General features: G+C 36.9%; 5 protein-coding genes and 1 non-coding gene across 6 annotated transcripts; 3 read left to right on the top strand and 3 right to left on the bottom strand.

The window, feature by feature from the left end:
* Positions 1-1,062: 1,062 nt before the first annotated feature.
* LOC105951145 (RING-H2 finger protein ATL78) lies at positions 1,063-2,046 on the bottom strand. Its single transcript, XM_012974534.2, has one exon. The coding sequence runs from the start codon at positions 2,015-2,017 to the stop codon at positions 1,319-1,321; it is 699 nt and encodes a 232-aa protein (XP_012829988.2). The 5' UTR covers positions 2,018-2,046; the 3' UTR covers positions 1,063-1,318.
* Positions 2,047-23,243: 21,197 nt separating this feature from the next.
* TRNAS-AGA (transfer RNA serine (anticodon AGA)) lies at positions 23,244-23,325 on the top strand. Its single transcript has one exon. It is a non-coding gene; the product is annotated as a tRNA-Ser (tRNA).
* Positions 23,326-38,551: 15,226 nt separating this feature from the next.
* On the top strand, positions 38,552-39,004 carry LOC148768454 (uncharacterized). Its single transcript, XM_088821219.1, has one exon. It carries the CDS (start codon positions 38,552-38,554, stop codon positions 39,002-39,004), a length of 453 nt encoding a protein of 150 aa, XP_088677345.1.
* An 11,697-nt stretch (positions 39,005-50,701) lies between these two features.
* LOC105951127 (large ribosomal subunit protein uL10z) lies at positions 50,702-52,915 on the bottom strand. Its single transcript, XM_012974517.2, has 5 exons — positions 52,345-52,915; positions 52,130-52,198; positions 51,585-51,683; positions 51,091-51,483; positions 50,702-50,999 (listed from the first exon to the last, which is right to left on the bottom strand). The coding sequence occupies exons 1-5, from the start codon at positions 52,600-52,602 to the stop codon at positions 50,850-50,852; spliced, it is 969 nt and encodes a 322-aa protein (XP_012829971.2). The 5' UTR covers positions 52,603-52,915; the 3' UTR covers positions 50,702-50,849.
* A 1,259-nt stretch (positions 52,916-54,174) lies between these two features.
* Positions 54,175-56,790, bottom strand: LOC105951141 (uncharacterized). Its single transcript, XM_088821218.1, has 3 exons — positions 56,692-56,790; positions 54,564-54,803; positions 54,175-54,453 (listed from the first exon to the last, which is right to left on the bottom strand). Exons 1-3 carry the CDS (start codon positions 56,788-56,790, stop codon positions 54,175-54,177), a joined length of 618 nt encoding a protein of 205 aa, XP_088677344.1.
* Positions 56,791-62,480: 5,690 nt separating this feature from the next.
* LOC148768453 (uncharacterized) lies at positions 62,481-64,719 on the top strand. The gene is made up of 2 exons (XM_088821884.1): positions 62,481-63,869; positions 63,962-64,719. Exons 1-2 carry the CDS (start codon positions 63,044-63,046, stop codon positions 63,976-63,978), a joined length of 843 nt encoding a protein of 280 aa, XP_088678010.1. The 5' UTR covers positions 62,481-63,043; the 3' UTR covers positions 63,979-64,719.
* Positions 64,720-72,089: the final 7,370 nt, after the last annotated feature.

The following is a 72,089-nucleotide window of genomic DNA, read 5'->3' as shown; positions in this document are numbered from 1 at the left end:
CGTGTAGGTATTTTCACCAACACAAGTGAGATTATGTCAGTTGAGCAAAGTTCGAATCCCCTTGCCAATAGCCGTTAGATCGAGCTTGTCACATATGATTAGCCTAGTGTGATTTATGTATTTTGTATAATTTGCAAGCTATTATACGAGACTGTAGGTTTACCCGGTGCGTCTATATGATTGTTTGCATGTTCATGCATTAAAAAAAAACATTTGATGTTCGACTCTTAATTTTGTTTAACATAAACTTAGTTAAGTGAATAAAAAGAAAGGAGTCATATATCCAACATGAAATCCACTCCAAATCTCCAATACTCGAATCCTTTACAATCATCTAATTTCTTCAATTAAACTGGCTGATGCTAATTATAAAATGTTGAGAGAAGGCATTCATTAATTAGTAATGTTCTCCATTCTTTGGTTAATTAAGCTAATTATTGAGCAAATGCCCCTCTAATAGCATGACAACTGTACAATTTAACTCTCAAAACACTGGCTAATCCAATTTCAGTGGACTTACCTTTTGTAATTAATCATGTTTTTTTACGAATTTAATCAGCCTTTTATACTTTGTAGGTGAGTGTTGACTCAGACAACAATATTTTCAGAAGCTTCATCCATATATATGTATATGTATATATGTATTGTATATTCACTCCCTAATTGTCTATTTAATTAATTAGGCATTCTTTTTAGTTTTGTAAAGGGTTAAATTAAATTAAATTATAATAGAAAATTTTAACCACATAATCAATGATTATGAAATGTATCATGCAACAAAAATTTGTGTGATGTGACATTGGTGCTTATATATTGTTCTCAATAATGCATCTTTTTTTTTTTTTTTATATCAACATGCTGGCCGGAAATCACAATCAATCACATATATGAAGTAGAGATCAAATGAAAATCTTATATACACTTAATTATTAATGATATTATTTGGCTGCTGGCCCCATAATTGAAAACCCTAGCTAGTGCAAAATGTTAATTGCCACTTTCCACCTAACATAGCACTACCCAGCCCTCATTGTCTGCAGAGATAGATCAATAATTCGTACATTTCAAATAATATTTCGATTCATATTTCAACATTATTAATGTACACGCGCGTGTATAAATTAATACACCCACGCGCGCATATAGATTGATAATATTAAAATAAAAAATTGAAAATGATCATATTGAAATATACACGATCCAATCTCTCCCTAAGCTAATTGTAAAAAAAAAAAAGAAGAAACAACAACAAAAAGAAAAAGAAAATTAATCTACTATATGATACAGAATATATATCTATGTAATTAATTAATCCTAATTAAGTTTGATAATTACGAATCAAACCTTCTGGATGGAGAGGTTCAATCCTGACACAAACTTCCTCAACAACAACTAATGATTGGGTGGTAGTACGAGGTGTAGTAGTGGAGGCGACGATTTTATTGCAGGTTTCGATGAGGCAGTGGCGGCAAGTAGGGCAAGAAGAGTGGCAGTTGAGCCACTTATCAATGCAGCGCACGTGGAATCCATGGTGGCACTTGGGGAGCACCCTCACGCGCTCGCCAGCTGTGAATTCCGAGAGGCAGATGGCGCACTCGGTGTCTAGTCCCGGCAGCTTGAGGTCGGCGGAGAAGCTTATTGTGGGGAATGTCTTGAGGGCCTTCTTCTTGATCCCCGTGTTCGCCAGCTGGCACTGCTGAGCCTGTGGGCTGTCGGCCGATTCGGCGGACCCCACAAGGCTCGAGCACCGGAGGGCGCACCGTATGATTGAGTTGAGGCCGAGTGAGCAGATGAGGGCGCACAATAGCACCGATAGGACCATGACTACGTTAGCGTCGAATGTGTTGTTTTGCCGAGGTGGTTGTTGGGATGGGGGTGGGGTGGGTAGGGGTGGGGTGGTGTATAGTGGGTTGTGGAGAAGTAGTTTTCTTGATGAGTGGAAGTTGATTACTAAGAGTTCTTGCATTATGGAAGTTGAGAGTGAGGAAATTGAAGAAGAAGAAGAAGAAGCTGCCATATTGGTTTGTTTTGAATATTTTTTCTAAGGAGGTGGATGCATGTGACGGGCTTTTATAGAGGAAAAAGGTTTTGTGGGGGGTGGGGATTATATTTTTTTAATAATTTGTTCATTCTTTATTTGAAACTAATATTAATGTGTTAATAGTTAGTTGGCTCAACCTTTATTGGCAGACAATATATTTTCAAGATTGAAGATATCTCAAGGTTTCCATTATTCCATATTTTATTCTTATATTATAGAGGCATATATATATGTTAACATACATGAACAAAAAATACGAATTCTTCATTAATTTAATAAGTCATATCATAGGCAATTATTGTATCCCATTGTAGCTAGTAAGTTTTTATTAATCGTAGTTACTGGTTTTCTAATTCCTTTTTAGATAACTTGAATGTATGGCCAAATAGTTAAGTTCTAGATGCAAGATGTTTATCAACATACATCTTTGTCTTTGGCTATCATTTTAACTAGTAAAAAAAATATTAGATCCCATAAAAATAAGTACAGAATATTTATTAATAAAAAAGATGAAACTAGCCCTAAATTAATTGCATTGTAATATGCACTAGTTGAAATTGAACTTGTACGTTTGTTTGGACACTTATTATTTATGATGCTTCTTATTCATATCCACGTCTATTAAAAAACCTATTTTACGAAAAAAAATTCACACAAGGTTTAGAAGTGTATAAACGATTAAACTATTTCCTCAAACTTTAAAATGTTCCAATTTCATCCATTTAATGCTATTAAACCCAAATTTTTAACTATTTAATTTTGACTCCTAAAATAATTTCGACTCCAATTTTGACTATCACATCCGTTTACCGCTAGTCCCCAACATGGACTTTCTTTCTTTTTTTTTTTCGCCTCCTGCGACGTAGACTTTTTTTTCTGGTTTTTTTTTCATTTTTTTATTTGGGTAAATGACAAATAGGCCCATGACAAGGGCACTTATTTAAAAGAGGGACATCCAACTTTTTTGTCTTTCAAATAAATCCAACTCATACAAACTTATTTGGAAATAAGAAAAATCCTTTTATATATATCAAAATTACCCTCAATTCATTGAAACCCAATTCAACTCCAATCTCATTATTTACACCCCGATTTAGCCCAATTTCATCAATTAACCAATTTTAACCCTAATTTCAATTTTGACCCCAATTTTCACCACCGGAGACCGCCGGTCTCCAGCGTTGATTTTTAATTTTTTTGAAAACTTCTTTTTTTTCTGAAATTTTTTTCCGGCCGGTCAACTGCCATTGACCGGCGGGTCTCCGGCGTTGACTTTTTTTTTATATAATTTTGTTTTTTCTTAAAAAAAATATTTTAATTAATATTACTGTCCTGGCTGCTAAATTACTGTCTCCGGCAGTTATTTAACTGTCGGAGACAGTAATTTAACTGTTAATTGACTTTTTTTTTCTTCAAAAATATTTTAATTAATATTACTGTATTCGTTGCTAAATTACTGTCTCCAGCAGTTATTTAACTGTCGGAGATAGTAATTTAACTGTTAATTGACGTTTTTATTCTTAAAAAAAATATTTTTAATTAATGTTACTGTATTCGTTGCTAAATTAGTGTCTCCATCAGTTATTTAACTGTCGGAGACAGTAATTTAACTGTTAATTGACTTTTTATTCTTAAAACAAATATTTTAAATTAATATTACTGTATTCGTTGCTAAAACTGTCTCCAGCAGTTATTTAACTGTCGGAGACAGTAATTTAACTTTTTTGTTAAAAACAATTATTTTAATTAATATTACTGTCTTGGCTGCTAAATTACTGTCTCCAACAGTAATTTAATTGTCTTAGACGATAATATTAATAATATTAATAATATTACTGTTCGGGAAAATAATATTCATAATATTACTGTCTCAAAGAGTAATATTACTGTTTGAGACAGTAATTTAGTAGCCAAGAGAGTAATATTAATTAAAATATTTTTTTCCTAAGAAAAAAAAAATCAAAAAAAAAAAAAAAGTCAACGCGGGAGACCGGCGGTCAACGGTGGTTGACCGGCCGGAAAAAAAATTCAGGAAAAAAAAAGTTTTCAAAAAAAAAAAAAAGGTCAAAGCCGGAATCTGGCCGGAAAAAAAGTATTTCAGAAAAAAAAATATAAATTGTTGAAAAAAAAAATTTTGGGGGGTTAATATGATATATTTGTTTAAATCCAGGATCAATGTGTAATATTAAGGAAGTTAGAGCATAATGGGTGGAATTGATAAGAATTATATTATGGAGGGCATTTTAGACTAAAGCTATGGGGATGGGTTTAATTGAGAGACTGTTTTTTTTTTGACCAAAATGCATTTAAGTCACATGTGATGGGCCTTTTTGTCATTCGCCCTTTTTATTTTTTGTGCCATCGGTCTCCCGTGACGTTAATTTTTTCTTTTTTTTTTGTAATCAATTTTTTTTTGCTTGGTAAAACAATTTTATTACTATTGTTGTTGTTGACATTAATATTACCTATATTATAGTTTAATATAATAATATAGACAGTAATATCGATATATTACTATCTAGCAATATAATATTAAACAACAAAATCACTATGTTACATAATAAATTATTGTATATACAATAATATTATTATGTTGACCAGTCAACAGGGGAAAATAAAATAAAAATTCAAAAATATTAGTATTGTTATGGTTGACAGTAATATTGTCAACCACAATAATATTACAATACTAGATAGTAATAGTATTGTCAACGACAATAATACTATTATGTTGACGGTACAACAAAGCAAATAAAATAAAAATATATATATATATTATTGTAATTGACAATAATGTTGTGTGGTTGACAATGATATTACTGTCAATTATAATAGCATTACTCTCAACAGTCAACGACGGTGGAAAGAAAAAAATTCAAAATAATAAAAAAAGTCAACGTCGTCGAAGACGTATCAGCGTTGACCGCGGGGCTCTTGCGGTGGAAACAAATCGGAAAAAAGTTCAAAAAAAAAGTCAAAATCAGATAAAAAGGTGTGTTTATTGACAAAATATATAGGGGTTTCCTTGTTCAAAATATATGTTGTTAAAGAGGTGTGTTTATTGACAAAATCAGATAAAACATCTGAAGTTAGATTAATAAAGGTCAAGACTTTCTCATAAAACACCAGGATTAATTATTAATCTCCCTAAATCAGGGTTGACCACTAAGACATCAATAATTTAATATGCTTCAAACTGGGTCCCACCCACTCTGTGTGCATAAAAATAAAAATAAAAAAAGGGTTGCCACGTGGAAAATGATAAAATGCTGGTCGGGGCCCAGATACTTGACAAGGAACATAGAAGTTTCTCCATTGAGTTCTGAGTGTGTGGTAAAAAGATAAACTAAACTATATATATTTAGTTTATTTCCCTTTTGGCTTTTCTTGCTCAAAACCCCAACTGCCAGAAAAAAATAAAAAATAAAATAATGAGAAATCCATGATAGGTACTAATTTTTATTACATATAATATATATATATATATATATATATATATATATATATATATATATATATATATATATATATATATATATATATATATTAATGTCTGATCGAGTTGCAGTTCGAACAAAATTTCTTAAAAATAAAAGTTGAGTGTGAAAATGGTCCCAAAAGGATCTGATCTTGTTTCTCTTGCAACGTAATAGAGATTAAGAGCCTGTTTGGCACAACTTATAAACTCCTAAATATTTCTGATAAAATGTTTAAGAGCGTATAAGCTCTTTAAAAATATTTGGTAAAAGGTCTTATAAGATGATTTTAAAAAAGTACCTTTAAAAGTATTTGGTAAAAGGTCTTATAAGATGAATTAGTAAAGGTCTTATTTTTCCCAAAAGTAAGTTGTTAGGAGCTTGCTTATAAAATGATTTTAAAAAAGTACCTCCACTCTATTTTTTTTTCTATAAGTACTTATTTGATTATTTATTAGAACACTCAAAATATAAAATTGTCCTCAAATACTTTAATATATTTCATAATACTAAAAAGTAATAACATTTATATTTTATCAAAACAACGTATTCTTGTAATCAAGATTAATTATTAGTTAAAATATAATTATCATAATAATTGTAAAAAAATTATTCTCTATTCACATTTTATAAAAATGTATATAAAACACCCGAATATTCTTATTATCTCAATAATAAATTATATTTCTTTTATCTATAAAAAAATTTATATTTCTTTTACAACCTTTAGTCTATATTAATATATTAATTTTATATTATTATTTGAAAAATTAATTTGTAAATATTATAATAATATTTTAGGAACAAAAGTATTTGAGTCCAATAAGTTTAACAGTTATAATGGCGTCATGTACTCTTTTGTCATTATAGCGATAAACAGACTTTTTTAATTCCAAACACCTGAAGAACTTATAAAAATTAAAAACAACTTATAAGCTAATACATATACAGACACCTTAAAAACTAATTTTTAAAATAAGATTTAATTGTTTATCAGCTCCTAAAACATCTTGCATCAGATGTAGAAGCTTATACAATATTTTAAATAATCTTAGCCAAAAGACTCTAAAGGAATTAAGTAGCCAGCACAACTATCAAATCTCTGTGATTAATGTAATATCTAATTAATTAAATGTAAAGGGTTAATTATATATTAATTATCGTGCTAATTAGAGGTAGCAACAATAACCTAGATGTACTTGCAATCTCAATCAGATACTCTACAAGCATAATAGATACTATATATAACAAATAATATATTTAATCTTCTCCATATCAAGAGCCTTATAAGGTTAAAAATGATTTGCTTTCTCTATCATCAGTTTATCTTCATATATATGTTATCTCACTAAAAGCGAACCGGGGGGGGGGGACCCATAATAAACTTTTGGATTATTGCAACTTGTGGTTTCAAATGTAATTAACTCAGATTTATAGGAGTTCAAATGCAATATATTTCCAAACTTTTTAAGCTATTTTGAGAAAACAATAATAATAAGTAAGAATTAAATTAGTATTAAATAAAAGGGGTAATGGCAAATAGGCTCATGACAAGGTAACTTAATTAAAATAGGGACATCCAATTTTTTTGTCTTTCAAATAAATCCTGCCCATTCAAACTTATTTGCAAATAAGAAAAATCCTTTTATATATACCAAAATTACCCCCAATTCATTGAAACCCAATTCAATTCCAATTTCATGATTTACACCCCAATTTAGCCCAATTTCATCAATTAACCAATTTTAACCCTAATTTCAATTTTGACCCCAATTTTAACCCTAATTCTTATCAATTCCACCCATTATGCTCAAACTTCCTTATTATTACACATTGACCCCGGATTTAAACAAATATATCACATTAACCCTCCAAAATTTTTTTTTCCAGATTTTTTTTTTTCTGAAATGTTTTTTTTTCCGGCCAGATTCCGGCGTTGACTTTTTTTTTTTTTTTTTTTTTTTTTTTTTTTTTTATAATTTTGTTTTTTCTTAAAAAATGTTTTTAATTAATATTACTGTCTTGGTTGCTAAATTACTGTCTCCGGCAGTTATTTAACTGCCGGAGACAGTAATTTAGCTGTTAATTGACTTTTTTTTTTCTTCAAAAATATTTTAATTAATATTACTGTATCTTGCTAAATTACTGTCTCCAGCAGTTATATAACTGTTGGAGACAGTGATTTAACTGTTAATTCACTTTTTTATTCTTAAAAAAAATGTTTTTAATTAATATTACTGTATTCGTTTGCTAAATTACTGTCTCCAGCAGTTATTTAACTGTTGGAGACACTATTAATTGACTTTTTTTTCATTTTTTTTTCTTAAAAAAAAATAATGCCTTAGATGCTAAATTACTGTCTTCAACAGTAATTTAACTATCTTAGACAATAATATTAATAATATTACTGTTCGGAAAAATAATATTCATAATATTACTGTTCGGAAAAATAATATTCATAATATTACTGTCCCAAACAATAATATTACTGTCTGAGACAATAATTTAGTAGCTAAAACAGTAATATTAATTAAAATATTTTTTTCTTGTAAGAAAAAAAATTTAAAAAAAAAAAAAAAAAGTCAACGCCGGAGACCGGCGGTCAACGGTGGTTGACCGGCCGGAAAAAATTTCAGGAAAAAAAAAAAATTTTCAAAACAAAAAAAAAAAAAAAGAAAAAGTCAACGGCGGTCTCCGGCGGTCAACGCCGGAAATCTGGCCGGAATCTGAATATTTCAGAAAAAAAATTATTTTCTGAAAAAAAAAAAGTTTTGGGGGTTAATGTGATATATTTGTTTAAATACGGGGTCAATGTGTAATATTAAGGAAGTTAGAACATAATGGGTGGAATTGATAAGAATTATATTATTGAGGGTATTTTAGACTAAAGACATGGGGATAGACTTAATTGAGAGACTGTTTTTTTGTGGACCAAAATGCATTTAAGTCCCATGTGATGGGCCTTTTTGCTATTCGCCCGAAATAAAATATAATGTAATATGGACATGGTACATTATTAAAATACTTAACTTAGCAATTGTACATTATAATTGTGTTTATATTTTTTAGGGGACATATATAGACCAAAATATGTAAATAAAATAAAAGGACATATTAAAATAATAATAATTAAAAATCACATTAGTAATTTATTGCATTTAGTACCCCTATATTACTATTGTGTTATAAATATTAGCATAATATCATATATATATATATATATATATATATATATATATATATATATATATATATATATATATATATATATATATATATGTGTGTGTGTGTGTGTGTGATAATTTCTTAGCACACAAGTCCTAGATGGTGAGTTTTAGGGGGTAGTTTGCTAAAAAAAAAAAAGCCAAGATTTTGGCTAATATTAATAACATATATGAATGTTTTTAAATAATTATAGCAAATATAGGGGTGATGAATGTAATAAACCCTATGCTGGATATTATGATAGATATATATCTCTTCAACAAGTTGGCAAAGAAAAAGCAAAGAAATCAAATATCTCCAACAAAGTTGCCTTTGGCTAAATTTAATTATTCTAGTATACAGTATCAAGATGCTATTTAGACCCTATCACTTTGTGGCTGGATCACACTAACTACAACAAATAGATAAATATTTAAATTAAATCTACTATATTTGTTTTTGTTTTTATTTTTTTCTTTTTAATAAAAGAGAATTGGTGGTATTTCAAAAGCAATATTACTAATAAACTAATTAATGTGATGCACGTGGTATTTGCTATACAAAATGTTTGATAGAATATCAAAATGACTAAAAATGTAAATAATTGATGCATAAGATCTTTTGATCAGCTTTGTAATTTTTATTAGCAAAAAAGTAAATTATAAATAGATCTTTTTAGTTTATGGGGAAAAAAGAGAAAAAGAAAATGTTATATTTTTCATATTTTAGTTCCAATGGATAAATATCTTCAATTCCATTTCTAATAAATTGGCGTGGAGGAAAGGCGGAGGGAGTTGGCATTCGCCCTCCTGAGCGCGTCTCTTGAGCGTGGTTTGCCTTTTTTTTTTTTTTTTCTTTATTCTCTTCCCTTTAACCTTTTTTTCATTTATTATCAAATTGTTATTAACAAACTTTTTTTTAACTTAAATTAAGATGAACATTATTGTTGGCATCAGATTTCCCGTTAGTGAAGATTGAAGAAATCCGTCATACGTGGAAATTAAAGATTGACAAAGATATGTTTTTCATGTTTATTTTGGAATTAATTAGAGTCATATTCTTGTAATGTTGTTATTAGGACTTAGATTTATTTTCATGTATTATATTATAGTTAGGTATCTTTTATACTTATCAAGAATAGAAGTAGAAATCGACTAGGATTCTATTACCTAGTGAAATCGATTTCTTAGGACTCAAGTTAGGTTTAGGGTGGTAATTCCCTGCCTATATAAGGCCCTCCACCTCATATGAGTCCCATGGAGCTTTAAAAAGAAAAATCACAGCATAAATGCTTTGAAGCGTGCAGCCCGTGCTGCAGCCCTGTCGGCACATCACGTGTGGCAACTTGACGGGTTTCTTCTACCAGGCCATAAAAAAGATCGGCGTTTTGCGAGAAGTGCTTAACAGATCTCGGGAGAGGTCGCTACGCCGTTTGAAGGGAGTTTAACATTGGAATGAGCCCAAGAGTGCGGATGGATAAATTGCTTTGATTATCAACAGGTTCGAGTCGTATTCAAGAACGGCGTATAACATAAAGAGGGTGTCTTTAGTGTTTTATTAAGTCCTGTTAATGTACACTGTAAATCTGAACTAGTTTGCAAGTCCTCGTGGATGTAGGATACGTTTGTATCCGAACCACATTAAATTCTTGTGTTTTTTATTCTGATTTTAGTAGGTTAATTACTGTGACAACACAAGAATTCTGTTACCACACCTAATGTCGTAACAAGTAATCTATCTCAACAGAACAAGTGGATTTTGATACGCATTTAAAATCAACAATTGGTATTAGAGCGGGTCACTAGATATACTTAGTGCCTGATTTTGGATTTTTGATTTATTTGCTTTGCTTATTGGATGACGTGTGTTCACAAGGAAGGTTGAGACGACTTTGTCACCACATTCACCCAATTCCGCTGCGTTGTAACATGCCCCGTGATGGGACGCTCAGATAGAAGATAAAGATGGGTGAAGAAAAGTGACATCCATGCTGCAGGGGAGTAAATCTCATATGCAAGGGGAGTTCTTTTTAAACATGGATTCTAACTAATCTATGCCAAATGTGGAGATTGTTGGCGCCAGATTTCTATTAGTGAAGATTGAAGAAATCCGCCATACGTGGAAATTAAAGATTGGCAAATATTTGTTTTCCATGTTTGTTTTGGAATTAATTAGAGTCCTATTCTTGTAATGTTGTTATTATGACTTAGATTTCTTTCCATATATTATATTCTGGTTAGGTATATTTTGTACTTATCTAAAATAGAAGTATAAATCGACTAGGATTCTATCACCTAGTTAAATCGATTTCTTAGGGCTCAAGTTAGGTTTGGGGTGGTACTTTCGTGCCTATATAAGGCCATCCACCTCATATGCGTCCCATGGAGCTTTAATAGGAAAATTCCCAGCATAAATGCTTTGAAGGGTGCAACCCGTGCTGCAGCCCTGTCAGCACATCAAGTATGGGAACAGGACGAGTTTCTTCTACCATGCCATAGAGAAGATCAGTGTTTCGGGAGAAATGCTTAAAAGATCTCGGGAGAGGTCGATCCTCCGTCTTAAGGGAGTTCAACATTGGAAGGAGTCCAAGAGTGCGGATGGAGGAATTTCTTTGCTTATCAATAGGTTCGAGTCGGGTGTAAGAACGGCGTATAACATAAAGAGGAAGTCTTTAGTGCTTTATTAAGTCCTGTTAATGTACACTGTAAATCTGAACTAGTTTGCAAGTCCTTGTGGATGTAGGGTACGTTTGTATCCGAACCACATTAAATTCTTGTGTTTTTTATTATGCTTTAGTAGGTTAATTACTGTGACAACACAAGAATTATGTTACCACACCTAATGTCGTAACAAGTAATCTGTCTCAACTGAACGAGTGGATTTTGATATGCATTTAAAATCAACAATTGGTATCAGAGCGGGTTACTAGATATACTTAGTGTCTGATTTTGGGTTTTGATTTATTTGCTTTGCTTATTGGATGACGTGTGTTTACAAGGAAGGTTGAGACTGAAGTCTGTTACCACATTCACCCAATTCCGCTGCTTTGTAACATGCCCCGTGATGGGACGCTCAAATAGAAGATAAAGATGGGCGAAGAAAAGTGACATCTATGTTACAGGGGGAGTAAATCTCATCTGTAGGGGGGGTTATTTTTAAACATGGATTCTAACTAATCTATATTAAAGGGGGACATTGTTGGCGCCAAATTTCCGTTAGTGAAGATTGAAGAAATCCGCCATACGTGGAAATTAAAGATTGGCAAAGATTTGTTTTCCATGTTTGTTTTGAAATTAATTAGAGTCCTATTCTTGTAATGTTGTTATGAGGACTTAGATTTCTTTCCATGTATTATATTCTATTTAGGTATGTTTTGTACTTATCTAGAATAAAAGTAGAAATCGACTAGGATTCTATCACCTAGTTAAATCGATTTGTTAGGGCTCACGTTAGGTTTAGGTGGTAATTTCGTGCCTATATAAGACCCTCCACCTCATATGAGTCCCATGGAGATTTAATAAGAACAATCCCAGCATAAAGGCTATGAAGAGTGCGACCAGTGCTGCAGCCCTGTCGGCACATCAGGTGTGGCAACAGAACGGGTTTCTTCTACCAGGCCATAAAGAAGATCGGCGTTTCGGGAGAAGTGCTTAAAAGATCTCGGGAGAGGTCGATCCTACGTCTTAAGGGAGTTCAACATTGGAAGGAGTCCAAGAGTGCGGATAGAGGAATTTCTTTGATTATCAACATGTTCGAGTCGTGTGCAAGAACGACGTATAACATAAAGAGGGAGTCTTTAGTGTTTTATTAAGTCCTGTTAATGTACAGTGTAAATATGAACTAGTTTGCAAGTCCTCGTGGATGTAGGGTACGTTTGTATCCGAACCACATTAAATTCTTGTGTTTTTTATTATGCTTTTAGTAGATTAATTACTGTGACAACACAAGAATTTTGTTACCACACCTAAATGTCTTAATAAGTAACAGAACGAGCGAATTTTGTTAGGCATTTAAAATCAACAATTATTGTGGATGATTTAATTAAATAGTATTTTTAATTAATTATTTATCATTAACTTAGATTTTAATTTTTTTTTAATTTGTCTAGGATCATTACAGAATTAGGAAAATTGTACAAATATGATTTTTTTAACTAATTATAAGATATTATGTCATGGCCTGGGGAAAGAGGGGACTCAGAACAGCTAGGGCACGGAAGGAAGAGCTGAGGACAATTGAGGGGGATTTGGGATTAGAAATTGAATACGCACCAAACGACAGCGTTTTGGAAAGAGGGGCGCGTTACTTCACGCGTGAGGGAGTGGGGCGCGTGAAAGATGCTGAAATGCGCGCGTGAAGTTGCTGAAATTCATGAAGATTCCGTGTGACAGGAAATTGACACTTGTCACTCTACGAGTGGGTTTGTTAGAATGATTATGCGTTTTTTGTACTGCACTTTTGGCAGAATTTTGGCTATATATGTAACCAGCTATGCAACAATGAGATTAAGCAGATTTTATCATATTCTACATCTTTCCTCTATCTTTCTCTCCAAGTTTCTATCTTCTTCTATCTATCTCTATCTACAATTATCATAGAATTAGGTAGAATCTGACAATTGGTATTCAGAAGCAAGGTTTCGTTTCATTATACTGGGAAACAAATGACTGAGACTAGAGCCAAACATATGGAACAGAAGCTACAGGAAGAAGCTGAAAGAAGGGCTGCAATGGAGGCTCATTTTCAAGATCAACTCAACATACTTACCAAATCTGTAGTGGAGGGCCAAGCACAGATGCAGAAGTCACACGATGCTTGGCAGCAGATCCAGGCCAACCAAGAAAAGCTCCAGCTGCAATTTACCAAGGCTGTGGAAAGGATGGAGCATTACAACAGAGACAAGTCCATCGTGGGCAGTGCTACCTCTACTTCAAACAACACCTCACCTGAACCTGCAGTCAGACACAACCCTGAGGTAAGATTGCAGAGGCCTTTTGAAATGGGTATAAATCAAGAACACTTCTCTTTAGGTTTCAATCCTAGCCCAAAAATTGATTTCCCTAAATTTGATGGGACCAACCCTAGAAATTGGCTGTTGAGGTGTGATAATTACTTCCAATTAATTCCAAACATCCCTGAGAAACAAAGAGTTATTATGGCTTCTTTACATTTGGAGGGTAAAGCAGCCTCATGGTATAATCATGTTACCATGGGAAACAGAGATCTGAACTGGGGGCAGTTTGTGAGTTTGGTTACTTCCAGATTTGAAGAATTGTAGGAGGGCAATGTCTTAGATGAATTTCATTCCCTAAAGGTCACAAAGTCACTAGAGGAATATATTGAGAAATTTGAAGAGCTCAGGTGTTATCTATTGGTTCTCAATACCAGAACCTATGATGAGAGCTATTTCATTCATGGGTTCATGAATGGCTTACCAGGGGAAATTAAAAGCTTCTTCTCCCTATTTCCTATCCATAGCCTACCCCAGCTCATTGATATGGCCAGAAAACAATCCCTTACCATTGAAGCCATCACCAAAAAATCCAACTACCCATACAGACCACCCCTACACCCACCTTTGCCTACCAGAAAACCTTGGCAGAATCCCATCCAAACACCATCAACTCTACCACCAAAAAATACACCCTATACACCACCAGCCCTATTACCCCAAAGAAAAACACTTACCATACCTGAAATGAGAGCCAGAAGAGAGAAAGGACTTTGTTACAACTGTGATGAGTCCTACACACCCAACCACAAGTGCCAACACAGTCACATATACCTTTTAATGACTGAAGAAGAGGAGCTGAGCCACTACCAATCACTACCTACATCAGAAGAAATGAGGGAAGAGGAGTCTACAGATGATGTTCAAGTATCACTCAATGCATTAATGGGCAATTCTGTAGTTAACACAATTAAAGTGTATGGTGAGTATGCAGGCAGCAAGTTGAACATACTCATAGACACTGGGAGCACCCACAGTTTCATTGGGATGGAGTTAGCCAGGGACTTGAGTTGCACACCCCAACAAGCTCCTCTTATGAGGGTCACAGTAGCTAATGGAGGGAAATTAGTTAGTGATCAAGGGATTCACAACTTCAAGTGGAAGATGCAGGGCAGAGAATTCAGTTTCTCCCTTAGGTTATTGAAGTTGGAAGGCTACCACATCATCTTGGGATGTGACTGGCTACAAAGCTGCAATCCTCTGGTTTTTGATTACAAAACTAGATGCATTGAAGTACAGACTGTAAAAGGAAGAGTGATGATCACTGGTGCTAAGGAAAAGGTGGATTGGCAGCTCATTACTGCAGATTCTTTGTATAAGATGATCCAAGGTGGACAGAAGGGAGATATTGACCATGTGTTTTCACTATCTGGGGATAGTGTTACACCAAAGACACATGCCAAGGTTGAGGAACTCTTGACTGAGTTTGGGGACTTATTTGAAGAACCTACCTCTTTACCACCTGTAAGAGGTATTGAACACCACATTATCCTGAAGAAAGATGCAATCCCTAAGCAACTGTTCCCTTACAGGTATTCACATGCTTACAAGGGGGAAATAGAACAGATTGTGAAGGAATTGTTGGATTCTGGAGTCATAAGGCACAGCCAAAGCCCTTTTGCTTCTCCAGTATTGTTGGTCAGGAAGAAAGATTCCTCTTGGAGAATGTGTGTAGACTACAGATATCTCAACACACTTACTGTGAAACATGACTACCCTATACCAGTTATAGATGAACTGTTGGATGAGTTACATGGGGCTCAGTGGTTCACTAAAATGGATTTGAGATCTGGATATTTCCAAATTAGAATGAAGGAGGAGGACATCTACAAGACTGCTTTCAAAACTCACAATGGGCATTTTGAGTTTCTAGTCATGCCTTTTGGGCTTTGCAATGCCCCAGCCACCTTCCAATCTCTCATGAACCAAGTGTTTTCTAAACATCTCAGAGAATTCATACTTGTCTTCTTTGATGACATACTTATATACAGTAAGAGTTGGGAAGAACACTTACTGCATTTGAGTATTACTCTGTCTCTACTCAGACAACATCAACTGTATGCCAAGAAATCCAAATGCCAGTTTGCTCAAACCACTGTGGAGTATTTGGGCCATATTATCAGTAAGGAGGGAGTTTCTACTGACCCTGAGAAGATTCAGGGAATGCTGGATTGGCCCAAGCCTAGTACACTGAAGGGATTAAGGGGATTCCTGGGCCTCACTGGCTATTACAGGAAATTTGTACAGGGTTATGGTGTGATTTGTAAACCACTCACTGAGATGCTGAAAAAGGGTGGTTTCTTCTGGACTGAAGCTGCAGAGCAAGCATTTCTGCAGCTCAAACAAGCCATGGTCACTTCACCTGTGCTAGCCTTGCCTGATTTTTCTAAACCCTTTATAGTAGAGACTGATGCTAGTTCTACTGGTTTGGGTGCTGTTTTGATGCAAGGGTCACAACCAATTGCCTTCCTAAGCAAGGCATTAAGTCCCAAAAATTAAGCACTATCTATTTATGAGAGGGAGTTTATGGCTGTTTTGATGGCAGTTACTAAGTGGAAACACTATCTGCAGGGGCATCACTTCACCATCAAGACTGATCAACAAAGCATTAAATATATTATGGAGCAGAAATTCACATCTGCCCTTCAACAAAGGTGGATATCCAAACTCATTGGTTTAGACTATGACATACAATATAAGAAGGGCAGTGAGAATAAGGTAGCTGATGCTCTTTCAAGAAGAGATCATGTACAAGGGGAATGTTCAGCAATTTCTACAGTTCAGCCCAAGTGGATGACTGAAGTCTTACAGAGCTATGAAGGGGACCCTCACCTCTCTCACATATTGGCTGCCAAATTGCTAGATAAAGAAGCATTTCCTGATTACACTATAGTCCAAGGAGTGCTCAGGTTCAAAGGGAAGATTTGCATTGGCAATGACCCTACACTGAGACTTAAACTCCTGCAGAGTCTACATGACACTGCCATGGGAGGCCACTCTGGGATGAATGGGACTTACCAGAGAGCCAAAACACTATTTTACTGGCCAAAACTTAAGGGTGAAGTCAGAGACTTTGTTCAGGGATGTGATATTTGTAAGTTAGCCAAACATGAGAATTGCTCATATCCAGGCTTACTACAGCCACTGGAGATACCCCAGGGAGCTTGGACTCATATCTCTATGGACTTCATAGAAGGACTCCCTAAATCAGAAGGTAAAAATGCTATTTTGGTGGTAGTTGACAGGTTCACAAAATTTAGCCATTTTATACCTTTATCACACCCCTATTGTGCTAAATCTGTTGCTAAGCTATTCTTAGACAACATATACAAGTTGCATGGGCAACCTGTGAGTATAGTGTCAGACAGGGACAAGGTTTTTACCAGTCAGTTTTGGACTGATTTGTTTAAACTCATGGGCACTAGGCTGGATATGTCTACAGCCTATCACCCTCAAAGTGATGGCCAGACTGAGAGAGTAAATCAGTGCCTAGAGACTTTTCTGAGATGTTTCACTAGCCAACACCCCTCTAAATGGATGAAATGGCTAACACTAGCTGAATATTGGTATAATACCAATTTCCATACGAGCTTAAAAATGTCCCCTTTTCAAGCTCTGTATGGATACCCCCCTCCTCACCTCACACTTGGATCATACCTCGATCCTCCATGCTCAGATGTTGAAGGATTCTTTGCAGCACGATCTAAGGCTTTAGAATTGATCAAGGAAAATTTAGAAAAAGCCCAACAGAGGATGAAGATGTTCGCTGATAAACACAGAGTTGAGAGGGAATTCCTTGTTGGGGATTACGTTTACTTAAAATTGCAGCCATTTCGACAGAATTCAGTGGCTCTACGCAAGAATCTCAAGTTAGCTAATAGGTACTATGGTCCCTATCAAGTTATTGAAAAAATTGGCCCCGTTGCTTATAGGTTGCTACTACCCCTGGGTTCCAAAATCCACGACGTTTTTCATGTTTCTTTGCTTAAGAAAAAAATCGGTTCCAAATACATACCTAGCCCAACATTGCCGCTCGCTACTGAAGACGGTACTCTCCATACTGCACCACTTCAGATTTTGGAACAGCGTCTTGATCCGGCCACTAATTCGGTGCAAGTCTTGGTCCAGTGGGCTGGAGATTCTGTAACCACTGCTACCTGGGAAGACCTACACGAGTTACTTGCCAAGTTTCCAGAATTCGATCCTTGGGGACAAGGATTTAGTTCCCCAGGGGGTAATGTCATGGCCTGGGGAAAGAGGGGACTCAGAACAGCTAGGGCACGGAAGGAAGAGCTGAGGACAATTGAGGGGGATTTGGGATTAGAAATTGAATACGCACCAAACGACAGCGTTTTGGAAAGAGGGGCGCGTTACTTCACGCGTGAGGGAGTGGGGCGCGTGAAAGATGCTGAAATGCGCGCGTGAAGTTGCTGAAATTCATGAAGATTCCGTGTGACAGGAAATTGACACTTGTCACTCTACGAGTGGGTTTGTTAGAATGATTATGCGTTTTTTGTACTGCACTTTTGGCAGAATTTTGGCTATATATGTAACCAGCTATGCAACAATGAAATTAAGCAGATTTTATCATATTCTACATCTTTCCTCTATCTTTCTCTCCAAGTTTCTATCTTCTTCTATCTATCTCTATCTACAATTATCATAGAATTAGGTAGAATCTGACATATTATTAATCCAAAGACTCAATTGTAAGGTATATATATATATATATATATATATATATATATATATATATATATATATATATATATATATATATATATATATATAGTCCAATTAATCAAAACTTAAAGAATTCAATGCCTCCGATATCGTGTAAATGAATATAAATCAATACAAAATTGGAGATTTCTTTCAAACAATAAACAAAAACTTGTGTTGAGAAAGATTATGCAACGGAATATAAATGATACAAGTTTTAAATCGTTATCCTCAAGTATATAACTTCTAAATGATGCATTCATGAGAGAAAAAAACAGTATTCAAAACAAATGAGAAGTCATGATCTTCTCTTCTAAGAAGAAATCACAAGTTGATTTCTTCGTAAACTAATCCCTACAATCTAGAACAATATTGCTTAGTAGCATTCTAGGAATACAAACAAGTGGTCAATGATGTTGAATACAAGACAGACTCAATTTTGTAGAGAGAAATCCATAAAGAATACAAGGTCTTGTAAAAGATGTTCCAACACCCAAAGCTTTGTGCTCTCAACTATCTGCAGAAAAGGTGAGAAATGAACTGAGTTCTTCTCCTATTTATAGAGTCCGAAAGCTCCTTACATGCACAAAATTAACACACTAGGAGAGATAATGTGATAATGGATTAGTAGATTAATTAAACATGTACTTAAATAATTACCCACTAAGCTAACAATAACCGCTCACTAACTATAAATAATAAATTCGAATTAAAATAATAAATCCTATCATAATAGTAAATTTGGAAATAAAAAAATTCATTTAAGAAAGTCAAAACAATTAAATTATATTTGACTCAACACTCAAATATTCAACAATCTCCTCATTTTTTACTTTCCGATCAAAAATCAATTTTTCATCAACTCCCCATGCATTAACACTTCGAATCTTCAAAACCCCCTGAATATCAGATCACATATAATATTCAACTTAATAGCATATACTGAAATACATGGAAGTTCCAAAATAGCAAAGGAGAGTCCAAAACTAAATACAGCTGCAACAGTTCAAAAATTACATCCCACAAAAATAAACAAGTGGGATGATTTAAAATTCAGCACTTGAACCACTGCTAGAACCGATTTCATCATCATCTCCCATTTTTTATCAGAAATGGCTAACTCCAATTTTGCAATCATTCAATATATTTAATAACCCAATTAAAAATTGTGCAAAGCAAAATAATTAATAGCCCAAATCAATAGACATTAATCCATAACTATGATAATCAAAGATATTAGCAAGATAGGTATTAAGAATGATTTAAAAACCTGTGAAACATGAAAATCTCACTAAATGTAAGAAATAATAGTCTGAAAATCTTGGATAAATACATAATAGCCTTTTTTTTTAATAAAAATAAAAACACAAGGATTACCACAAATATTAATAACACCGAGAAACGGCAATTTAGGGCTTTTATTTATTTCCGCACTCTTTGTTTTCACCCTTTTATTTTATTGTGCAATAATTAACCCTATTTCCAGTTTTTATTTATTTTTAAATGAGAAACAAGCTGTTGCACTAGAATCTTAAGAGGAATAGAAACTCAAATCCCAACATCCAAACCTCTGGGAGACCAATATAAACGATAATCCAAAAAAAAAAATCATGTTACAACTTTAGATATTCTTATGTGTGTTGTAACATGGAGTAAAACATTCTACACAGTGCTCATGCCAAGAGATCTTCTAAGTTTAGAAAATCTATCATATTCAAGAGTTATAGTAAATATATCTGCTAATTGATTTTCTGTAGACACATATTTGAAGCAGATAATGTTCTTTTCAACTATATCACGGACAAAATGATGCTTAATATCAAAATGTTTAGTCCGTGAGTGTTGTGCATGATTTTTGGAAATGTCAATGGCACTAGAATTATCATAGTACATGGTCAAGGCATCATTAGATATGCCATAGTCATTTTCTAACAAACTAATTAAGTTCCTCATACATAGCATTAATCCAAAAGTCATATTTCAATGCTTCTGTGATGTTCTGGTTCAATGGAGGAAACAAAACATGATGCATCATAATCAACCTATAAGTTGGACAAATAAGTCAGTTATACCATCTCTCTGTCGTTTACCTTTTCCTTACCCCTTGTGTGCATTTTATCAAAGACATCTGCAACAACTTGTGAGGTGGGATGATACTTTTCAATTCTGCTGGATGGCTTTTTTCTGCGCACATATGTCCTTTGAATATTTGTATCTGAATCATATTCATCTGTATCTGCTGAAACTGGACAAGGTGTTGTTGAAGGTGTTGTTTCACTTGGATCAATACTTCCATTATTACTCATTGATCTTGAAGTGGATGTTGTAGTAGACTTCCTTCTCTGGTACATCTTCAGCAGATGCATGTGACATGTCTCGCATAGCGGAAGTGGAAGATATAGAAACTAATCATAGTCACTCGATAATCCACCCTCTCTTTAGTCCTAGTTCTATCATATCAGATAAATCACCTATGACTTGAGAAATTGGGTGATTCTTTTGCATTCTGCTTGGAACTTGTCTTACCGGATGATGTGTATCACATTCACTCACCTTTACTTCAGAATTTTGATCATATTCAATATCTTCTGGATTTTCGGAGTCAGATGTGACTTCAGATGTTACAACATCTTCTCCATCATTTGCTCCGGATTGAGAAAAATATATTTCTATTGATCGATCAATTATTTCAGCTATCTCGTCTTCTCTGATCTTGCTTGCAAGATCCGAAAGATCATTAAAAATTACATTTACAGTTTCTTGAATACTCATAGTACGAAGATTATACACTCTATAAGCATTATTATTCACAGAATATCCAATTAAAAAACCTCTATCATTTTGAATGTAGCACACACATCCAAATACATGATGTTTTTTTAGATTAGGTTGCTTACCATTGATTATTTCACACAGTGTCATTGTATAACCTCTTTTATAAACACGATTAGATATATAACAAGCCGTGTTTAAAGCTTTAGCCCAAATTTTTTTGGAAATAGTTTTCGCACTTAACATGACACGGGCCATTTCTAGAAAAATCATATTCTTCTGTTTGCAACCACATTCTGCATTGAAAGTTCATGAAACATACCATTTTTAGTATAAAATGAATTAAATGAAAAAAATTCAAATTCTTCTCCATGATCAGTTCTAATTCGACCAAAATTGACACTATATAACTTGCACAAATGTGTGTGAAACTTCTTAAAAACGTGAAACGCATCATGTTTTTCTTGCAAAAAATATATCGATGCAAACTGTGAAAAATTATCAACACAGATAAAATGGTACCTATTATCACCAAGGCTCATGACATTAGTCGGACCAATAATATTCATCTGCATAAGTTTAAAACATTGGTGTGTGCCAAAGTGTCGTAACATGTTATGCGACACTCTAGTCTGTCTACCTCGTTGGCACCAATCACAACGAGATGTGTTCTTACAGTCCAATTTTGGAACTCCTATTGCAGCTTCATATTTGATCATCCTATGTAAATCCTTGAAACGTTACATGCCTTAACTTTTGATGCAATAATTCGAGTTCACTCATGTGTACGCTTTTACACACTTGATCCCTACCAATTTGATAACAATTTGTCAATGGATCTTGTACCTGCTAAAATACAAGTATTAGAGTTATCAAACACACAACAAGATTTTTTTTAATCAAATTTAACATGTAAGTCATCATCCCATAATTAACTTATGCTAATCAACTTTGCACTAAGCCCATCAACATGTAAAACACTTATGAGTTTGGGAAGTCCTTTGATTGTAATTGTTCATTTTCCAACACACTTTTCATTGACACCTCCAGCATAAGTTACTTGTCCACCATCGAAAACTTCATAATCAGCCAAGTGTTCCCTTTTCCCGGTCATATGGTGTGAACAACCACTATCAAAGTACCATGAATTTGAAATATCAATCGTCACAGAAATACTAGCAACATTACAGCTTAGACCTGACTTAGGAACCCATATTTTATTTATATTTTCCAAAACTGTCTCAGTTATGGAAATGTTGTGTTTCGAATGTCGTGTGACATTTTGTGCAACATCTCATCACTTTTCTTTTTTCGGCATAAAGTCCTAACATGACCAAAAGCAAAACAATAATGACAGACAAATCTTCTTTTTAAGGGATATGACTTTTGAGAAAAATCTGATTTTTTTATTAAAAAAAAGGAATTTTTTTTAATTTCTGCATAAAAATGTAACTTTTTATCGTCAATGAAATCATAATGAGCAGAAGAAGATGCACCGAAATCAGATTTATTAAATACACTAAAAAATATACAATCATCTTGAATCTCCATAACAAATCTGTGCACTGTAAAAATAACCGAAGGATAGAACGCTTTGTATTTCTCTATGATCGTTGGGGGGATCGGGTTAGGCAAATTTTTGGAGTATAATTTGTTTTATTAATATTTATTAATATAATTTGGAGTATATAACTTAATAAAATTAAAAAGCACATGTGCATAATTCATTTATCAAAGGATTGCGAATTAGTTAAATTTTCATTAAAATGACTGAGTGCGGCGATGATAAAAAAATATTAGAGAGCCTCATATATTAAGAAAAATATGCATTAAATTTATTTCCACTTATTATATATTGTGTAAATCATCTAATGATCTGGATCTAATATGTTACATGTATGTATTTCATACTGTAACTACATATACCACTGAAAGTATGGCGTGAAAGTATCATACATGAAATAAAAGGACGCATAAAACCTATATTATGATACTACAAAACAATTTAACATTCTCTGTGGTCGTGCCGGAGTGGTTATCGGGCATGACTAGAAATCATGTGGGCTTTGCCCGCGCAGGTTCGAATCCTGCCGACCACGATTTTGCATATACATCCCTATTGTGATTTTTATTCCATAAATGTCATTTGAACTTTTAAATTATAAAGGGAGAATGAAGGATACTCCACTAGTTTTGAAAATATATATGAGGACGTTCAATATTTTTTGCCGTCAAAAACCTAAATTCTGTTCTTAATTAGTATGATTTTCCTCGGCAACTTAAAATACCTATGTTGCCCTTTAGTTTCCCTAACCCCCTAACCTTATCTCTTCCTCTTCCACCCAAAATTAGGTCCCAGGACAGCAGAAAAGAAGGCAACCGTCGGTGGAGAGAAGAAGAAGAAGAGGACGAAGAAGAGCGTGGAGACGTACAAGATCTACATCTTCAAGATGTTGAAGCATGTCAACTCACAAACTCTCCACCCTTCAAGTGCCAGCTCCCCCTCCATCTAGCACCGCTCCCCCTTCGGGCGCTCCTCGGAATTTGTGTAGTTCTCTGTCGCCGTCGCCGTGAGATTAGAGGCCAAAGTCACGGAAGACGAAGATAGGAGCCGTTGTCGAGTTTTTGCCATCGCCGCAAAATCTGAAACCAAAGTAAGAGAATATTTATTTTTTAGGTACTTTTTTATCTGTTTCAATTTTTCTGTTTGTGGTTTGATCAATCGTTTCGAATCCTCCGCCGCCTAATTCTGAGGTTAGAGTATCTTCTCCCTATTCTTCTATCTCCTCTTGATCTTTGTCTGTTTTTTGGTGTTTTCTGGTGTAAAATTCAGTTGCAAACAAAATAGTCGATGTTGAAGAAGATGGGCAACAACAGGTCAATTAGAGAGAATCAGCTATGTAGCCACATACAATTATATGCAGTCAAATACAATTATATGTAGTCATATCATATACATATATGCTTGTTAGAGTAGGCGACCAACAAGCCAACTTGTGGTTGTGGTCTTTCCATTTATTCTTGTAATAAATAATCTTTTTTTTTTCGTATTAATGATAAAACATCTTGGCATTTAATATATTTTTCCCTTGTTCAAAAATAGATGTAGTCCTTACAGTTTTTACAAGTACTTGTAATTGATCTTTTAGGATCGTGAGATATTCACATAAGTATTATAACTGTTAAACGTGTTCCTAGTCGAAGGGTTACGCCACCAATGAGGATATCGGCCTTTCTCTTTAAGAGACTAGCACTTAGTGTATGTGTACTGCGTCTCATCAGTAAACGGTATTGTGATATCGACATGCATAAGTGGGTGCTCGTAAGTCGATGAGTTCACTGAACTCCCTCACCCTAGAAATCTCTAAGTGGTTCTCAATAATCGAGTAGAGATATTTTACACCATTAGTCCTTAAGACCTAGACATCACCATGACACACTAGAGGACCAGCTGTATCGTGACATGTCCCTGAGTTCCACCGATGACCGCCCCAAAGCCCAGTGTTCATGCAGTCCGAAATCTAGTAGGAGGTATGTGCATCGTAGTCGGGGATTCGATCGCTAGAATAGTCTTGGATGTCCTGTTTGTTCTCATAGTTTGTAATCTTTAAGTCTCTGGCCAGAGCTGACCAAGTGATGATTAGAGAATTTGATTCTCTAAGTGATGCACGTACCGATTACAACACTTAGAACGATCGCACAGTTATTGAACTACTAAGGAGGTCTCGATGAACCAATGCCTCTAGTTCAATCAGGACATATGAATCGAAGGTATCGTACTGTACGTTAACTATATCAAAAGGTTCTTGCAGGCACTTCATTTGTAACTAGGGAATCATGGCACGAGGTTGCTAGACGCCAATCTTGATTCGTTGGGTGATTAACTTGAAACGAGCTTCATCGTAATCGTAACTCTAGGGACGAGTTTAAACCTCAAAGGGTTGTGGACCCACGACTAGCATACACCTGAACCATCGAGGGTCACACTGCTCGTGCACTCGAGATCTTTGAATAAACGGTCAAGATAAAAATGTTTAATCTTTGCATGATTGGAAGTCAATATAATTGAGACAACACTCGTAATTTGTAATAATGAATGAGAATAATAAAATGAAAAGAATAGGCGAACATCTTAGTGAACATTGTAAATTGGGACCAAATTTAGAAGGTTCACTGAATTAGGGTTTCCACTTTTAGAAATTGGAAATCGAGAATTGGCACTCGTAATGACGAGGATGTTTCAATGATTCCGGAAACGTAATCGTTATAATTTTCCGATCATTGAGTTGTGAGAAACGAGTGAGTAAAGACTAACGAACTTAAGTTGTTGGGTCCGGTCCAACTTAAGCTCGTTACGACTTTTATACAAGACACTATAAATACATGATTTATAGGTCTTGCACAATACACAACAGAAAATCAAAAACCCTAGTCGCTCTTTCACACTCTCGGCCAATCCTCCCCCCTCCGTCGCTGCCGCCGTTGTCGTCGCCGGAGTCGGACTCACGCGTCGATTACTACTGGTAGCTAGTATCTTACCTTTGTCTTTTTCTTCCGTCTATTCTGACTTTGGTGTGTCTAGTACCACGTATTTAGTAGATCTCAGTATACGAGGTGAAATCGAGAGGAGGAAGACCAAGGAGTCGAATTGCCGAGAAGCCGTCGCGCCGCACTCGCCCCCAGGCGCCGCACGAAGACCGCGCGTGGATCTCACGCGCCGCCGTCGTTGAGCGCGTCCGTCGCCGCTGCACCGCCGTTGCTCCTCCCGACTGCATGGATTGGTTTCCATTGCAGTTTGCTTCGATCCAGAGTTTGCCTCACGCTTCAAGAGGTATTTTCGGATCCAAATTTAATTAGGTATTAATTTAATTAGATTAAATTATACGTTTATATTCGCAGTATGATACTTCGTGAATTGCTATATATGTAATCGTTTGCATGAATTTGCTACTAGCATGATATGTGATTTATTATCAAATTAATTATACGCTTGTTGTCTTTAATTCTCACTAGAAGCGTTATGGTACGCAATTAATTGTTTAATACGAATCGAGCATGTGATTATGTGAATTAAATTGTTTATTTCATGTAAAAAAAATTGTTTTCCACTGCGTACACGTGCCCGATTCCAATATTATACTCTAACTTCATCAATATTGAACATTGACCCCGGATTTGAACCAATTTATTACATAAACCCCCATTTTCATAAATTTGGAAAAACTATTTTTGTTTGAGAAATTTATTTTTTTCTAATTCTTTTTTCCGACGAGATTTCAGCGTTCACTTTTTTTTTCTGAAATATTTTTTTCTCGGTCGGTCAGCCGCTTTTGGCCGCCGGTCTCCGCCGTTAACTTTCTTTTCTTTTTTGAAACTTCTTTTTTTTGTCCTCCCTAAATTATTGTGTTAACAACAAAATTATTGTCTGAGAAAATAATATTGAATGCCAAAACAATAATATTATTAATATTATTGTCCCAAACAGTAATATTACTAATATAATTGGCCGAATAGTAATATTACTAATTTTACTAATATTACTGTCCCAAACAGTAGACAATGATATTATAAGTGGAGACAGCAATATTGCAGGCCAATACGATAAAATTAATTAAATTACATTAATATTAATGTTTTAACAATAATAGTACTATCTGAGACACTAATATTAGAGTTAGGACTGTGATATTACGTCTTTGATCGACAATAGTATGAGACAATAACATTGCAGGCCAAGACAGTAATATGAATAAAAAATAATCAAAAAAAGAAATAAAAAAAATGGTAAACGACAGAGACCGGCGGCTGACCGGGCGAGAAAAAAGTTAGAAAGAAAAAAAAGTCAATACCGGTGAACGACGGTCAATGGCAATGGTGGTCAAAATTGGTTAATTAGTCATTGGGCTAAACCACCCCTGTGTTATCTCTAATTGTCGGAAAACCACCTGTGATAAAATTATTAGCAAATACCCCCCTATGAAATTTAGTCAAGGTCACAAAACCCCCTGACAGCTTTTCATGTAGCGCACGCGCAACTTATGCGAATGGTTGTGTATTTTGCGTCAAAAAATACCCGGAAAAGTCAAGGAACTGAACGACGTCGTTTTATATCATCTTCCCCATATATTCTGCAATTCCCAGCAAATTAGGGGTTTTACTCGTCTTCTTCCCCAATTTCTTGTGTTCATAGTCTGTAATTCCCAGCAAATTAGAGAAATAATGTCTTCTCACACCTCAAGCAACGCGACGAAGAGAAAAGAATACGAGCCATATATGGATCTGAGGTATCCATTTAACCCATTTTGTTTCTGCAATTTGAAATCTTGTATAAGGGTGGTCGAAACTGCAACAAAACCATCAAAAGGAAGATTGTATTATTCTTGTCAGTTTCGTCAATGCAAGTTTTTCCGTCGGTGTGACCCGTATCGAACAACTTGGGAACCCATTGGGGTGACTGTACAATATCCAAGTTGGGAATATGCTGAGCAAGGTTTGCCAGATGATATCGAAGAGCTAGATGAAGTTATTTCTAAAGGTAGCGTCGAAGAGAAAAAAGAAAACTATCGGCATGATCGAATCTTGTTGAAAATCTCATGGGTTATATGCGTAGCATTGTTCGCCATTGTTCTGGTGTTGTTGATGAAGATTTGAAACCTTTAATCAATTTAATATGTTTTATTCAATGCAAGATATAATGTAGTGTTGTTGTTTATCAATGTAGTATTGACAATGTTATTTATTCAAGTATTATTGAGAGTTTGAGATGTTATTTGTTCATTATTTGTTCAACTTTGCAATGATAAAATTCTGTAAAATTCTGTAAAATTTTCTAATTTTCCAGTATTTGGTTACCAAATTAGCAAATAACCCCGCATATAAATAAATATCAGCAACCACCCCCCTATGATTTGAAATTAATTAGCAAATACCCCCCTATGTTAATGAAAATTGGCAAGTATCTCCACTGTTTTTTCAATTTCCATGTATTTGCCAGCAACAACCAATTCATATATCAACAATAACCAACAAGCAACATCTACAAATAAACAATAACAATAAACAATCCATAAAAAACATCTCAAACAAACAACAATATTTTTCTGAAACAGCCAACAACAAAAAATAATGTTCAATAGACATTACAGGCTGTTACAATTGCATGTTCAATAGATAGCCAACATATCAAACCATCACAGGCTGTTATGATTGCATCAAAAACTCAAAAATACCAGCAAAAGTCATCAAAAAAAATGTTCAACTTTCAACACAAGTCAAACTTTCCAAATGCGTTTCTTCTTGGCAGCCTCCCTAATATTATGAAGGACTTCGGATATTTGAGGCTTCCTTTTGCGCACAGGAGGGTTGCTGGAATTTGGAACATTTGGAGGAACATTAGCTGTTGCCATTGGAGGAACAGCTGCTTGTGAAGTTGGAGGAACAGTTGGTACAACAACAGGCACTCTTTGTGTTTGATTTGTTGCCCGCGGGTTTTTGATTTTCTTACTTCTTCCTAGTAAACCCTCATTCCTTCTTCCCACATATACCTACAATTGTAACCTATGAATTAGAAAAATAAATGGGGCAGAAAGAGCAGAAAGATAAAACAATTTTTAATGTTTCTAACCCTTCCTGGTGCAGCAGCAGATTGATCTTGAATGGAAGAACTTGGTTGAGTAGAAGATGGTGCAACAGAGCTAGAAACATTTGACCTTGGTGTAGAAGAGTTTGTTTGAACAGAAGTTGGTGCAACAGAGGTTGATGGTCCTTGACTGGAAGATGGAGGAGCACCTTGAGAATTTTGAATTTCCTCATTTGCAGGATTTCCCTATCACAGACAAATAAACCAACAAATAACAATTAATGCTTGAAATCCTTCAAGAAAAAATTCAAGTAATTAACTGGAAAAAAAAATATTAAAAAGCTACAAATACCTTGTAAAGTTTAGACCTTGGATCTGTAGGATTTTTACACGATGCCTTGTTATGGCCTAGTTGTAGGCAGTTCTTACAAGTATGTGTGAGACCCTTTCTGTAAGAAGTGGTGTGAAGTTCATCTGGACCTCTTCTTCTCATTTTCTTAGGTCTCCCAGCTTTCTTGTTCAACTTTGGGGCTGCAAGTGGCTCGAAAGAGGTTTTGATGTAGTCTTTTGGTCCAGGGACTGCATGTATCATATATGCATAAACCTTCAAGTATGTATCTTTTTTATACCACGAGTCCACATAGTCCTCAACTTTATACCTCCTATCTGCAATGCAAGCCCATGCATGATGACAAGGATACCCATTTAATTGAAACAATCCACATGTGCATGTTCTGGTAGCTAGGTCCACGACATATCTGTCATTATGAATATCCACTTCAAATTCTTCTTGTCCATGCCATCTTGGAAAACAATTTCTTGCAAGTTGTTGAGACTTGTTGATCTTTTTCAAGATATTAGGACAGATAGACCCTTCATACTTCTCCATTCCAGCCTTTTTTGTTTGAATTCTGCTAGTCAATCTACTTCTGATCCACTCAAACAAGCTAATGATAGGCTTCTCTCTAGCCTCAAGGATGTAGCTATTGAAGGATTCACACAGATTGTTTACTAACACATCTGTCTTGCAGCTTCTTGAGAAATAAGATCTGGCCCAATGACATGGAGGAATTTTTCTTAAATATTCTGCTGCAGCTTTATCAAACCTGCCAATCTCCACCATAACTGCTTCAAATTCATTCTTGTTGCCTGTGGAAGCAGCTCTCCATAACATTGTTTTCAGCTCCAAAGCTGGCCATTTTTGCTTGAAATTCTGGTAGATGTGCCTCACACAAAACCTGTGATCACAACCAGGGGCAACATCTTTAATAGCTTCAAGAAGAACTTTTTGCCTGTCAGAAATGAAGGTCCATTTCCTTTCTTCAACACCTCCAATTTCTTCTAGCAACTCACCCAAAAACCATGTCCAGGATTCTCTGTTCTTAACTGGAACCACAGCTAGAGAAATTGGAAAAAGGTTATCATTCCCATCCCTCCCAACAGCACAAAGAAGCTGCCCTCCATGTGGTGTTTTCAAAAAACAGCCATCTGATCCAATTAGTGGCCTGCGTCCTGCAAGAAATCCCAACCTCATTGGGGGAAGGCTGAAATACATCCTCTCAAAGATTAGAGGATCTGAATAAAGAATCTTTCTCAGCAATAACTTAGCACCAGGGTTTCTAGCTCTAACAGTTTCACAGTAATCCCACAGGAGACTGTATTCTTGAGCATCTTGTCCCCTTATTTTGTTGAGTGCACCTTTTTTTGCCCTCAAAGTCTTCCAATAGCCAGCTTCTACACCCACCTTTCTCATGACTGAGTTTCCAAGTTTGCATATTTCAACATCTGGATTGTCTTTAATGGAGTCTCCCATTCTCCTTCCAATATATTTTGCACTAGCATGCTTGTTAATTCTTTTCCTTGAACAGGTGTGTTCTCCAGTTAGTTTCTTGATCTACAATAAATAAATTAAAAATACTTAATTAAAAAATAATACATAATAGATAAGTACATAAATATTAAAAAAAAACAGAAACCAAGAAACCATAATATAAAATAGAATAGTACACAAAAAATATAATATTTAAATACCTGAAATATTGGACCACCTTGTACAGCAGATGCATGGATTCTCCAACTACATCCTTTTTCTTTGCATTCTGCAGTTACCCTTTTCCTTTCATTTTTCAAAAATTCAAGTTCATACCCATTTCTCACTAACCAATCTGTGAGAGCCTCTCTAAATGCATCAACATTTGAAAATTTCATCAACTCTTCTAAATTTTTATTCTTCATACTCTGTCCTTCACTGAATATAGGGCATTTGGCTTTAGTTGAGTCATTCAGATTCTCAATAGTATCATCATCTTCTGCCTCACTGTACCATTGGGTTGTAGATGGTTGCACTGCACATTTCTGCAACCTTCTAGCTGGTCTTTTGGTCTTCTTGCCCATTCTTTTCAACTTCTTGATCAAGTCTTGCTTACTGAACTGTCTATTCAAAAAAATGTCATCATCTGAAGACCCCTCAATGTCTTCTAACTCTTCACTTGGAGCATCAGAATGTACATCAACATCATCTGAACAATCTTCAGGATGAATGTAGTCACCATCATCTGAATCATCATCCTCAGAAAACACCACATCATCATTTCTGGTATCTTCATTTCTTGGTTCTTCAGTTTGTTGTTGTTCATTTCTTGGTACTTCAGCAAACACATCTTCAGGTGTTGGTTCTTCAGTGGTTAGGAATTCAGCAAAAATCTCTTCAAGTGTTGGTTCTTCAGGCTGTACTTCTTCAGCTGCTGCTTCTTCATGATGTAGTTCTTCACTTGTTGGTTCTTCAGGTTGTACTTCTTCACTAGTTGGTTCTTCAGAATGAGGTTCTTCAGGCTGAGGTTGTGCAGTTGTTGAGTCTTCATCAACTGTATCTTCATCACCATTCCGCAAATAAAGAATTTCTTTCCTCTTTTCAATTACATTCCCATCCTTATCAACTGCAATGATTGGCTCTATGTCTACATCTTCAGTGTAAAGTGTCAACTGGTCCAGTTCTTCATGAACATTCACCAACCATGCAATACTTACATCATCTATAATGTACTTGAGCCCATGTTCAAGTGATTGCCCAGGGTACAAGAAGTAAAAGTTGACATTCACTTTTTTACCTCCACATGCTTTGTACATATCATACAGTAACTGCCTGTTCAAGTAGTCCAAGCAAATCTTTCCAGCCACTACATTTCTCCCTCCAACATAACACAATTCAGGATTATATACGAAAACCCCATCCAACCATACAGATATTTCGCACAACAGGTTCATCTGCATAAATAATAAAACTTTAAGTGAAAAAACTCTACAATAGTTAATAAAAAAAAAAAAAAAAACAAACAGAAAACCCTAAAAATCTCAACAGTAAAAAAAAGAAATGCAGACAATGTCTGGACAAAAATCATAAACAAAAATTTGAATAAAAAAATTAAAAAATTGAAACCCCAAAAAAATAAGACCCCACATGTCTCTTGAAGATATAGACAACATATACCCTACATAAAACAATAATATCAAAAAATGGACCACTAATCCACAATCCCCAAAAGATCCAGACAATGTCTCGACAACAACCCACATTCTCGAAAAAAATACATAAAGTTTGGACTCCAACCTACCACTCCCCCAAAAAAACGAAAACCTCAGAAACTTAAACCCTACTATTTTAATACAAATGTCTGGACCACAACCCACAACTCCCCAAAAACTTCATACCTCTTTAATCGAAATTTCACAGTCGTCTTCACGTCTTTCTTCGAGAATCTTTAAATAGAAGGCATTTGGGAGAGTATTTCGATCGAAATTGAGTTTGGAGTTTAGGGTTTTTTTTTCTCTTCGATTTGGGATTGAATTTGGGAGAGGTGGATATTTTTGGTTTTGAGAACACGTAGCAGGTGTTTTGAGTTTTGGGGGTTTTTTTAAATTTTTTTACATTAGGGGTAATATAGTCTTTTTACTTTAGTCAACAGCCAAATGATGAATAGGTGGCGGTGTACAATACCAAACACAATATAGGGGGTTTTGTGCTAATATTAATAATACAGGGGGGTATTCGCCAATTAGAAATAACACAGGGGGTCATTGCTATTAGCTCTATATTAATTATCCACACAGAGAAAAAGCCACCACTATGTTTCGCATTATTCATTTTTATTCAGGTTCATTTCCAACTAGTTAATATATTCTTCATTTAATTTCTCATCTTCATTCATTCAATTTATCTACTATCACTACTACAACTTTACAGGGTCCGATATTCCATTTCAACATTTTGCATGTTATTTGCACGTTCCTTTACGAATCATGAATCCCCCCCCTCTCTTCTCTCTCTCTCTCACACACACACACATGCAGACATGGCCAGTGGTCCGATTAGAACCCGAATGAATTGGAAGCGGGTCAACGGTTCCAACAAAAATGGAACTGTAACCGGTCAACGCAAACCGGAACTATAAATTATCTTATCTCTTTAGCGATTCAATATTCTTCAAATTATCGGTCTCTTCGTGTTTGGATAAGCTTATAGATGTTAAAAGGAGTTTTTATGATGTGAGTTTATAAGCTCTTCCAAAGTATCTGGTATTTTAAAAAAAAAAAAGATCTTATTTTTTTTCTAAATAAGCTATTGGAGAGCAAATACGATATTTTTTATAAAATACATTTATCCCACATTTTTTAAGATCTTATAATGAGTAAAAATAGGAAATAAACTCATTATCCAAACAGTCTAACATTAATCCTAAAAATAAGATGTAACAACTTATCAACTCTTAAAACATCTTATCAGACGTAAGAATGTATCAAACAGCCTCTAAAAGTTGAATGATTTTACAAATAAAAATGAACTACCAATAAACACAATTATTTAAGAAAAAAACAATAAATAATTCCATAACCGTCCCTTAAGATTTTTGGGACCTATTCCATAACCGGCTTTTTGGGACCTATTCCATAACCTGTTTCAATCTCTCTCTCTCTCTCTCTCTCTCTCTCTCTCTCTCTCTCTCTCTCTCTCTCTCTCTCTCTCTCTCTCACACACACACAAAGAGGTTTTTGGTGGTGTTTGGACTTTGGAAATAATTGGCACAATCTAGAGTATGCATATTCCAGTCCCGCAAGGATGGTCTAAAGGTTGGAGCAAGTGAATCTGTGTCAATTGACTCATGTTCGAATCCTATTGTTAACGGTCGCTAGGTCGAGCTTTCCCATATGGTTAGCCTTGTGTTGTTTACGTCTCTCGTATGATCTACAAACTATTATACGAGAGTGTAGGTTTACCTAATGCATCAATATGCATGGTTGCATATTCCTTTTATTAACAAAAAATATAAAAAATAAAAAGAGTATGGATATTCCATAGTTCAAAAATGATTTCTCAAATTGGTTAAATTGGGGTGTGCTGCTACATACACTTTTGAAAAGAACACACTCAACTCACTATCTTTCACAAGATAAATTAAAATAATTAAGTCTGAAAAGTATAACACTCACTCACCAAGATTTACTTTTGGATATTTGACTTGACAACCAAAAACTATATATAAATTAAAGAGCTGCCTTTTCAGCTCCACCACCAACCTTTTTAATGAGAAAAATTTGTCATTTTTATAATTTTCTTAGCAACTAGCTATATTTTATGTTTTTCCTTTTATAAAATTAATACCTATATCATCGATAAAAACTTGTGATTTTTAATATTTCCTTTTTATACTTATCATATTATCATCATAAGGGAAAAAAATATTTCAAAATCGAAACACACCAAATTAACAACCAAACATAATAGTCATTGTTTATGTTGTTGCCGAAATATGGTTCCGGTCGCTTTGCACTTGAATACTTTTACTTAATGCGAGGTCTATAGACTGTATATAGTACTAGCACCTTCTCTTTATTGAAAAAACACCTAATTTTTTTTTCCTCCTTTTGTAACGAAAAAAACTGCAACCAAATATATATATATATATATATATATATATATATATATATATATATATATATATATATATATATATATATATATTAACTCGATAAATTAAAATTATCATTCTCGGACAATAGCTTGCAACTTATACTGACCAGTAATCGGCCATGTGTAACAATCTCAACTTACAAAGTGTCGACGAGAAGAAAAAAAATGTTTAATTAACTTATCTAAATATTGTTAAAGTCAAAAATGCATGTATAAAGATTATATTATACTTGGAATTTAATTTGTCCTATTGTCGATTGAGATATATCTTAGTTTTACAAATAAAACCAAGTTCAAAAGAGTATTTCTGATATATATTATAATAAAATAAATGATGAGTAATTTCTTTTTTTCCTTTTTCTTCTTATAATGAGGTCAAACATCAAAGTCAAGATCGTGATATTTGAATTGCTTTAAAACAAATGAGGATTATTCATAGGATTAATGTTTGTAGTACTAGGTTGTACTTAACCGTACGCACTAATAGTACAATTGGCAACATACAAGCATATACACATAACTTTACAAAAAGAATAGTAAGTGGGAGGAGTTGGACCACTTTTACATGCCTGAAAATCAGAGCTTTTGTGAATGTGAGTTCAAATACATGGAAAAAATAAATGACTGTCCTAACTTTGTGCTGATATATGATATATCAGATTAACTAACATTTGGATTTAATTTATTGGCTGCTCATTTTTTTTTTCATTCTTTCTGCAGCAATATATAAGTACTTTGATTAATTTCTCGTGATATTTGAAGATTCAACCATTAATGGAGAAGAGAGAAAGCATCGAGAGAAAAATGACGAAGAAACATATTTATGTATTTAGTGAAAATTGGTAATATATATGAGAGAGAAAGTGTAGATATATATATACACTGATGGGGGCTAATTTGGCAAGATCGGGCCAACGAGCTGAAAACGAGTCCGTTGAAAACGAGTCCGTTCAGCCAGAGTCCGAAGGAAAGAGGAATTTGGGCCACTAGCCCACTAAGGAAGAAGCCCAAGAAGATACACAAGTTTGCTTAGAGAAAAACTCGCATGAAATAATCGCTTGCTTCTTAAGCTCGAAAAGAGACCGCTGCGTGAAAGATGGGGAGCTGGTCAGGGAAGGCAAATTTGAAGAGAAAACCCAAAAATAGACAAGATTGAGACGCAGATTAAAGGCGGATATTGATAAATCATAGTGAATATTATACAAATATAGACTCATTGAAAAACAAAAGAACCGTTGTAAAACATCGTTTATAATGAATGTACTGTTGGGAATGGACATGCATATGTTGAAGAAGTTTTTTTTTTCTATCATACGAATTCTATGAACGATTAAATTCATCAATAAGGTATACTCAAGTAGCAAGCATAATTATGTGTTTAAATTGAAATCGAATAAAGCATATCATGCAAATCATAATGTTAAAACTTACATGATGAAATTTTTCGAAGTTTCCATAAGTTTTGGAATTGGAATGAAATTTTAGATTTCAAAAATTTTGGAATTAAAATTGAAATTAGTTTTGTAATTCCAAAAAAAAAAATATTGTAAAAACTCTTAATTCCGATTCGTTCAATCCAACTTTCACAACTAACTGGGAGTAAAATCTTGTAAACTGACAATAATGAAAAAAACTATTCCCGTGAAAGAATATAATAGCCTACCAAGTCTGGTACCTAGCCTCTACTACTGCAGTAGAGGTCTAGGGTTCAAATCATGACTCCCTTCCCTACTTCCCCAATTTGTAATAAGATTTGAATTTGTAAAAGAAGAAAAAAAATGAAGAATATACTAGCCCTAGGGCAAACCACATTTACAAATGGCTACTTGATATAACCCATCAATACTTCTGTTTTAATAGAGAGAGGCACAAACTATTTTGCACCATTTGAGAAAAGTTCACCTCTAATTTCAGCCAGCCACTTCTTCTTCTTCTTCTTCTTCTTCTTCTTCTTCTTCTTCTTCTTCTTCTTCTTCTTCTTCTTCTTCTTCTTCTTCTTCTTCTTCTTCTTCTTCTTCTTCTTCTTCTTCTTCTTCTTCTTCTTCTTCTTCTTCTTCTTCTTCTTCTTCTTCTTCTTCTTCTTCTTCTTCTTCTTCTTCTTCTTCTTCTTCTTCTTCTTCTTCTTCTTCTTCTTCTTCTTCTTCTTCTTCTTCTTCTTCTTCTTCTTCTTCTTCTTCTTCTTCTTCTTCTTCTTCTTCTTCTTCTTCTTCTTCTTCTTCTTCTTCTTCTTCTTCTTCTTCTTCTTCTTCTTCTTCTTCTTCTTCTTCTTCTTCTTCTTCTTCTTCTTCTTCTTCTTCTTCTTCTTCTTCTTCTTCTTCTTCTTCTTCTTCTTCTTCTTCTTCTTCTTCTTCTTTTATATATATATAAAAGGTTAAAAGGTTATTGTTATTACTATTACTAATATATATATATATATATATATATATATATATATTAAGCATATATATGGTGATCTGCCATTTTTTTTTCTTTAGGTACATTTCTTTCTCTTTTTCTTTTGGCCCATCCACCCACCACATTTTTCCTCCAATTGCAGACTTCTGCCGTCTTCGATCAGATCTGGGCTTAGATAGCACATCAATTATCGACTCATAATTTTGGGACCGGATTTTCTCCAACTCTCCCAATTGCTCTCCTATTGATTCAATATTCTTCCTCCTCATGTTCTTCTCGTCTGTCTCATGTATATGTAGCATTGTAGACTTGTAGTTAGGTCGGCCTTTCTTTGATTATTGTTTGCCTAACCTCTCAAATGTTATAAATATACTGATTTATAAAAATAAAGATGATAATTCACTGCAAATAAGGTAGAGTTGTATTGATGAAAAAGTGAGGAAATTCACTACAAACTGAACAAAAACTCCATCACAGCTACACTACTCTACCTAACTTAAGTAATATGATAAAAGCATAAAAACATAATGTAGAAAATGTTGGTCTTTAAATAGTAAAACTCCGGAGAAGGCTTGGGGAGCACTCTGATACCTTAAATCATGAAGAAAGTGTGTGCTCCATGCACAATCATCAAAACGGCGGCGTTTTGGTGATTCCAGCTTTAAACAAAAAACGTGTTTTGATTGGAATAACGATAGCGATTCTACAAATGTTGCGACGTTGTTTTAGGTTGCATTAAGAAATTATTAAAAAACGGTTAATACCATTACACTCAAATTCACCTCTCATTCGATCAATTGTTTTTTCTCCCTTTTCATTTTCAGATTTTGATCTATGTCCTTATTATTTTTATTCTCAGCCCATGGCTGTAATTTTCATCACAACATCATATATAATACATACACAATTATGTTTTTTTTTTTCTTTTTTTTTTCCATACATAAGGTTTATCTGCTCCATGTGCTGGCTCCACGTCATCTGCAGGTAATCAATCCACGTGTGCTCGGAGCCTGACCGTGTTTTTCATTTTCAAAAGAAAAAAAACAAGAGTGTGGGCACTGTTTGATTGAGGGAGCCATTGTTCGACCTCGTATATCATAGAATTTTGGGATGCTAATTGACCAGGTTTCAAAATTATTGGCAGATTTGGTCAGATTTGCCCAAATCACGATATATATTCTCTTTAGCTTTATCTTGGTTATTTCCTTTCTTACGGAAAAACTGTATAACTAGGGTTGAAGTCTCTCAGCCACACATATATATATGATGTCACGTGAAGTTAGTAATATACAGATACACAGAAATACATAAGCTTTTCTCGAGAATTTTATCATGGAATCAGACCCATACAATTGAGGCAATTATTTTTCCTTTTTAATTTGCAACCATGAACGATACAAAGAATAAAGTTGAAGGCGGTATCACACCGTACACCTTGAGCTCGGCAGATCACCTTGGAAGCCTCATAACTCATGTTCAGTTGAAGGGTTCGAATTATGAGGACTGTGCGAAAGCTAAGAGAGTTGCGTTACGGGCAGAGAAGAAATTGGGTTTCGTCGATGGGACCGTTACTCAACCTACTGAGAAAGACCCTAAAATTGACGATTGGTGGATGATATATTCCATGCTTATTTCTTGGTTCTTTAATACCATTGAACCAACGCTTCGATCAACAATTACTTATCAGGAAACCGCTCAAGAACTCTTGGAAGACTTGCAGTTGAGATTTGCGGTCGCGAATGGGCCGAAAATCAATCACTTGAAGACTGAGTTGGGAAACTGCAAACAGAGAGGCCACTCAGTTGCTAAATATTTCAGGAAGATGATAGGAGTGATGTAGTCGCCTACCTCGCCCAAAGCAAAGTTTGGGCTGGCCCAAATGTTACGCGAGACAAATCTGAACTGTGCAACCACTGTGGTCGAGTGGGACATGACGAAAGTCGTTGCTTCCAAGTCGTCCGTACCCAGACTGGTGGGGAAATCGTCCGAAAGGGTTGGGGCGTGGAGGCAGTAAAGGCTCGGTCAGAGGGGGAGGCCACGGTCGAGGGATCCCTCATTTCGTCTAGTCGGGTCTTCTCCCAATTTTACTTTTTGACACAAGTGGTGGAATATTTAAGAATTGTGAAATTTGTCTTCGTGCCAAACAAACAAGACATGTTTTTCCTTTAAGTGATGATAAAGTTACTAAGTTATTTTCATTGATTCATTGTGACTTGTGGGGGCCTTATCTTACTCCTTCTACTTGTGGAGTAGTATATTTCTTGACCATTGTTGATGATTTTCTCGGTCTATTTGGATTTATTTGTTAATTGAGAACAGAGAAGTCTCTGGTATTTTGCAAAATTTTTGTGCTATGGTGAATCGGCAATTTGGCAAAGTTATTAAAACAGTGAGAAGTGATAGTGGAACAGAGTTTACATGTCTAAAAGAATATTTTGAAACTAATGGTATTTTGCACCAAACATCGTGTGTTGGTACTCCGCAACAGAATGGACGTGTTGAACGGAAGCATCGGCACATACTCAATGTAGCTCGTGCCTTAAGGTTTCAAGCCAAACTTCCTATTAGATTTTGGGGGGAGTGCATCTTAAATGCCGATTTTTTTATTAATCGTGTTCCATCTTGTGTTTTGGGTGGTAAGACTCCATATGAATTAATTTTTGGGCATCCTCCTTCTTATGATTTATTTCGGACATTTGGTGTTTGTGTTTCGCTAGAAAGCGAGATTCCAATAAATTTGCTTCTCGCGGTCGGAAATGCATTTTTGTGGGATATCCTTATGGAAAGAAGGGTTGGCGTTTGTTCGATTTGGAGACTAAGGAGTTGTTTGTCTCTAGGGATGTTGTTTTTAGCGAAAATGAATTTTCTTTTGCATGTACAACGAATAATTCTGATGATAAGGAAAATGAGTTGCGAAATGAGGAATTGGGTAGTCCAGAATTTTTAGATTCTGCTTTGATTTCTACATCTGAGACATTAGATGATACGGAGAAAATTGATTAACACCGTTGACAGGGGGAGTTCAAGCGACGAGGGTAATGCAACAACAACAACCCAGAAAACACGTCCTACTTCGAATGACGAGGGTGATGCAGCAGCAACAACCCATAAAACACGTCCTACTCGTACTCACAAGGCACCCAGTCACTTAACAGGTTACATTTGTCACACTACACGTCTTCTTGATCCCGTTTCGGTGCCACCGCTTACTCACAGTTCCTCAGGTACTCCGTATCCCATAGCTAATTATGCTTGTTGTAATAAGTTCACTGTGCAACACAGAAAATTTCTTGCAGCCGTGAGTGTAGGTTTCGAGCCAACACGTTTTTCCGATGCAGTGAAAGATGATAAATGGCGTCAGGCTATGAAAAAAGAGATTCAAGCTCTTGAAGACAATGGAACTTGGTCTGTTGTGACTTTGCCACGGGGTAAGAAACCCATTGGTTGCAAATGGGTGTATAAGATAAAATATAATTCCGATGGCACGGTTGAACGCTAAGCTCGCCTGGTGATTTTAGGGAACATGCACAAAGAAGGGATTGATTATCATGAAACCTTTGCACCGGTAGCCAAGATGGGAACCGTTCGGGTAGTATTAGCTTTGGCAGCTATACATGACTATTAGGAACTCCATCAAATGGACGTCCGAAATGCTTTTCTCCATGGTGACTTGGCTGAGGAAGTATACATGCGACCGCCCTGGCTTTCTCAGTTCTTCTCCTCATAAGGTATGCCGTTTGCGCAAGTCGTTATATTGTTTACGTCAGGCACCAAGAAATTGGTTCCCAAAATTATCTAGCGCATTGTTGTCTTATGGATTTTCCCATTCTTATTCGGATTATTCTTTATTCACAATGAGACATGGAGTATTCTTGGTCATACTTGTATATGTGGATGATTTAATTATAGCAGGGAATAATCGTGAGTATTTTTTTTGTCTCAACGCAAGTATGCATTGGATATTATTTCCAAGGCCGGGTTTCTTGGTGCAAAGCCTGCCAATATCCCATTAGAGCAAAACCATGGCCTTGCTCTCGATAATAATGAATTTATTCCTAACCCCGAGGCATATCGGCGACTGGTTGGTCGATTGATTTACTTAACTATTACTCGATCGGAGTTGTGTTATTCGGTACATATTTTGGCTCAATTCATGCAAGCTCCACAGACTCGTCACTGGGAGGCTGTGTTAGGAATCAGACACGTGTACGCAGCGGAAAACAAAAATTTTATGCGAATTAAACGAATTTAAAACACATAAACACATACATGATAATTGAAAACGATTAATTGCGTACCTTTGCGCTTCCAGCGAAATTAAAAACAACATACATGCGAATTAATTAATCGAAATTAAATCAACTAACATGCTCGCATTAAATCAAATAATCATGCTTGCAGTAAATAAACAATTTCATGTAGTCACATAAAATCATACAATATACTTACTAAACGAACATGCATATTTAATTTAATTAAAACCGAATTGAACGGCAACGGACTCGAAACTTCACCTCTTGAAGCGTGAGGTAGGCGCACTTAATGAAGCTAGATTGCCACGGAAACCAATTCGTGCAATCCGGGGCAGCAACGGCAAAGCGGTAGCAGCGGCGGTGCGGGTACGGCGGTGCGTGTGGCTCACGCGCTGTCTTCGGGCGGCGCGTGGAGGCGCGTGCGTCGTCGGCTCGGGGGCTGCTCCTCGATTCTTCGATTCTACGATCTTCCTCCTCTCGGATTTCACCTCGTATACTTCGATCTACTAAAACGTGGCACTAGACACGGCGACGACGGCAGTGGTGGCCATGGAGGAGATCGGCCGAGAGAGAGAGGGAGCGGCTAGGATTTCGTGTGTGAGTTGTTTTTTGTGCAAGACCTATAAATCAAGTATTTATAGTGTCTTGTTTAAAACCCTAACGGGCTTAAGTTGGACTGGGCCCAACAACTTAAGTTCGTTAGTTCTTTTACACGCTCGTCTCTCTCAATTCGATGATCGTAAAATTGTAACAATTACATTTTCGGAATCATTATAATGTCCTAGTCATTACGAGTGCCAATTCTCAATTTCCAACTTCCTAAAAGTGGAAACCCTAATTCACTGCACTTTCTAAATTTGGAAACTTCTCGATTTAGAAAGTCCGCTAAGATGTTCGCCTATTCTTTTCCTTTTCTTATTCTCATTCATAATTCCAAATTACGAATGTTGGACCCAATTTTATTGACTTCCAATCATGCAAAGATAAAACGTTTTTACCTTTGACAGTTTATTCAAAGATCTCATGTGCACGAGCAGTGTGACCCTCGATGGTTCAGGTGTAAGCTAGCCGTGGGCCCACAACCCTTTGAGGTCAAAACTCGTCCCTTAGATCTACGATTAAGATGAAGCTCGTTTCACCTTAATCACCCAACGAATCAAGATTGGCGTCTAGCAACTACGCGTCATGATTCCCTAGATACAAATGAAGTGTCTGCAAGAACCTTTTGATATAGTTAGTGTACAGTACGATCCCTTCGATTCATATGTCCCGATTGAACTAGAGGCATTGGTTCATCGAGACCTCCTTAGTAGTTCAATGATTGTGCGATCATTCTAAGTGTTGTAATCGTTACGTGCATGACTTAGAGAATCGAATTCTCTAATCATCACTTAGTCAGCTCTGGGCCGAGACTTAGAGATTACAAACTATGAGAACACACAGGATATCCAAGACTATTCTAGTGATCGAATCCCCGACTACAATGCACAGACCTCCCACTAGATTTCGGACTACACGAACACTGGCCCTTGGGGTGGTCCTCGGTGGAATGAGGGAGAGGTCACGATATAGCTGGTCCTCTAGTGAAGTCACGGTGATGTCTAGGTCATAAGGACTAATGGTGTACAACTATACCATAGATATCTCTACTCGATTATTGAGAACCACTTAGAGATTTCTAGGGAGAAGGAGTTTATTGAACTCGTCAACTTGCGAGCACCCACTTATGCATGCCGATATCACAATACCGTTTACTGATGAGATGCAGTACACATACATTAAGTGCTAGTCTCTTAATGGGAAAGGCCGATATCATCATTGGTAGCGTAACCCTTCGACTAGGAACACGTTTAACAGTTATAATACTAAAGTAAATATCTCACGATCCTAACGATCAATTACTGGTACTTGTAATAACTGTAGGGACTGTATCTATGCTTGTGACAAAGGGACAAAGATATAGAATGCCAAGGTGTTCTATCATTAATACTAAAAAGGTTTGTTTATTACAATAATAAATGGAAAGACCACAGCCACAAGTTGGCTTGTTGGTCACCTACTCTAACAGGTTGCACTTCGTGTTGTTCGATATTTGAAAGGTCGACCTGGTCTAGGCATCATGCTCCGCGCGGATAGTGCTCTCCAGTTGTTTGCCTATTGCGATTCCGACTGGGCGAGTTGTCCCATTACTCGTCGGTCATTGACAGGGTATCTTGTACTCATTGGTTCATCTCCGGTGTCTAGGAAGACCAAGAAACAACATACTATATCGAGGTCATCTGCAGAAGCTGAGTATCGGTCATGGCAACGACAACTTGTGAGTTGAACTGGTTAAAGGGGTTGCTAAAATCGTTTGGTATTTTACATACATTACCCATACAACTTCATTGTGATAGCCAGGCGGCGATGCACATCGCAGCTAATCCGTTGTTTCATGAACGAACAAAACATATAGAGATTGATTATCATTCGATTCGAAATGCTCTAAAAGATGGCCTTATCTCTACACACTACATACGTACAGATGAACAATTGGCCGATAGTTTCACCAAGGTTGTTGGAAAGCCACAGTTCGACTACTTTCTTTGCAAGTTGGGCACTCGTAATCCTCATGCACCCACTTGAGGGGGAGTATTGGCAGATTTTCCCAAATCACGATATATATTCTTTTTAGCTTTATCTTTGGTTATTTCCTTTCTTACAGAAAAGCTGTATAACTAGGGTTGAAGTCTCTGAGCCGCACATATATATATATATATATATATATATATATATATATATATATATATATATATATATATATATATATATATATATATATATATATATATATATATATGATGTAACGTGAAGTTAGTAATATACAGATACGGAGAAATATATAAGCTTTTCTCGAGAATTTTATCAATAAATAAGTCTTGACGTTGTTGATGTATGAACAGAGATATTTCATGCAAGTGAAATAGCAAAACTCATGCCAGAATATTTAAAGCAAAAAACTGGTATAGATTCGTAGATGAAGCAGCTTCCTCGTCATGGTTGTTATTCGTAACAGACTGCTGCTATTATTGGTCACATCCACCACCGCTGGCAGTCTAGCTGAGAGATAGAGATGTGGTTTAGGCATTTATAGAAACCCTCCGGACGACCCTAGGGAGGGTTTCCATTAATGACCCTCCGGACGATGATGCTCATAGCAGTTGTTGTGCTCTACAACTACTACCATAGGAAACAAAAACCCGAACTAAAATTCCTCGATTTCGTCCCCTTCTCTAAGCTTGCTCTGTTACTCAGACCAAATTTTATCCCATTCATGAAATTTACCAGCGAAAACCAGTCACTTGAGTTCAATGTTAACGAAAACGAACTTTCAGAAACCGAAAAATCAATAAAAATGCCTGTGATATCCCTAAAGCTTTAGATGCAAATAAATATTTTCCGACCATAGAAAGTTGTTCAATATCAAAGGTTGTTGTCTTGTTGATCGACTCGAAGAGGGAGAACTGTTTGCTTCAGTTTGGTTCCGCCACCAAAGGCGTCTGGTCGCTAATCGAGAAGGAGATTAGTGATGAAACATTGAAGGTCGTCTTCTCTACCCACACGTACGCTTGCTTTTTTCTTCCTCGATACTGTTATTGTCTTTCTTCGATGGTGGTAGCGGCTTTTCTCCACCCACACGATTGCTCTCTTCTTCCTCGACACTGTTGATTGTCTCTCTTTGATTGTCACGTTCCAACCATACATATGGAGGTACGAGTTTCAAGGTTTGCTCCATTCCTTCCATTCAGACAAACGGAGATTAGTTTTAGTTCTTTATATTAATGTCCAGACTGATTAATGACTTTCAGGCGTGTTCATACTTTATAATACGTCGGTTCTAAATTGACATAATGCTCGCGAGAAAATCGGGGGAAATTCTTCTGGTAGTTTGCTTCTGGAATACTTTAAAAGATCTTTTTTTTTTCTTCGTAATTTCAAGTCTTTGATGGCTGTTGTTTCTCTTCGGTTTACAGAAACGTTTATCATTTTCTTTTCTTGCACTAATTTTCAACTAAATTTTCTTATTACTTAGTGGAAATACATTGACTGCAGATCTGCTCATGTTGTCGTGTTCTATGATGACATGGAAATCTTGTCCGATAATCAAACTGGGATTGCTGTAAAAGAGAATTGACTTGTTCAATTTGAGGCGACAAATAATACGGAAGTGAAAAACGTGCAGGATTTGGAAGATTTGCAGAATGCCTTGGCAATTTTTTTATCGGAAAAGGCAACAACTGGTAATGTTTTTTTTTTAGTTTAAATGGATTAAATTTATAATGTAATAAGTATTGTGTCGTAATTTATATTTGTTGCGGCAGTGTTCTCAAATCTGCACTATGGAAGATGAGTATGCGCTATATGAAGATCACATTAAACGAATAAGGGGCCATACGCCATTTTTTCAGTCTCTTTTATCTTATGTCGAATTTTCCTTTTTTTTTTTAAATAAATAAATTGAAATTTGTATATTTCGATAGGTGGTGAAGTTGGTTTAGCTCGTAAATGTATTGAATCAATCATAACTGGGAAGAGTCATTTGCTGCTAAAGAATGAAAATCACGACAACCGTAAATCCACAAAGCAAACAAAATCACCTGACATTTTTCTCCCCGGTAGATCTTCATGTCAAGTAAGTTATCATGTTCCTATACAAATTTGTTAATTTAATTTTTTTTTGAAATAGATAAATAATTAAATTAAATCAATGTGTATTATATTCTCAGGATGGGTATATATGCGTGAAGAATAATCGGAGGCTGACGAAATATTTTGTCGCACTATAGGAAGATGGAGTAAGTATAGGGGTGATTCCGCAATTTGGGTGAGCGGGTAAGATGGAGTAAGTATAGGGGTGATTCAGCAATTTTTAGAACGGTTTGAGCCAGGGAGGTGGATTTTAAGATAATACAAATTGACCTCCACTTGGGGCATTTCCGGTTTAAGGACCAAAACTAAAAATGGTATACAATATAGGGACAAAAACTGTAATTATCACAAGTTTACATAAATAATATAATAAATTAAAGTTTTCCTAAGTTGTAAATTATAAAATTTAATCGATTTGTTGATATTTAAGACAACAAATCTACCTCCCCGACTGAAACAGTTTTGAAAATTGCAGAATCACGCCTATACTTACTCCATCTTCCCATCCGTGCTGCCCAAATTGCAAATTTAACCCCAAAGGGATCTCTCTTGCCATATTCGAAACATCCACCACCAACGCAGTATGCTTCGACTTCTCAGCTATAATCGTGTGTGACTCATTTACGAAAATTCGTAATACCGAGTTTAAAATTTATGATTTACGATTCAATTCGTTCATACCTAAGTGGATTCAAAAGTTAAATAAATCTTAAATATCAACAAATTTTACGATTTACGATTTAGGAAACCTTTAATTTATTATATTATTTATAATGAACTTGTGATAATTACAATTTTAGTCCCTATATTATATACCATTTTTAATTTAATAATATACCATCTTTTAATTTAGTCCTTCAACCGGAAATGCCCCCAAGTGGGGGTCAATTTGTAATTTTTGGAAATCAACCTCCATGGTTGAAATAATTTTGTAATTTGTAGAATCACCCCTATACTTACTCCATCTTCCCCGCCGCACTACCCAAATTGCAAATTTGATTCCAAATTGGATCTCTCTTGCAATATCCGAAATATCCGCCACCAACGCAGTATGCTTCGACTAATATCGAGTACAAAATCATATCATTTACGATCCAAATCTTACGATTCAATTCGTTCATACCTAAGTCGATTCAAAAGTTAAAATATCAACAAATCGATCAAATTTTACGATTTAGGAAAACTTTAATGTATTATATTATTTATAATAAGCTTGTGATAATTACAGTTTTTGTCCCTATATTATATACTATTTTTAATTTTGGTCCTTAAACCGGAAATGCCCCCCAAGTGGAGGACAATTTGTAATTTCTGAAAATCCACCTCCCTGGCTCAAACAGTTCTAAAAATTGCAGAATCGCCCTTATACTTACTCAATCTTCCTACCCCGCTCCACCCAAATTGCAAATTTGACCCCAAAGTGGATCTCTCTTTCAATATCCAAAATTTCCGCCACATTTACGAGAATTCGCGATACCAAGCATAAAACCTTATGATTTACGATTCAATTCATTCATATATATGTAGATTCAAATGTTAAAATAAATCTTAAATATCAACAAATCAATCAAATTTTACGATTTTTGGTCCTTAAACCAGAAATGCCCCCAGGTGGGGGTTAATTTGTAATTTCTGGAAATCCATCTCCCTTGCTGAAATAGTTTTGAAAATTGCAGAATCACCCATGTACTTATTCCATCTTCGTAGCCGCTCCACCCAAATTGCAAATTTGACCCCAAAGTGGATCTCTCTTGCAATATCCGAAATATCCGCCACAAAAGCAGCATGCTTCGACTCCTCTTCGGCCGTAAACGTGTGTGACTCATTTTTACGAAAATTCGCAATACCGAGCTTAAAATCTTATCATTTACGATTTAAGTCTTACGATTCAATTCATTCATACATGTTGCATGCTTCGGCTCCTCCTGAGCAGTAATCGCGTGTGACTCATTTAGGAAAATTCGCAATAGCGAGCTAAAAATCTTATGATTTAGCCAACCTCAGTCTTGTAGGGCTCATCCCCGAGTGGACGAACGGAAGGAGATCCCTGGATGACAGGCCTGGAGCGAAAACTCTTCCTTTTATGTGGAAGGCAAACAACGCCAAAGAAGGAGGCAAGATTCGGAGCTGCTCATACTCTAGGTCATAGCCTTTGCAGTTTTAGGCCATCATATTTTTCAAAGACAACAAAACGAAAGGGAAGACTCAAAGAAAAAATTGGTTAAAACTTCCTCAAAAATATTTTGTATAGCTAACACCCAGTTATTTAGACTGAAAACTAGAAAACTTAGTTACAGAGTTTAGACTGAAAATAGACAACGACAGAGACTGGAAAATGATAACTTAGTTGGAAAATTTGGATTGAAAATAATATTTTTCAACGATATTATGTTGCGGAGTTTGGGCGGTCGGGTCGGGTCGGCGGCATGAGGCTAGTAGGTAGATGCGGGATAGTCGGAGAGACGCCATTTTCTTTGGAATGAATGTGATTTTGATGCCTGATGAGTTATATATATGATAATACGGTATTTTCAGTTTCAAATGACTATGTTCTTTCCATCTAAGCTCTCTAACTAATTAAGATGGTCGATAGACTTAACGAAAATACGACCGTCCTAATTTGAAAAGGATATTAATGCTCAGAGGCGTTTAGCAGATTGTCTAAATTTTAAAAGTTTGTGAGTTGATTAATTTGATGATCCTATCTATACCACATTTTGTTTTTTAGGGCTTGTCTTGATGGACGGTGATTCAATTTTCAATAATATTGGGGAATTTATAAATATTCATCTTTTATTGTTGTCTTTTGCAAGTTTCTTTTCAAAATTAATTCAACACATATATTTATGGTTGATTTTATCGAATTTTTGGTAAAGGGTAATGCTATTTGCAGCGGGACTTTTACTGAATGCAGCGGAATTTTTTTCATTTATTTTTTTTGTTTAGAAATTCTCTCTCATACTCTCTAACTCTCTCAAGACATTTGAATTTCGAAAAATAATTGGACTTTGAAGAATTTATTGTATGCCCCAGCCGATATTATTGAATTACAATTCACGTTTATTTATTAAATTTAATGTAGCCTCCTTTTTTCTTTTTTAATTCTTTTTGGGACTGGTTTAATTCTATGTTTTCCGTTGATCTCCACACAAATACAAGTTAATGTTTGTGTGCTTATGGGTAATAAATATCCACCAATGTAGCATAGAACAATTCCAGACCTCTTAGTTCAATGATTTTGTCCAAACTCGGTTATCAAAAATTAAATACTTTTCTTGTTGTATTAAAATTTGTATTTGATTGGAAGGTTATCTACTTATCTATCACGTTAACAAGTTGGACTAGGTTAAAGGTGCAATATAAATTCAAGTCAATATTGCATGCATTCAATCATATTTAAAGCTTATTAATGATATGCCTAATTGGGCCAACCCAATGGGCCTACAAATTATTTACCTACTGGGCCACAAACTCAATATTGAAGACCACATCACTTATAAAATCACAATTATTGCAAGGGTGCGGCTATATGCAAGACTAATTCCACTTGTGCAAGACCAAATTAAAATTTTCAATGTATAAATACTATAATACCCTTACTTATTAAAAAAATAGAAGATTCCAAATGTGCAAGACCAAAAATTCAAAAACACAAAAAACCATATCACAAGACCACAAAACTACAAGACCAACTCTCATCTTCTCCATCTTCCAAAACCCACAAGACCTTTCTCATTCCTCCTCCATAAACCTACAAAACCTAAACATTCAAAATCATCAAGACTCAAAAATCTTACAAAGATGGCAAGTATGGAGTCAGAAGACATCAAAATAGAAGATTCTACGGTGGAAGAACCCAAGAAGGTATGCATTTATGGGTTTTTTTAGCTAGAATATCGTTTTTCCAAAAAAAATCTCGCGCAAACAAATTCGACATGTACAGGTCGAATTTTATAGGTAAAAATCGACATTTTATATATGTCGATTTTGAGGTATAAAATTCGACATTTGGCAATGTTGAATTTGTGCTATAAATTCGAAATGTCAATGTCGATTTTTACCTATGAAGTTCGACGCTTAAGTGTCGATTTGTAGCATAGTTTTTCGACACCTTGGTGTCGATTTTTACCAGTTTCAAATTATTTAATTTGTTTTTCCTCTTTTTTTGGGCAGATTTAGGTCACTCATGATGGTGAGCGGCGGGGTTGGCGGCGGCGGCAACCGGCGGTGGAGCTTGGGAGGCGAAGAAGGTGGGCGTAGGTAGGGTTTGTATATTTTTTTTTTTGTTTTTTTTCCTCATTATTTGTATTTGGTCTTGCATGAGAAAAAAAAAAGCCAATTTAATTTATGGGTATATTTTTCATTTCATCTTAATAAAATGGAATCTTTTGGAATATTTCTTTAATTTGGTCTTGCACAAGTGGAATGAGTATTGCATATAGCCGCAGCCTTATTGCAATTCGCATGCATACATGTTCTAGATAAGTCATTTACCTGAAAAGTACAAATATATTAAGCACATAGCAAATAGTTGCGGTCGGGTTTCTTCACACAAATAGTTGCGGTCGGGTTTCTTCACGCAATGCAAATCAACATCAATAAAAAATAATCATAAAATAAGCAAAAATGCAATAATATCTAAAAACATATAACTGCAAAATATGGTCTTGAATAAAAATATAGTCGAGAAACTTTGAAAACTAACATCAACGGGAAAGTCATTAAACGGCACAAACATTAAACTTAATCGAAAAGACTGAAACCAAGGTCATCATCAGATTCATCAGCAGGTTCTTCTTTCTTCTCCTCTTCCTTGACGGCAGCAGCAGCAGGTGCAGCACCCGACCCCGCAGCAACAGGAGCAGCGACTGCAACAGCAAACTTGCTAGGGTCCTGGTTTGTATAAAACACCACAACCACATTCAAATATCAGACAACAAATTCTATTTACATGACAAATGTAACAGAATAGAATGATACTTACAGCAAGATACTCCTTGACTTTATCGGCAAGTGGGAAGGAATAATCAGTAGCAACGGCGACAGCCAAGACATTCTTGTAGGCATTGATGAACATATGGGGTGCAGCAGCTAGGGTTGGGTAAGAGATGGCTAGAGCCAACGAGGTGACCATGGAAACACCCATAGCAAACTTGCCAATTAGGTCATCTTCGGTCAAGTCAAGCACCTCAGGGCTGAAAACGGAACCGTTGTCGTAAACCTTGGTGACAACTAGACCATAAGAGAATGGCCTGATTCCGAGTTTCGAAAGAAGTGCAGCTTCAGAGGAACCCACTTTGTCACCCTTTTTGATGAGCTCCACAGGGGTTACGATTTCGACAGTACCCTTGTTAATCTTAGTGGGAATGTTAAGAACCTACACACGAACGGATACATACATACAACATTATTCAGTATTATCACACGAATTATAAAGAAAGAGGAAACAAAATCGGAAATGATTTCGTTAGTAAGTACCTGGAAGAAAGATGTCTGTGACGGATCGAGACCCGTATTCCCAGGTGGGACAATGACATCAATCGGGGCTACCAAACCAACACGAGCAGGTGCTCCAACCTGTTTTGAGAAAGCTTATATGTTATAAACGAATACTTATATATCAACAAGACAACTTTTCTTTCTATATTTCATCTTCCATATTGGATCAGAATGTTTAGAAATTACAGACAACTCATCCAAAACAGAACACCATTAAAACCATCAAGTTCTTCCCTAGTCTACAACATTCGGTTCGAGTTCGAATAAGACAAAAAATACAGGGTTAGCCTAAAGCTGATGCATAATAATACATAACAATAGCAGGAACGAGAACTGAACTTCAGACATATTTAACAACAGAAGATAAACACGACAAAATCGATCCATGTACAGAAGTCAATAAAGATAAACATAACAGCAACCACACAGACATACATAGATCACAACACGAAACAGATACATTAACTAGTTAACTTGACAGCAATATATAGAGAGAGGCAGGCAATAAAAAGAAATGAATTCACCTTGAACTTGGCAACCTCTTCAGTCACTTCCTTCAAGTCACCCTTAGTGAAGATTAGTCCAACATTCCCCTGTAGTCGTCCAATCATTCATAGCAAACCAAAACAACAGCAGTAAGAAAGATTCTACCTAATAATTGATTCTACCCAATTACTATACATACATAAATAAACCACCACCAAAATCAATCAATCAACAGGGGGGACTTGTTACTTACAACAAGGAGATCAATTAGGGCGAGAATAGCTTTGTTTCCAGTGTTCTCAGAGTGGATTCGGATCGACCTCTTCATCATAGTATTTTTACCCATCAGAACAACCGAATCTCCCCTTAGCGCGCTCCGAATGTTCTGGAGCTGAGTGGACCCCACGTTGTCCGCCACCGCCACCAACACCTGCGTGTACTCATCCAGCAAATTGCACAGTTTCTTGTCGTATGCGATTTTCTTGTCGGCCTTTGATACCTTGGGTGCCATTTCTCTATTTCTTTCTCTCAGCTAATAGAAACAACAAAATACAGACGAAACCCTAGGTGTATGAGAGGAAGAGATGCAAAAACGAGGGCCAAGACGTAGCACTGGTAGCAGTGGCTATGTCGAGGTGGACAGCGGCGGCGCCGTCTCTTAGCCTCTTCGATTCAAGCTTTTAGGGCCGGTTGAAAATGGTGGAAGCCAAATGCGGGAATTCACAGTCGAAAACTTTGCCTGCGGTGGGTTGAGGGTTTTTACAAAGACCGTGCCCTAAAACCAATGGTTGGATTGGCATTTTCGATAATGATCTAACGGCTGTGCCTGTGGTTCTGATGTGTATTTATGGGCCTCTTATTTTTTATTAAAAATCAGTTTTTATTATGCGTAATGGGCTACTTAAAATATGAATACAATTCCGTTCAAACCCGACCCAAATTAGATTTTCTACTTTATTGCGTAAAATAAATAAATAAATAATATCCATTAACTTCTGTTTTTTTTTTAAAGGGTAGGATTTTCGTGTGAATGTATATATATATATATATTAGGCTGCGGCTATATGCAATATTAATTTCACTTGTGCAAGACCAAATTAAAAAAAGATTCCAGAAGATTCTATTTTATTAAGAGGAAATGACAAATATACCCATAAGTTAAATTGCCTTTTTTTTCTCATGTAAGACCAAATACAAATAATGAGGGAAAAAAAAACTAAAAAAAAAAAAACACCGCCGTTAAAGTTCCGCCGCCCAAGCTCCGCCGCCTAAGCTCCGCCGCCCAAGCTCCACCATCGATCGCCGCCGCCGCAGCCCCGCCGCTCACAATCATGAGTGACCCAAACCTGCCCAGCAACGTCGCCGCCGCCGCAGGTATTTATGAACTTTGTTTGAAATTTTCGAAAAGGGTTATTTAAATTTGATAAATCCATAGTTTCATTATGTTAAAATGACATTAAGAAGCTTTCGTTGATGAATTGTTGTCTGGAGAGCAGATTTTTGATTTGTTCTTCATTTTCATTCGACCAGCACATGTCGTTTTTCAAAGGAAAAATTCGGCATTTGCAAGTCGATTTTGTATGCTATGATTCGACATGTGTCGATTTTATTGAAGGTTTCTCGACATTTTAAAGAAGTCGATTTCTTATCATCCAATTCGACACCAAGATGTCGATTTTTTGATGAGGGTTCGACATCTACAAGATGTCGAGAAACACTCATAAAAATCAACACCAAGGTGTCGATTTTTATGGTCAGAAATCGGCATATAGATGTCGAAATTTAATTGTTTTTTTTTTTAATAAATGTAGTTGTTTTTTGTTTTTTGTAGAGGATGCTCGTGTACGATAAACCGCTTTCCATCGAAAGAGGAAATGCACAGTTCGTCCTCCTCAGCTCCTCCCCTCCCGCGCCATCGTACCCGAAAACGACGTAGTGATTCACAGGATTCACATGTCGTTGTACCGGAGCCACATGCCACTTCGACTACTGAAGTGGGTGGGTCCAGTAGCCAAACGGCATCGCCAAGCTCGATAGGTCCAGAAATTCGTGAGTTAATACCAGATTTTGAGGAGCATGTCGCTTACAAAATTTTGAGCGGAGTGCTACGTTTTGAACTAACTAAACCTCTAAAAGTCGCAATCCTATCCTCGGTATCGGATGTCTTCCAACCCTCTGCCTTGGGCTCGTGGTACCGTGTCCAATGATCTACGATAGGAGGCATAGGGCAATTGTTCTTCAAGACGACATGTACAAAATGGTTATTGTTCACGAATGCTAGGCCATGCTCTTGCCGCATCTCAACAGGAACGGGATCGCTCGAAAGTGGAAGAAATGTAAGGCATTGATATTTTGAGAAATACTGGACCACAGTACAATGTTGTAAGCATGGGCAATTATATGGCCCATATAAGGTAATGTCATCCAATATTGTCGATCGGCAGGTGAAACCCAACAGTCCAATATAGCTACCAACTCCTCTATGGTGGCCCATACTTTGTAACTCTTTATGTAAATGTCATGATTCCTTTTCAGTTCAGTGAGCATGTCACGTCTTACTTGTGCCCAATTTTCTTCGCCCAATCCTACCATAGATGCAACTACCCGAAATCCACAATGACTATCTGATGCGATGTTCTTGATGTCTTGTACATATTCTTGAAACATTAGATGAATTTGGACAATAAACTGCGTCTTCGCATTAGCCTTTTTCTATAAAAAAATGAATATTGAAAAAAAATTAATTGGATAATAGAAAGTTAAAAAAAATATGAAAAAGTTCAATTTCGACACTAAGGTGTTGACTTTATGCACACAAAATCGACACCTTAGTATCAAAATTTAACTGTTTGTAATTAGTCCCAATATACTAAATTCGACATTAAGGTGTCGAATATATGTCCATAAATTCGAGACCTTAATGCCGAAATTTAGTACATTGGGACTCATTACAAACAATTAAATTTCGACACTAAGGTGTCGAGTTTGTGCACACAAAATCGACACCTTAGTGTCGAAATTTAACTGTTTGTAATTAGTCCCAATATACTAAATTTCGACATTAAGGTGTCGAATTTAGGGACATATTTTCGACACCTTAATGTCGAAATTTAGCTTTTTTCATATTTTTTCATGAAATCAAAAATGTTGTCCGTACCTTTCTCGTGACGGAGGGTTTAGCTGACTTTTTTGTTGTCTTTTTTTGTTGTCTTTTTTTGTTGTATACTTCGCAGTGCCTCGTGTTGGAGTCAAAACCTACATTCTGATCGTGATGGCAACCATGTTAACATAATATCAATAAAATTGTAAGTGCAATTAGTCTTACAAAAATTTAGGTGTGGAGAAGAACCATAATTCAAGTCGTCCGAATTTGAACCTTCACGTGGCTCCATACTTTCCAATGTTTGTCGATGCATTGAAGTGAAATGAGAATTCACTTCATATTAATCTCGTGGATGTCATGTGCACACAGTACTCCGCGAGTTATTTGGAGACTGCAACTGCAAGGCACCTCAACTTGAGCGAACAACTCACGTGATTTGTCCACCTCAATTTTGATGAACTCAAGGGCGTGCATCGACACAAAACCTAAAAGTTCACTGTAAAGCCCTATCTTGAAGCCGTGTTGGTATGTATTTCTGCTAATCTCAAAGGAAGCCTTGATTTTAATTTGTTGCAACATCAAGACGTTGTCAATATAGTGAACAAAATAACGAAGTTTCCCCAATGAATTCATCATATTTTTCTTAATCTTTGAATGTATGTGCACCCTCCATCATATCATATATTACAAGACGTATAAATATATTATAAGTTATTATATAATAGAGACGTGTATGTCAAGTCATATAATATAAAGATTACTTGTTAGAAGTGTATGTTCCGAGGTGCATACATTTGTCTGTCCATGTGGATTCAATCCTCTGTTTGTACGGGTTCAACCACGAGTCAGCTACGTAAGATAGAGCCTTCGGAAAATCAACGAAGTTTCGTTTCATTAAATTCCATTCCACATAAAACAACTCCTCCGATCTTACTCAACAAGATTTGCCCAACTTGTCTCAAACCGCTTCCATTTTTCTTTCTCTTTTTTGAACATTTTTTTTTACATTTAGCAAGAATATTCTTGCTAACATGCCACCTACATAGCAAATGATGACTAGTTGGATACACAAGAGATATAACTTTCATCAAAGCCAAATATCAGTCAGTGACGATACAATTAGGACTATGACTCCCTCCCATCTTCTCCACCAAGGTCCTCAATGCCTATTCGTAGTTGTCTGTCTTCTCACATTGTAAGTATGCAAAGGCAATGGAGATTTTTTTTTTCCGTAGAAGTAACGCCCACCATCTCTAGTAATGGGAATCCGTATCGGTTAGTTTTATACGTGCAATCCATAAGTAACACGTTGGGAAAGCTACGCCCTGAGGCCAAGCAAGTAGGGTTGCTTCAAAACAAATCAGTGACTTCACCATCTTCGTTCGATCTATGATCCTGAAGGTAATTATGTTCGGACAATTTCGTCATCAAAAGTTGCATTTAAGATCTACCGGCTTTCTCTATGGCCAGAAGCCTATGACGAGCATTGTAAATTGCCTTCATTTCAGCTACATTTGTCTCATCCCTCTCCTTCAATGTTGTAAGTATTGCCTTTGGTAGCACCAATGCATTTGACATTTCTTCTACAATTTTCATCTCTTCGCTTGTTAATCTTGCCGCATATGCGTGGCCCTCCAATTTTTTTTTGGAAAACATGGGTGATTATGAACGCCAAAAACAAGTTCGAGCTTCCATCCAACATTGTCATCATCCATGCCCAATTTAGTGCCTTTTAATTTAAAAAGGCAATTACATTTTTTTGACCGTGTACTTCTTTTTCGTTTTGCAGTTTCAAATTTACCAGGTACCTTAGTGCCACGATACTCACCCGCATGCTCACACACAAGCACCATATAAGGTGTTCTACGTCTATTGAGTCCAGGATTTGATGACTTGATTGTAAAGACCATTCTGAGAGATCTACCCACTTCTCTCACCCATTTCAGCAATTCATCATTTGTTGCAAATGTATCGTTGTTGATGAATTCACTAGAGTAGTCAATTGCTAATTAATCATTTTGTTCAACCTTACAAAAAAAGAGGAAAAACAAATTACATTTGAAACTGGTAAAAATCGACACCAAGGTGTCGAAAACCTATGCTATAAATCGACACTTAAGCATCAAATTTTATGGGTAAAAATCGACATTGACATGTCGAATTTATAGCACAAATACGACATTGCCAAATGTCGAATTTAATACCTCAAAATCGACATTGAAATGTCGACTTTTACCCATAAAATTCGACTTGTACATGTCGAATTCGTTTGCGCGGGATTTTTTTTTTCAAACGATATTCTAGCTAAAAAAACCCATAAATGCGTACCTTCTTCGGTTCTTCCACCGTAAAATCTTCTATTTTGATGTCTTTTGACTCCATACTTGCCATCTTTGTAAGATTGGTTGAGTTTTGATAATTTTGAATGTTTAGGTTTTGTGTCTTTATGGATGAGGAAGAAGAAAGGTCTTATGAGTTTTGGAAGATGGAGAAGATGAGAGTTGGTTTTGTGGTTTTGTGATGGGGTTTTTTGTGTTTTTGAATTTTTGGTCTTGCACATTTGGAATTTTTTATTTTTTTTAACAAGTAACGGTATTATAGTATTTATACATTGAAAATTTTAATTTCGTTTTGCACAAGTGGTTTTGGTCTTGCATATAGCCGCAGCCTATATATTATTGTAGTTGATACAAATAGATTGGTATTTAAACACAATCACATACATAATATATACATTAAATTAATAATTGGTTGGATTTGGATTAGTTGTTTAGAAATTCACTTGACTAAAATCTTATAAAACCAAAATAAATATTTTAAATATATAATACTACTATCGTAAAAGTATGTGAATAAAATCAGACACAAGACAGAAAATTAGTGTTTTGACAAACTTTTTATCTGCTACTCAAATTAACAAAATTGAACTTCAACAGAACCTTTTCAAGGCAAAAATAAAACGATTAATGCTCATTTATATACTCCCAGATATATTCATGTAAACACATTATTCAGTCATTTAAATCTATAGGTAAAAAAATGTTCCTTCTTATTAGTAATACACCACTGCCAGCTAATCACAAATCCTAACAAATCTGCAAGAGGAATATTTTGTTGAGGAATATTTTGTTGAGAGACACGTGTTGCTCTTCTAGTGATTTGTCCATAACAGATTTTGTCATCTTGTGTATCTATAAAGATCACCACAGTAGTGTGTTATTCAATCAATGAAAATACTTTTGTTCTATCTCTGTTATCTCTTTCATTCCTCATGACATCTTTCTACAATTTTATCTATTTTATGTATTCAAGATGGTAATCAGAGCTACCTAAGACTAACGTCTTTTTTATTTTTTCCTGGGAATTCTGCAATAATGGCAGATTCCTCTACTCCCATGGTCATCCCCACCTCCTCTTCTTCATCTTTTACTCTTTCCCCTATCTATCTTTCCCCTCCTTCCAGTTTGCTCACCATTATATTAACCAATGATAAATATCTTGTACGGAGGGCTCAGCTTCTCCCTTACCTTCGTAGCCAAGGTTTATTTGGTCATGTTGATGGCTCATGCTCTCCTCCTGAAGTGTTCGACGAAATGCCCCACTCAAATTTTGCATTCTTGGCTTGGCAGCAAAGAGATCAGGCCATTATGAGTCTATAATCTCTTCCATTTCTGAGCCTCTTCTTGCCCATGTTCTAGAAGCCTCTACCTCCCACGAGGTCTGGACAATCATCGATCAATTGTTTTCCACTTCCTCCCAAGCTCGTATGATGCAAGTCTTTCTTCATTTGACCACTCTTAAAAAGGGTTCTTAACCAATTCCTGAGTATTATAGGCGTGCAAAACTTCTTGTTGATTCTTTGACTGTCTATGGTAAAATCATCCCTCCCTCCGAGTTTATTGTCTTCCTTCTTGCTGGGCTTGGTTCTGATTATGACTCTGTTGTTACTTCTATTACCGCTCGAGCCGATTCAATGTCTCCGGCCCAAGTTTATGGCCTTTTGTTAACTCATGAATCCCTCCTACAACATAAGCTCACTGCCCTCAATTAGTCACCTTCCCTTTGTGCACACATCATCTCTAAACCACATCCTCCTACTTCTCACTTTAATAATCGGGGTATTTTTCGTGGCAGAAGTAATTTTCGTGGCCGGGGCAGTAGGTTTCGAGGTGGCGGTCGTCATTCTTCCAATGTTTCTAATTTTCCTTCTGCCAATAAACGTGTTTGCCAAGTTTGTAACAAACCAGGTCACACCGCCGCTACGTGCTACCACCGTTTTGACTATAACTATCAGCCACAACTGTTAGAGTAGGTGACCGGCAAGCCAACTTGTGGCTGTGGTCTTTCTCTTTTCTTTGTAATAAAACAATCGTTTTTCGTTCGTAATAATAAAATATCTTATTTGGCATTCTATATCTGTTATCCCATGCAAGCAGCATAGATATAGTCCTAACGAGTTACTCTATTACTGTGAGTTGATCTAGTAGAATCGTGAGATAACTCAGCAATGTAATGTAACTGTTAAACCTTGTTCCTAGTCGATGGGTTACGCCAATAATGAGGATACCGGCCTTTCCCTTTTGAGACTAGCACTTAGTGTATGTGTACTGCGTCTCATCAGTCATCGGTGTTGTGACATCGGCATACTTGAGTGGGTGCTCATATTAGATGAGTTCACTGAACTCCCTCGCCCTAGAAATCTATAAGTGGTTCTCATTCATCGAGTAATAGGTTTCTAAGATATAGTTGTACACCATTAGTCCTTAAGACCCAGACATCACCGTGACTTCACTAGAGGACCGATTGTATCGTGACCTGTCCCTGAGTCCCACCGCGGACCGCTCCAAGGGCCAACGTTCGTGCAATCCGAAATCTAGTGTGAAGTCTGTGCATTGTAGTAGGGGATTCGAGCGCTTGAGTAGTCATGGATGTCCTGTGTGTTCTGACGGTTTATAATCCATGGAATCTCTGGCCAGAGTTGATAGTGGGGTGATTAGGGAAATGTGTTTCCCTAAGTCGCACACGAACGGATTTATAATACCTAGAACGTGCGCACGGTTATTGAACTTTATAAGAGGTCTCGGTGAACCAATGCCTCTAGTTCAATCGGGACATGTGCTACGAAGGGATCGTACTGTACGCTAACTATATCATAAGGTTCTTGCAGGCACTTCATTTGTATCTAGGGAATCATGATGCGTAGTTGCTAGACGCCAATCTTGATTCGTTGGGCACCGATTTGATCGGGATTAGGTAAAATGAGTTTTACTCTAATCGGGACTCTTGGGAGGAGTTCGTATAAGAACAATGTGTTGTTCGAATCACAAAGAGTTGTGAGCCCACGGCTAGCATACACCTGAACCATTGAGGGTCACACTTCTCGTGTAATATAGATCCTTGATAACAACAAGCATAGATTAATGTGTTAATCTTTGAACGATTGGATGTCGATATGATTGAATCCAAGATTCGTAATTGTGAATTGCGAATCGGAATAAACGTAGAGAAAGAGAGACATGCGGAATTTAGTGAACTTTCTAAATTGGGAAGTTTCCCGATTTAGCAAGTCCACTGAAGTGGAAGTTTCCAATTTTGGAAATTGGAAATTTCGAAGAGGCACTCGTATCGACGAGGACTTTGAGCTCGTCACAAATATAATTTTGTTATAATTTTGTGGACGATCGTTTATTAGAAACGAGGCCGACGAGGGAATGGGCTTAATGCATCAGTGGTCAAGCCCAATGACTTAAGCCCACTAGGGTTGAAAACCCTAGGTATAAATAGACCTCAAAAGGAGTTTTGAGATCAGATTTTTCAGCACAAAAACCCTAGCCGCTCAACACCTCTCGGCCGTTGCATCTCCGCCGCGCCACCGCCGACCACCGCCGGAAACACCGCCGGTTTTCTCCTCTTTCTCCTTCGTTTTATTCGTGTTGTTATCTAACTCGTTTATATCTAGTGCTATAGTTCGAGTGGGTCGAAAATACGAGGTGAAACCTAATTGGAGAGGAGCTGCTGCCCCGACAAATCCGTGCACCACCGCACGCGCCGCACCGCCGCTCACGCGCCGCCGCTGCTGCTGCCACGCGCCGCCGCTGCTGCTGCCGTTCGTCGCCGTTCGTTGCCTGCTGGATCAGTTCGGTCCAGCCGTGAGGTGCAGCCCAGTGGATTGGTAATTAGCAGCTTGTACGTGACTCGTTCTAGGATTTCGATTCGTCGAAATCGCACGCTACAAGAGGTAATTCAATCGGAACTTTCGTAATTCGATTCGAACATGTTTGTATGATTATTAATTTGCAAGCATGAGTAATACGTGATTACATGTTTCGATTTTATTAAATGATGAATAAGCATGTTTCGTGATTTTTCGGTTTTATGTACTTTTCAATTAAATCGAAAATTACCATATGTATGGCGGAAGCGTTAAGGTACGTTGACTATGTGATTAGTATTGCATGTAATCGAAACTAGTTCGATATAAAATTTTTAAATTCCGCTGCGTATACATGCACGATCCCCAAGAGTGGTATCAGAGCCACGGGTTAATCGTTTATTTGTCAACGTGTTTATCGTTTTCGAAAGCATGCTTCGATTTGTTGAATTGTTGAATTTTTGGTGTTATCAAATTGGGTGGTTTAATATTAATTAATATTTTGAATATTTCAGAAAATATAAAATTTTTAAAATTCGTTTTTCTGCTGTTTTTCCAGCTGACCGAACCGGTCCGGTCGGACCGGTCCGACCGGTCCGGTCAGCGCAAAAAAAAAAAAAAAAAAAAAAAAAAAAAAAAAAAAAAATTATTTGATTTTCTGAGAATTAATATTAAAATTAATTGATTTTTAATTTTTGAAATTATTTATCAATTAAACCCAATTAGATAATTGATCCATTAATTTAATTTGAATTCAAAGAATAGTGTTGGATTAATTATTTAATTTAATCGTTAAATTAGTTTAATTAATGGAACACACATTAGATGGCAAACAATTAATGGACTTCATTCTTATTTGAATGATTTATGAATGAAAGAAGTCCGTTAATTATATTTGCAATTAATCGTATTTATTAATTAATTCATGAGATGAATAATTGTGATTAAGTACGATGATCGTATGTCTCTCTTAGGATCAATATGCGTTTCCACATACCTAGAGAACATAGTTGTAGGAATCACAAACGATCATAACCTAAAACTTCCGATGAGCTAATAAGATTTAAAAATAAAATCCCTCATTCTTAATCAAGAATAATTATCAAGCTATAAAGAAGAACCAAATTGTTGAATTTTTCTTTCCTTCTACCAACAATTAAGTTATGTGTAGCCTCTCATGATAGTGCAGTAAGCCGTGTTAGCGGGGAGTGCTATTGTGGGATAAGCTGTAATTTAATTGACATTAGATGGAGATACGGTCATAGATAAAATTATGTTGGATTAATGTGGTCGGCTAGATTAACTAGGGATTGCATTAGTTTGATATAGTTGGATCTATGACATCTCATATTGGTAGGCTAGACTTGACACACGAAGATTTTGATATTCGCTAGATTAACTTAGATCATTATCAAGTGTGAGGTAAATCGATCTTTAGGGTCACATAGTGATGTGATTGATAGTACTCTACCTTTAGGCTTATGTAATCGGGATAGATTAACTACGGGTTACATTTGCGCTATTGGACCTAAAGCCCATTAAAGAAAAACAAGTTTTCTCGATTGTCTGCTAGAGGGTGGTGGAATTCGATAAAATTAGTGGGAGAACAATTAAAACATACAAGTCCAAAATTTTAATTGTAACGATTATTACGAACTAAACTCTAATTATTGTCTTCTTAAAATTTTCTCAGCAACAATGTCCAAACATCCCCTTTCCTCAATCCTCGACCAAAACAAACTCACCGGTCCAAACTATTTGGATTGGCTTCGCAATCTGAAACTTGTGCTCCAAGTCGAGGAGCGTCTCTATGTGCTCAATGAACGTCCCCCCGCTGCTCTTCCTGCGACTGCTACTGCTGACGAGACTGCCACTTTCGAGGCATGGAAGAAGGACGACCTCCATGCGAGGTGCTACATGCTAGCATCCATGGTGCCAGAGCTCGCGAGGAAGTATGAGTCTCACGTGCATGCTTATGATATCAAGCACCATCTTGAAAGCATGTACAGTGAGAATACTAGGGCATCGAGGTACTCAGCTACCAAGGAGTTGATCACCATGAGGCTGCGTGAAGGGGCTTCGGTCCACGAGCACGGTCTCAAGATGATCACTCTCCTTGAGAAGCTGGTGAGCCTTGATGTCACCCTCCCGGCCGAGCTCTCGGTGGATTTGATCCTACTGTCCCTTCCTAGTTCTTATGAATCGTTCATAGTGAACTTCAACATGAACAAGCTCGATCCACCATTGGATGAGTTGTTGAACATGTTGGTCAGCTATGAGTCCACAATCAAGAAGGAGAAATCTGTTCTCCTAGTTGCTCCTTCTGTGAAGAAAGGTTCTTTGCAGAAGAAAAGGAAAGAAAGAAGTTTCGGCCCGAGCAAGAAATTTGAGAAGGGCGAGTCGAGCGGAGTGAAGAATGACAAGGTCACCAAGCAAGTTGATGACGCTTGCCATCATTGTGGAAAGAAGGGCCATTGGCGACGCAACTGCAAGGCTTACCTCGATCAGAAACGTTCTGAAAAGGGTACGTATTTAGTTGAAGTTAACTTGTCCGTTAAATCTTCTGCTTGGGTATTGGATACTGGTTGTGGCTCACATCTTTGTAATGATTTGCAGCTCATGACAAGAAGTAGGAAGCTTAATGTGGGTGAGACCTACCTAAGAATGGGCAACGGAGCAAGGGTTGCTGCTGAAGCCATTGGGACAATTTATCTTTCTGTTTTGGATTCTAGTTTTTCCATTGTTTTGAACAATTGTTTATTTGTTCCGTCACTTATTCGAAACCTTATTTCAATTCCTGTTTTGGATAATGAAGGTTTTACTTTTGTTTTTGGAAATTCGATTTGCATTATACAAAAGGAACAAAATATGATTTGTAAGGGACAACTTATAAACAACTTATATGAACTGAATCCAAGTGAAATACCTATTAACATTATATCAGCAAAACGAAAAGATATAAGTCTTAACCCCGCACAACTTTGGCACGCTCGACTTGGTCACATTTCCTTGAGAAGGATGAACAAGTTTGTTAGTGAAGGAATGTTCTCCTTGGAGGACGTTAAATCACTTCAAACTTGTGAATCCTGCCTTAAAGGAAAGATGACCAAGACTCCCTTCAAAGGGAAGATGGAACGGGCCGAGGGTCTTTTGGATTTGATCCATTCAGACGTGTGTGGTCCACTAAGCGTTAGTGCTAGGGGTGGTTTTAACTACTTCGTTACCTTTACCGATGATTATTCTAGGTATGGTTTCGTGTACTTAATGAAGTATAAGTCTGAAACTTTTGAAAAGTTCAAAGATTTTAGACACCAAGTAGAAAACCAACTCGGTAGACGTATTAAGAAACTGCGATCCGATCGTGGTGGCGAATACTTAAGTACTGAGTTTATAGACTATCTTAAAGAGAATGGGATTCTGTCTCAATGGACTCCTCTTGGAACTCCTCAACTTAATGGAGTTTCCGAACGTCGGAATCGAACACTGTTAGACATGGTTCGATCTATGATGGGGTTCACCGAGCTACCGGCATACCTGTGGGGTCATGCACTCCTAACTGCCGTGTATTTGCTGAATAGGGTTAATACCAAAGCAGTTAACTCCACACCTTATGAACTTTGGCACTCCAAGAAACCCACGTTTAAACATATTAGGATATGGGGTTGTCCCGCTTACGTGAAGCGGCTAGTGGGAGATAAGTTGGATGGAAAATCCGACCTATGCTATTTTGTGGGGTATCCCGAGGATTCCATGGGGTACGAATTCTACTATGTTTCCGAGGCAAAGGTGTTCGTCTCGAGAAATGCCGTGTTCCTTGAGAAGGAATTTCTATCGGATAGAAAGGGCAGTGTAGTTGATCTCGAAGAAGTTCGAGAACCACAATCTGAAGTTCAAGCACAACAATCAGATAATGAACCAATTCAACAAACCACTAACATACCTCCTGAACCGTCGCTGCGTAGATCCGAAAGAGTTCGGAGAGCGCCCGATAGGTTATTCCTCGTTGATGAAGTTGACCAAGGATGTGATCCTAGAACTTTCAACGAAGCTGTATCGGATACAGACAAGGGACATTGGCTTAATGCCATGAAATCCGAAATGGACTCTATGTACTCCAACAAGGTATGGACCTTGGTAGATCCACCCGAGGGAATTGTTCCCATAGGCTGCAAGTGGATCTATAAGAAGAAAATTGGAGTAGATGGAAAGGTATCGACCTACAAGGCTAGATTGGTAGCGAAGGGTTATACTCAAAAGCAAGGAGTTGACTATGAGGAAACCTTCTCTCCAGTTGCTATGCTTAAGTCCATTAGGATTTTGCTGGCCATCTCTGCGTGGTATGACTACGAGATATGGCAAATGGATGTGAAGACCGCTTTCCTTAATGGGGACATTGAGGAAGAAATTTACATGGCGCAGCCGGAAGGCTTCATATCTTCTGGAGATGAGCAAAAGGTTTGCAAACTCCAGCGATCCATTTATGGATTGAAACAAGCATCCCGTAGTTGGAACAAAAGGTTCGACACAACTATCAAAGAGTTTGAATTTGTGAAAAACCCGGAGGAACCTTGTGTCTACAAGAAGGTTAGTGGGAGTGCAGTGACTTTTCTTGTACTTTATGTTGATGACATACTACTCATTGGGAATGATGTAGGGATGTTGCAGTCGACTAAAGTATGGTTATCCACACGTTTCTCGATGAAGGATTTGGGAGAAGCATCCTACGTATTGGGAATACGGATCTATAGAGATAGATCGAGGAGATTGCTTGGCTTGTCCCAATCCATGTACATAGACACCGTTCTCAAACGGTTTAGCATGGAAGAATCCAAGAAGGGATTCTTGCCAATGTCCCATGGGGTTCGTCTCTCGAAATCCATGCGTCCTCAAACGCAAATGGAAATCGAGGAGATGAAAAGGACACCTTATGCATCCGCTATAGGAAGCATAATGTATGGCATGCTATGTACACGACCTGATATTGCGTATGCTGTGAGCGTCACAAGCAGATATCAGTCCGACCCCGGCCCAGCCCATTGGAAGGCTGTGAAGGACATTCTCAAGTACTTGCGAAGAACTCGAGATTTGTTTTTGGTCTATGGGGATACCGAGTTGAAATTAGAAGGCTTCACGGATTCTAGTTTTCAATCGGACGTGGATGACTCAAAGTCAAACTCGGGGTATATATTCAAAGTCAACGGAGGTGCCGTGTGTTGGAAGAGTTCCAAACAAGGCACGACGGCTGATTCCACCACCGAGGCTGAATATATTGCAGCATCAGATGCTTCAAAGGAAGGGTCATGGATTAGGAAATTCATCCAAGAGTTGGGTGTATTTCCGAACGCTAGCGATCCAGTACGGCTGTACTGCGATAACAACGGAGCCGTAGCGCAAGCTAAGGAACCAAGAGCTCATCAGAAGTCGAAGCACGTGTTGAGAAAATACCATGTGATCCGAGAGATCATAGAGAGAGGTGAAGTCAAGCTAGACAGAGTCACCTCGGAGGACAATATTGCAGATCCCTTCACCAAGCCATTGTCAGGATCAGTCCACGAGAAACATCGAGAGTCGATGGGACTTAGATTTATGAGTAGTTGGCTTTAGGTCAAGTGGGAGATTGTTAGAGTAGGTGACCGGCAAGCCAACTTGTGGTTGTGGTCTTTCTCTTTTCTTTGTAATAAAACAATCGTTTTTCGTTCGTAATAATAAAATATCTTATTTGGCATTCTATATCTGTTATCCCATGCAAGCAGCATAGATATAGTCCTAACGAGTTACTCTATTACTGTGAGTTGATCTAGTAGAATCGTGAGATAACTCAGCAATGTAATGTAACTGTTAAACCTTGTTCCTAGTCGATGGGTTACGCCAATAATGAGGATACCGGCCTTTCCCTTTTGAGACTAGCACTTAGTGTATGTGTACTGCGTCTCATCAGTCATCGGTGTTGTGACATCGGCATACTTGAGTGGGTGCTCATATTAGATGAGTTCACTGAACTCCCTCGCCCTAGAAATCTATAAGTGGTTCTCATTCATCGAGTAATAGGTTTCTAAGATATAGTTGTACACCATTAGTCCTTAAGACCCAGACATCACCGTGACTTCACTAGAGGACCGATTGTATCGTGACCTGTCCCTGAGTCCCACCGCGGACCGCTCCAAGGGCCAACGTTCGTGCAATCCGAAATCTAGTGTGAAGTCTGTGCATTGTAGTAGGGGATTCGAGCGCTTGAGTAGTCATGGATGTCCTGTGTGTTCTGACGGTTTATAATCCATGGAATCTCTGGCCAGAGTTGATAGTGGGGTGATTAGGGAAATGTGTTTCCCTAAGTCGCACACGAACGGATTTATAATACCTAGAACGTGCGCACGGTTATTGAACTTTATAAGAGGTCTCGGTGAACCAATGCCTCTAGTTCAATCGGGACATGTGCTACGAAGGGATCGTACTGTACGCTAACTATATCATAAGGTTCTTGCAGGCACTTCATTTGTATCTAGGGAATCATGATGCGTAGTTGCTAGACGCCAATCTTGATTCGTTGGGCACCGATTTGATCGGGATTAGGTAAAATGAGTTTTACTCTAATCGGGACTCTTGGGAGGAGTTCGTATAAGAACAATGTGTTGTTCGAATCACAAAGAGTTGTGAGCCCACGGCTAGCATACACCTGAACCATTGAGGGTCACACTTCTCGTGTAATATAGATCCTTGATAACAACAAGCATAGATTAATGTGTTAATCTTTGAACGATTGGATGTCGATATGATTGAATCCAAGATTCGTAATTGTGAATTGCGAATCGGAATAAACGTAGAGAAAGAGAGACATGCGGAATTTAGTGAACTTTCTAAATTGGGAAGTTTCCCGATTTAGCAAGTCCACTGAAGTGGAAGTTTCCAATTTTGGAAATTGGAAATTTCGAAGAGGCACTCGTATCGACGAGGACTTTGAGCTCGTCACAAATATAATTTTGTTATAATTTTGTGGACGATCGTTTATTAGAAACGAGGCCGACGAGGGAATGGGCTTAATGCATCAGTGGTCAAGCCCAATGACTTAAGCCCACTAGGGTTGAAAACCCTAGGTATAAATAGACCTCAAAAGGAGTTTTGAGATCAGATTTTTCAGCACAAAAACCCTAGCCGCTCAACACCTCTCGGCCGTTGCATCTCCGCCGCGCCACCGCCGACCACCGCCGGAAACACCGCCGGTTTTCTCCTCTTTCTCCTTCGTTTTATTCGTGTTGTTATCTAACTCGTTTATATCTAGTGCTATAGTTCGAGTGGGTCGAAAATACGAGGTGAAACCTAATTGGAGAGGAGCTGCTGCCCCGACAAATCCGTGCACCACCGCACGCGCCGCACCGCCGCTCACGCGCCGCCGCTGCTGCTGCCACGCGCCGCCGCTGCTGCTGCCGTTCGTCGCCGTTCGTTGCCTGCTGGATCAGTTCGGTCCAGCCGTGAGGTGCAGCCCAGTGGATTGGTAATTAGCAGCTTGTACGTGACTCGTTCTAGGATTTCGATTCGTCGAAATCGCACGCTACAAGAGGTAATTCAATCGGAACTTTCGTAATTCGATTCGAACATGTTTGTATGATTATTAATTTGCAAGCATGAGTAATACGTGATTACATGTTTCGATTTTATTAAATGATGAATAAGCATGTTTCGTGATTTTTCGGTTTTATGTACTTTTCAATTAAATCGAAAATTACCATATGTATGGCGGAAGCGTTAAGGTACGTTGACTATGTGATTAGTATTGCATGTAATCGAAACTAGTTCGATATAAAATTTTTAAATTCCGCTGCGTATACATGCACGATCCCCAACAACAACCCCCTCCCTCACTCTCTGCCAATTTTACCTACACCCCATCACCCTCGTATAACTCCCAACCTATTTTTGATCTTAATTGGTACCCTGACTCAGCTGCCACTCACCATTTCACCAATGATTTTTCCAACATTTCCATAAATCCATATGATTACCATGGTCCGGATCAAGTTCGAGTAGGTAATGGTAACTTTTTGCCTATTCTTCATATTGGTGGAAAATCATTTGATTTCCCTAACAATGCTTTCCTTTTATCTAAATTATATCATGTTCCTTCTATTGCAAAAAATCTTGTTTATGTCCTTCAATTTTGTCAAGATAACAACGTCTTTTTTTGAATTTCACTCTTCTTTTTTCTGCGTGAAGGACACCAAAACCCGTCAGATCCTTCTCCAAGGTCTCACTAAAGATGGTTTGTATGTCTTTCCACCTCTCCCCTCCACCCCTCAAGTCCACCTCAGTGAGCGTGTCTCTTTTTCTGAATGGCACAATCGTCTTGGTCATCCGTCAATGCAACTTTTTCAACGTATCATAACTCGGGAGTCTCTCCCAATCACTACTACATCCCCTAAACAACATTTGTGTCCTGCTTGTTGCCGTGCTAAACTCCATCAACTTCCGTATCATTCTCGGTCTCACGTTTCCACTACCCCACTACAACTCGTTTACACAGATGTTTGGGGACCCTCTCCTCTTCTCTCTCGGGGTGGTTATCGATACTATATTTCTTTTGTCGATGATTTTAGTCGTTTTACTTGGTTATTTCCTCTTAAATGCAAAGCCGATGTGGCTAATGTATTTCTCTCTTTCAAACTAAATGTTGAGAATATTTTTCAGCATAAAATTATTGCTTTATAATCTGATTTTGGTGGTGAATTTCGTCCTTTTACACGTATTTTGCAAAATTTTGGTATCACACACCGTTTGTCTTGCCCATATGCTCACTCTCAAAATGGAACCGTTGAGCGTAAACACCGTCATATTGTCGAAACGGGGTTAGCTCTTTTAGCTCACTCTTCGGTTCCTCAATCTTTTTGGTCTGATGCTTTCTCCACAGCGGTTTACCTCATCAACCGTTTGCCTTCCCCAACACTTGTTGATCGCTCTCCTTTTGAGGTTTTGTTTCGGCGAAAGCCTGATTATCTTTTCCTCAAAACCTTTGGGTGTCTTTGTTGGCCAAACCTTAGGCCGTATAACAGACACAAGATGGATTATCGGTCGTTGTCGTGTCTCTTTCTTGGTTATAGCTCGAATCATCATGGTTATATTTGCTTTCACAAACCCACATCCCGAGTTTATATCTCTCGAGATGTTGTTCTTGACGAACAAAATTTTCCCTTCTCTGCCAAAAATAATTCCGATTCATTATCTCCACTAGCTCAGTCCAACACCATACTTCTTTTTTCCCTACCCATCTGACCAGCAAATAATGTTCAAACTTCCTCCTTCACTAACTCCTCTCCATCACAGCCAAATATGTCTATTGTCACTCCTCAATCAAACCAAACACATTCCATCACTCATTCTTCTTCACCAAACCTACCTCACTTCTCCCCTGACCACCAAAACTTACCGCCTACTACTATTTCTTCACCTTCGACTACCAATAACTCTCCACACTCTCCTCCTCCCAATCAAAATTCTCTCCATCCCATTCCTTCGCCCCACCCTAACTCTAATTTACCCCATTTGCTTCCAACTCCAACTTCACCGGAACAAGAAAATTCCCCACCTCATCCTATGAAAACACGATCCCAAACTAATCACTCTTGTCCTAAAATTAGAAATGATGGCACTGTCCCTTGGCCTCCTCCTCGTGCATTCTTGGCTTCATCAATCATACCGGATGAACCTACCTCCTACACTCAGGCATCTCGTTTTCCAGAATGGAGAGAAGCTATGCAACGGGAATTCGATGCTCTTTTATCCACTCAAACCTGGACTTTAGTGCCACCTGCCCCGCAACAAAATTTGATTGGTTGCCGATGGGTTTTCAAAACCAAATTTCTTGCAAATGGATCCCTTGAACGTCGAAAAGCTCGTCTTGTGGCGAAGGGCTATAATCAGTTGGAAGGCTTGGACTATACCGAAACATTTAGTCCTGTGGTCAAATATACATCGATTCGGTTAGTTCTATCTATTGTCGTTTCTCAAAATTGGTCTATTACACAGCTTGATGTCCAAAATGCATTTCTCCATGGTCTTTTAGATGAAACGGTTTATATGCAACAACCTCCGGGGTTTGAACACCCCGAATATTCCCAGTTTGTTTGTAAACTGAATCGGGCTATATACGGTCTCAAACAATCTCCACGAGCATGGTATTCTCGGCTCAGTTATCGTCTTCTTGAAGTTGGTTTTGTGATGTCCCAATCTGATAATTCTCTCTTTATTTATCAGCACAATTCGGTGGTAATATACTTTCTTGTTTATGTCGACGATATTATGGTTACTGGCTCATGTTCAAAGGAAATTTCAGGATTGATAAAAACTCTTAGTATGGATTTTCTTCTTAAAAATCTGGGAGGTTTGCACTACTTCTTGGGATTGGAGTGTTCTCGGTCTTCTTCGGGGCTTTATTTATCACAACAAAAATATATATTGGACCTTCTACAACGAGCAGGTATGTCTAATTGCAAGTCAATTAACACTCCTCTGTCACCTTCCACGCGGTTGTCAGCCTTTGATTCCAATTATTTTGAGGACCCGACTCTTTACCGAAGCATAGTTGGAAGTCTCCAATATCTGTCATTCACTCGACCAGACATTGCCTTTTCTGTGAATCGTGTGTGCCAATATATGCATGCTCCATGTCTTTCCCATTGGCAGGCTGTGAAAAGAGTCCTTCGGTATCTCAAGCATACTATCGATTTCGGTCTATTTCTCCAGCCGTGTTCCAATC

Source organism: Erythranthe guttata, chromosome 8 (assembly GCF_056151865.1).
Source record: "Erythranthe guttata isolate IM_541 chromosome 8, IM_541, whole genome shotgun sequence".
NCBI lineage: Eukaryota > Viridiplantae > Streptophyta > Magnoliopsida > Lamiales > Phrymaceae > Erythranthe > Erythranthe guttata.
Note: the sequence above shows the minus strand (reverse complement) of the source record. Positions and strands in the feature narration are given on the sequence as shown.

Bases quoted from the DNA above. Each gene is read 5' to 3' on its own strand.
- LOC148768453 (XM_088821884.1), top strand. From the start codon at position 63,044: ATGTCCAAACATCCCCTTTCCTCAATCCTCGACCAAAACAAACTCACC.
- LOC105951145 (XM_012974534.2), bottom strand. From the start codon at position 2,017: ATGGCAGCTTCTTCTTCTTCTTCTTCAATTTCCTCACTCTCAACTTCC.
- LOC105951127 (XM_012974517.2), bottom strand. From the start codon at position 52,602: ATGGCACCCAAGGTATCAAAGGCCGACAAGAAAATCGCATACGACAAG. The intron at 52,199-52,344 runs GTAAGTAACAAG...GGACGACTACAG, and splicing joins CCCTAATTGATCTCCTTGTT to GGGAATGTTGGACTAATCTT. The intron at 51,000-51,090 runs GTAAGTATCATT...TATACAAACCAG, and splicing joins AAGTCAAGGAGTATCTTGCT to GACCCTAGCAAGTTTGCTGT.
- LOC105951141 (XM_088821218.1), bottom strand. From the start codon at position 56,790: ATGAAAATTGTAGAAGAAATGTCAAATGCATTGGTGCTACCAAAGGCA. The intron at 54,804-56,691 runs GCAATTTACAAT...ATTTTTTTATAG, and splicing joins CAAATGTAGCTGAAATGAAG to AAAAAGGCTAATGCGAAGAC. The intron at 54,454-54,563 runs GTAGCTATATTG...ACTGTGGTCCAG, and splicing joins GGGCCACCATAGAGGAGTTG to TATTTCTCAAAATATCAATG.
- LOC148768454 (XM_088821219.1), top strand. From the start codon at position 38,552: ATGAACGATACAAAGAATAAAGTTGAAGGCGGTATCACACCGTACACC.